The 72,089-nt window shown below is 35.7% G+C and overlaps 5 protein-coding genes across 6 annotated transcripts; 3 read left to right on the top strand and 2 right to left on the bottom strand.

Annotated features, from left to right (window-relative positions):
- Nucleotides 1–20,857: 20,857 nt before the first annotated feature.
- Nucleotides 20,858–21,457, bottom strand: LOC148575730 (glutathione S-transferase T3-like). The gene has a single exon (XM_088502522.1). It carries the CDS (start codon nt 21,455–21,457, stop codon nt 20,858–20,860), a length of 600 nt encoding a protein of 199 aa, XP_088358648.1.
- Nucleotides 21,458–32,987: 11,530 nt separating this feature from the next.
- On the top strand, nt 32,988–46,080 carry LOC148575729 (uncharacterized). Its single transcript, XM_088502521.1, has 4 exons — nt 32,988–33,018; nt 33,107–33,212; nt 44,795–45,665; nt 45,790–46,080. The coding sequence occupies exons 1-4, from the start codon at nt 32,988–32,990 to the stop codon at nt 46,078–46,080; spliced, it is 1,299 nt and encodes a 432-aa protein (XP_088358647.1).
- A 2,187-nt stretch (nt 46,081–48,267) lies between these two features.
- Nucleotides 48,268–53,053, top strand: LOC107625055 (transcription factor IIIA). Its single transcript, XM_016327599.3, has 7 exons — nt 48,268–48,790; nt 50,593–50,778; nt 51,045–51,182; nt 51,692–51,977; nt 52,081–52,316; nt 52,427–52,570; nt 52,671–53,053. The coding sequence occupies exons 2-7, from the start codon at nt 50,635–50,637 to the stop codon at nt 52,812–52,814; spliced, it is 1,092 nt and encodes a 363-aa protein (XP_016183085.1). The 5' UTR covers nt 48,268–48,790; nt 50,593–50,634; the 3' UTR covers nt 52,815–53,053.
- Nucleotides 53,054–58,286: 5,233 nt separating this feature from the next.
- Nucleotides 58,287–66,466, bottom strand: LOC107625063 (NADH:ubiquinone oxidoreductase, 17.2kDa subunit). 2 transcript variants are annotated; one of them, XM_016327620.3, is made up of 10 exons: nt 66,190–66,466; nt 65,762–65,894; nt 62,496–62,552; nt 62,155–62,207; nt 60,808–60,859; nt 60,616–60,681; nt 60,478–60,537; nt 60,119–60,161; nt 59,076–59,120; nt 58,287–58,825 (listed from the first exon to the last, which is right to left on the bottom strand). In XM_016327620.3, the coding sequence occupies exons 2-10, from the start codon at nt 65,871–65,873 to the stop codon at nt 58,762–58,764; spliced, it is 552 nt and encodes a 183-aa protein (XP_016183106.1). In that variant the 5' UTR covers nt 65,874–65,894; nt 66,190–66,466; the 3' UTR covers nt 58,287–58,761. The 2 variants fall into 2 exon arrangements, with proteins under 2 accessions (XP_016183106.1, XP_016183097.1); XM_016327611.3 differs by having other exon boundaries at nt 65,762–65,985; nt 66,190–66,463.
- A 546-nt stretch (nt 66,467–67,012) lies between these two features.
- Nucleotides 67,013–68,419, top strand: LOC107625043 (ATP synthase subunit gamma, chloroplastic-like). The gene has a single exon (XM_016327586.3). It carries the CDS (start codon nt 67,097–67,099, stop codon nt 68,213–68,215), a length of 1,119 nt encoding a protein of 372 aa, XP_016183072.1. The 5' UTR covers nt 67,013–67,096; the 3' UTR covers nt 68,216–68,419.
- Nucleotides 68,420–72,089: the final 3,670 nt, after the last annotated feature.

Below are 72,089 nucleotides of genomic sequence, written 5' to 3'. Positions count from 1 at the left end.
GATGTATCTCAAGATCCTCTTAACAACATTTCAATGCTCTTTACCCGGATCTGCCATAAATCGACTTACCACCGCAACTGCTTGAGCAATATCTGGCCTTGTACAGATCATGGCATACATAAGGCTTCCCACTGCTGATGCATACGGTACTCGAGACATTTCCATCCTCTCTGCTTCACTACTAGGGAACATACTTGAGGATAATTTAAAATTCATAGGAAGTGGGGTTGAAATTGGCTTACATTCTTGCATGTTGAAGCGTTGCAAGATCTTCTTCAAATAATTCTTTTGCGATAGCCAAATCTTCCTATCTTTTTTGTCTCGGTGAATTTGCATCCTTAAAATCTTGTTTGCTGGTCCCAAGTCTTTCATATCAAACTCCCTAGCCAACTATGCCTTCAATTCTTGGCTTTGATCTTTGTTGGGACCTACCACCAACATGTCATCCACATACAACAGCAGAATGATGAAATCATTATCACCAGACCTCTTGTAATAAGTACAATGATCTGAACTAAGTCTGTTGTATCCAAAGCTAATAATGAAAGAATCAAATATCTTGTACCAACACATTGGCACCTGCTTTAGACCGTACAAAGATTTAGTTAACCTGCAAACTAAGTTTTCTTTTCCTTGTTCTTCAAAACCTTCTGGTTGGAGCATATATATCTCTTCTTCAAGTTCTCCATGAAGAAAAGCAATCTTTACATCTAATTGCTCTAGATGTAAATCAAATGCAGCACACATAGCCAAAACTACTCTAATAGTAGTTAGTCTCACCACTGGAGAAAATATTTCATTGAAGTCAATACCTTCTTTCTGAGCATATCCCTTGACAACCAATCTTGCACGATATCGTTCCACCTAATCATTACTATCTCGTTTGATCTTGTAAACCCATTTGCTACCAATGGCTTTCTGACCTGCTGGAAGTTCAACAAGTTTCCAGGTATGATTTCTATGTAATGCCTCAATTTCTTCTTGCATTGTTGTCATCCACATAGAAGCGTCTGGATTGCACATAGCCTCCATAAAAGTTGTTGGTTCTCCATCTTCTGTCAAAAGACAATATGCATCATGGTTTGTCAAAACATAATTTGAGTGCCATGATGGTATTCTTCTTTGTCGAGTGGATCGACGAACTTCTATGTCATTGGCCTCTGCTTCTTGTTCTTCGTGCTGTGGTTCTGCTTCAGAAAGATCACCTTCTCTGCATTTTTCATCTATTTGAACAGTGGTTATCTCTTTAACAGTGCTGTCATTTTCTTGTTCTTTTTGCAATTCATCTTCTGCAAATATCACATCTCTACTGACAACTACCTTGCGGGCAGTGGGATCCCACAGGCGATACCCCTTAACTCCGTCAGCATAACCCAAGAATATACATTTTCTAGACTTTGGGTCCAGCTTTGTTCTTTCTTGGGAATTGTACATTACGTACACAGGACAACCAAATACATGTAAAGAAGAATAATTAGGTGGCTTACCTTGCCACATCTCCATTGGTGTCTTCAACCCAATTGCAGTTGATGGTGACCGATTTATCACATAACAGACAGTTTTAACAGCTTCTGCCCAAAAAGACTTAGCTAAACCTGCAGTTTGTAACATAGCTCGTGCTCTTTCTAGGAGAGTTCTATTCATTCGCTCTGCTACACCATTTTGCTGAGGCGTGTATGCAACTGTGAATTGACGTTGAATACCTGCTTGCTTGCGAAATGTTAGAAAATCACCATCGACATATTCTCCTCCATTATCTGTCCTTAAACACTTGATCTTCTTTCCAGATTCAAGTTCTAACTTTGCTTTGAACTCTTTGAACATCGCAAACACGTCTGACTTCTTCTTGATTGGGTACACCCATAGCCTCCTAGAGTAATCATCAATAAATGATACAAGATATTTTGCTCCTCCTAGGGACATCTCCGGCGATTCCCACACATCAGAATGAATCAACTCCAATATGTGCTTGCTCTGAGCAGTTGATCTACCAAACGTCAATCTATGTTGTTTGCTTGTAACGCAGTGCTTACAAAACGGTAAGTTTACCGATTTAAGCCCGGGAATGAGATTACGTTCTACAAGAATCTTCAAGTCTCGTTCTGACATGTGGCCTAGTTTGCAATGCCATATCATCATCATTTCTTCTTGGCTTGTTGAAGCAACTGATGCCTCTGCCTCTTGCAAAGTATCTCCCACAAGCATGTATAGATTTGCTGCAATCTTTTCTGCTTTTATTACCACAAGAGCTCCTTTAACAACTTTCAAGATCCCACCTTCAATATGGGTCTTGCAGCCAAGTTCATCCAATTGCCCAATCGACAACAAATTCTTTTTCAAGCCTTTCACGTGTCTTACCCCTTGAAGTGAACGAATATAACCATCAAACATTTTTATTTTGACAGTACCCATTCCAACAATTTCTAAGGCATGATCGTTTTCCATAAACACCGATCCTTCCGAGACAGGTTCATATGTATAAAACCAATCACGATGAGGAGTCATGTGCCATGTTGCTCCTGAATCAATAATCCAAACATCAGTGAGCTGTTTGCTACCTTTAGAACCAATTGTTGCTTTGCCATACAGGATTTCTCCATCATCAGAGGTGCTCGCAACACATCCTTGAGAACGTGATCCTTCTGGAATCTTCTCTATACTTTTTTTATTCCAACAATCTTTCTTGAAGTGCCCTCTTTTTCCACAATTGTAGCATTTGACCTATTTCTTACTTTGTGACTTTGGTCTACTTTGACTCCCGCTGAAACCATGCTCCATTGATCTCCCTCTTGTCATCAACAAAGCCTCTGCTTGTTTTGAGCTTTCTAATCTATCTTCCTTATTCTTGCACCTAGATTCTTCTTCAAGAACCGCAGCAGCCATGTCATCAAAAGAAAGATAATCAGTCAACACATTATTAGTTAAGTTAATGATAAGCTGATCATATGAATCTGATAGACTTTGAAGTAAGAGCTCTGCACGTTTGTTTTCCGCTATGGTATATTCCAACGATGAGAGTTGGGAAAATAGCGTATTTAGATTGTTGATGTGATCCGTTGCCGATGTGGATTCACTCGTTCGAAGAGTATAAAGTCTTCTCTTCAAGAATATCTTGTTGTGAAGTGACTTGACTTCATATAATTTGGTGAGAGCATCCCAAATTTCCTTTGCTGTCTTTTTCTCTGCTACACTTAATAAAACTGAATCAGCTAGTGCCAAGTGTAAGTTTGCAATAGCATTGTTGTCCATCTCCTTCCATTTTTCATCTGTAATTCCAGTGGGTCTACCTTCAATTGCTGTCACGCAATTGTCTTTTCTCATAATGGCTTTTATCTTCAACTTCTATATGGAAAAATTACACCCACTGAATTTTGGAATTTCATACTTTGCTGCCATTTTTTTTAGACGGTAACTCGCAGCGGAAAAAAAAATTATATTAATCAGCAACATTTGGCTCTGATACCACTGTTAGGTACCATACAAATGACACAGCAAAATATAGAGATGAAAAATTAGATATTTGTATAAAATATGAAAATAATTGAATAACTTTCTTTGAGAATTACAACTTCTCTCTATCACAAGGAGACTACAATAACACTCTCTCTTGACAAAAGGAGAACACACTTCTCTCTCTCTCTCTCTCTCTCTCTCTCTCTCTCTCTCTCTCTCTCTCTCTCTCTCTCTCTCTCTCTCTCTCTCTCTCTCTCTCTATATATATATATATATATATATATATATATATATATAGGAGAAAACTACTCAAAAAATATTATGTTATTCTATCTGGATGACTTTATAGAAATGAATTAAAGAAAAACCCAATTTATAGGTAAGTCTCTTCAATATGAACCATCTGTTAATTAGAGGTATATAATTCTTTTCTTTTTCAACCATTAAAATTCTAAGGTTATAAACTAAGATTGTTTATTACCTTTCATTTTATTTAGTTATTATTTATTTATATATTTTCTAAAATTAGCTTTACTATTTTTTTTCACACACGATAGTTATATAAATTTTAAAATTTAATTTTATTTGTTGGATTTTAATAATTATAGGAACGGGTACCCATAAAGACGATTTAGAGTTCAACTTTTTACTATCTACAGATAAAACGGAGTGAATTCTATGTGAAATATTATAAAACAGAACAGAATCGGGTAAACAAAAACCCACTCATACCTACTCATTGCCACCCCTGCACAGAGTTTCAGGGTAAAAGAAAATGCGACACCTATATAGCTTTACTAATGGAGACACATTCCTATTGCTAGAACGGTAGATATGACCAATAGAGCATATGGTTTGTGTATACACCTATCTCATTAAATGAGTTGTATTTTGTGTATAATTTTATCTATCATGTGATCTTTCATGTATATATTTATACATTATTTTCACTTTTAAATTAAAATAACAAAACTTAAATACGATTTAGTCCTCTTATTTTATTATTTTACAAAATTTGTATTTTAGATAATTCAAATCGTAATCATCAAATTCGGATAAGGACTAATCAGTTCGATCGAAAAATTGATAAATTAAACTCTATATCTAAATTATAATTCTGATCGTTTCTGTAATTAATCCGCCCAAAAACTTGTCAAATTCATAGAAAATCAAATCTTTAGGTCGTGATAAAAGACACTCTTTTAAATTAATTCAAAAAGTGGCCCAAGTATGTGATGAGCTTGGGACCTTGTCTAATTCTATACCTTGCTCTTCCACTAGGCCGACAATTTAACATTTCTCTTATTAATATATTGGCTAACAATTATATACATTTTAAAAGCCATGTTTCTACGAATTTTTTTTTTATTTAAATAAAATAAATATTTTATTTACAAAAATACATAAATGATAAGATACGAATAAAATTGTATTATGAGACACATTTCAGTTGCTGAGGGTATAACCCAAAAACGAACATATTTTGACGTCTGAGATCTCGTTCTGTGACTGGGTGATGTCGAGTTATATCTTAGGTGCATTCGAGATATGTATTAAGTTAGAGATTGGATACTGAGTACATGAGATATGTGCAAAAAGCGAATGGAGTCTCAATACATACGTCGTGATTGAGGTTTCAACATCTGAGATTGTTGTGCATAACCATCATTTTTTAAGTTTTTGTGATGTTTTCAACGCTTTAGTTCGAGTTCCTTCAGAAAGTATGGCCTCCCGAAAATATATCTGTGAAAGAGATATCAACAGACTGAATACTACTTGGCACGTAATTGGAGCTTCTGATGACCCTCTAATATTTCTCTAAAAAATATAATCATAAAAAATTAATAAAAATAATAAAAAATAAAAAAATAAATTGTATCTTTTATTAGTGTCTTTAAGTTCTTTTTATCATAATAGATATAAAATATACTAATTTAATATCTTTTAATCAATATCTCTATTTATATCTTATCTATCAAATACAATTTTATATCTTAATATCTCTATTTTAATGTACTGTATCTATAAACAAACACAATCTACCAATGAATAATAGCTCAAATAGCATAGTCTCCCCCCATACTCAATTGAGAGGTTACGAGTTCGAGCCTTATATCTTTGGTAAAAAATAAAAAATAAAAAATAAACAAACACAATCTATATGTCTTAGTATGTAGGTTTGCATATTTCTCCAAACGAAGGATAAACTGAACCCCTAACCCCTGCCTTCTTGACGATGATTGTAATATACTATTAACCTGGTCGATTTTGGGTCTATCAAGAATATAGTAATATATTTAATTTTCATGTTTAGAAAAATTAATTTAAAAAGAAAAGAAAAGAGAAAAACAAATGCATGCTCAAGGAGAATCAACATTTCAAACAAACATTGGTGTTAAGCACCGCCTCACTCGTCTAGGTGATTGGTCATAAGAAAAAAAAAAAAAAAAAAGAAAGAAACATTTGTGAATAAACTATATCAAAAACAGTTACGACCATCAAGGGGAGAAATTGTTAACAATATGAGTTAAAAATTACCATAAGTTTAGTTCATAAAGGAGAGGAATAACATTGTGCACAAGCCATCAAAATCTATTTTTTTATAAAACAGAAAGAAAATTAGGAAAATAAAACAATATAAATCTTGCCAAAAATCCTAGCAAGATGAGTAGAAAAATTAGGCATCAGGAATTTTCTTTCGTCAAGTATATTTGTATGCACTATATGTTAAATATAGCATGATCTAATTTAACATGCTTTTGCATGCCTATCATAATCTAATATTAAACAGAGCATGTTTAAGATATAAATTGTCAGTAACACGATATCTCGCTAATTAATAGAAAAAAAACTAAATTATTATTAATCACACACACATCAACAAACATGTTTCACAAAAATAAATTTCAGATCTTGCGCGGGTATATTTCATACGATTTGGATAAATACTTTTAGCCTATTTAAATATGCGGACAATCAACAATGTTATGAGTTCTTGCTTTCTTTTTTTTTTTTTTTTTTTGGTCAAGAGTTCTTGCTTTCTAAACACGAATCATTCCATCCACGGACTCGGATATTAACAAATTTTCGCTGATGTAAATATGACCACCTTTTTAATTTTAACATTAGGAAAACAATTCCATTAAGTTATCAACAGTATTTTTATTAATTTTTGCCAATTTTTATTTATGATTATGTTTAATAAAAGTATTTTTGTAGATATGTCTAATAAAAATATTTTTTATAGCTGTGTCTAATGAAAATATCTTTATATATGTATTTTTTAGATGTGTCTTTTTATATATGTGTTTAAAATATAATAATTAATTATTATTGACAATAAATTAGTAGATAATATATTGGTATTTTATACTTTTTCTTATGATAAATATGATGTATAGCTGCATTATGAAAGTGCAGGGGTTTAACCAAGATGTGATGGTTGTGATCAACAAATCGAATTTTGAGAGAGAGAGTAATCAGACGGTCTGATTAGAGGCATCGCAGGTACACAAATCGGACCGTTTAATTTGCGCACACATTCTACGCGTCACATATGCATGCACCTCCGGCTCCTGCTTAAATACTACCGCTGCTTATCCCATCCCTTTCACTTTCGTCCCACACTTCTCTCACTCACTCCTAAGTTCCCAACTCTACCTTCAATCCCATTTATTTCACTCTCCATTGTTAATGAAATCGGATCTGGGAGGTAAAAAAAATTTGGATTACCAGCCTTCAACAATGTCAAGGAGAAGGAAAATAAAAGACGTCAATCGTCTGGAACTCGACATTGCTAATTATCTTGATCATTTTAATTATGTAAGTTTTATTTTTTAAATATTTTGATTTAATTAAAATAATAGTGATGTTAGAGATTAGTAGAAATAGATAGTGTAGTAATAATTTTTATTAATATTATAAGTGTATGATAATAAATTAATTATTATTAATTGTTATTAATAAATTAATTGTAGTAATAATTTTTATTAAGATGTAGGTATGATAATAAAATAATTATTATTAATTATTATTAATAAATTTATTGTAGTAATAATTTTTATTAAGATTATACGTGTGATAATAATTAATTATTATAATTATTATTAATAAGTAGTAATAATTTTTATTAGGATTATAGGTATGATAATAAATAAATTAATTAATTAGTATTAATTGTTAGTAATAAATTTATCATAGTAATAATTTTTATTAAGATTTAGGTATGATAATAAAATAATTATTATTAATTGTAGTAATAATTTTTATTAACATTATAAGTGTCATAATAAATTAATTATTATTAAGTAGTTGTCAGTCCTATAACTAGTAGATCATTTGTTGAAAGACAAAAAATTATTGTCACATCTTCCGGTGTCAATCATAGCACACTTACCAACCAAAAAATGGAATTAGTTAATGTTCTGATCGAAAGATGACGCCTTAAGACTCACAACCGGTTGGTGAGTGTGTTGTAACACTGAAGAACATAACCATAATTCTTGATCTTTCGACGAATGATTTACTAGTTACAGAACCAACAATTACTTAATAATAATTCATTTATTATTACACCTATAATCTTAATAAAAATTACTACTACAATTAATAATAATTATTTTATTATCATATCTAGATCTTAATAAAAATTATTACTACGATAAATTTACTACTAACAATTAATACTAATTCATTAATTTATTTATTATCATACCTATAATAAAAATGATTACTACAATAAATTTATTAATAACAATTATAATAATTAATTTATTATCACACATATAATCTTAATAAAAATTATTACTACAAAAAATTTATTAATAATAATTAATAATAATTATTTATCATACTTACATCTTAATAAAAATATTACTACAATCAATTTATTAATAACAATTAATAATAATTAATTTATTATCATACACCTATAAACTTAATAAAAATTATTACTACACTATCTATTTCTACTAATCTTTAACATCATTATTATTTTATTTAAATCAAAATATTTAAAAATTAAAACTTACATAATTAGGATGATCAAGATAATTAGCAATGTGAAGTTTCGGACGATTGACGTCTTTTATTTTTCTTCTCCTTGACATTGTTGAAGGCTGGTGGTCCAAATATTTTTACCTGTCAGGTCCGATTTCATCAACAATGGAGAGTGGAATGAGTGGGGTTGAAGGTGGGGTTGAAAACTTGGGGGTGAGTGAGAAAAGTGTGGGACGAGAGTGAAAGGGATTGGGTAAGTGATAAATCACTATTTTATGGTTTATCTTGTGGTTAATTGAGTGGTTTTTATCAAGTTTTTGCACACTTATTCATACTAATTGCATGGTTTTACATTTTTCTTCCTAATTTTGTGCTATAATTGAAAACATGCTTCTTTGGCCTTAAATTTGTTATGTTTAATCCTCTCTTATTATCATTCAATGCCTTGATATGTGTGTCAAGTGATTTCGGGATTTACAGGGCAGAAATGGCTTGGAAGATGGAAAAGAAGCATGCAAAAGTGGAAGGAATACAAGAAATTGAAAGAATTGCTAAGCTGTCCAGCCTGACCTCTTCGCACTTAACTGACCATAACTTGAGCTACAGAGGTCCAAATGAGACATTTTTAGTTGCGTTGGAAAGCTAACATCTGGGGCTTCGAAATGATATATAATTTGCCATAGTTTCCTTGAAGATAGGTGATGTGCACGCGTGCATCACGCACACATGTCGCATCTGCGAAATTTTAGCGTATTTGAATTTGCCTCCAGCGATTTCTGGGCTGTTTTTGACCTAGTTTTCGCCCCAGAAAACACAGATTAGAGGCTATAAAGTGGGAGAATCCATTCATTCGTAAAAAAAAATTCATTCATTATTCACATTCTAGGTTTTAGATGTAGTTTTCTAAAGAGAGAGGCTCTCTCCTCTCTCTTAGGTTTTAGGATTTACGAATTCTCTTAGGTTAGGTTTACTTCTTCTCCATTCCAGGTTCAATGTTCCTTTAATTTAGTTTGTCTTCTACTTTTATTTATTCTAATGCTTTGGTTCATCTATTTCTCTTGTTAATTACTTATTTTCCCAATTTGGTTTATGAACTCCATGTTAGAATCGATTTTCTCATTTAATACAATTTGAGGTATTTCAAATTTATGATTTTAATTTAGCTTTTTACATTCTTGGCTTGAATTGATTAATTGGAGACACTTGAGTTGTCAAACTCCTTTGTTGCTTGTTAATTGAAAATTGCTGGTTGGTTTGGATCCCTCTAAAGCTAGTCTTTCCATAGGAGTTGACTAGGACTTGAGGAATCAAATTGATTAGTCCACTTGACTTTCCTTTATTTAGTAAGGGTTAACTAAGTGGGAGCAGTAGATAATTCTCATCACAATTGATAAGGATAACTAGGATAGGACGTCCAGTTTTCATACCTTGCCAGTTTTTCTTAATTATTAATTTACTTTCTTGCAATTTACTTTTTGTTATTCCTTATTCAAAAACCCCAAAAAGATACTTTTCTATAACCAATAATAAATTACACCTCCCTGCAATTTCTTGAGAGACGATCCGAGGTTTAAATACTTCGGTTTAATTTTATTGGGTTTGCTTTAGTGACAACCAAAACTTTTGTATGAAATGATTCTCTGTTGGTTTAGAAACTATACTAGCAACGAGAATTTATTTGTAAAATTCTTTACTAGCAGAAATCCGTTCGTCAAAATGGTGCCGTTGTCGGGAAATTGCAAACGTGTGCCTTATTATTGGTTATTGTAAATATTTGCTTTCGCTTGTTTATTTGTTTTTGTTTTTAATTTTTATTAGCTACTATGAATTCTCACCCCCTGTCGCTATGAGTTTGGTTCTAATGTTGTTGTAAGGAATGAAAGCTATAATGAGAACAGGCATCAAGGTTGGAATAATCAAAGATGGGAGGAGCCACCAGGATTTGATCAACCCTCTTGGCAACAACCCCCTCCAATGCGCTATCACCAACAACCATTCTGTGATGCATACCAAGACAATAGTTATGGTGGACCCTTTCGTGACAACCAACCTCCACCAAATTACTATGGTCAAGAGCCATTCCAGCGTGCGTACCAAGATGACAGATATGGTGGACCCCCTTGTAGTTACCAACAAGACCCACCATATACCTATGAACCCCCTCCTCAACATAGCTTTGAACCACCATACTCACAAGCACCTTACCACCAAACACCCTCATTCTAACACAATTACTCCCAAGAACCACCACCTCAATATTTACCATCTCCTTATCCTTATCAAGAAGAACCACCTTCCTATCATGAACCATTCTTCCCATGCGATGAACCCTTCCAACCACCCCGATCCCCAATGAATGAAACCATTGGTATACTTCTTCAAGGGCAAGAAAGGATGACTGAGAAGGTACTAGAATTCACGGCTGCCTTGACCGAGGTAGTAAATCGATTAGCCTCCCAACGGTTGGACACTCAAGGAACTCCCATGGCTTCATATGGAGAATCTAATGAAGAACGTAGCATGAAGGAGACACTAGAAACTCCAGTGGACAATGAGGAATGTGACTTTGTATTGGGACAATTGAAGGAAGCCGTAATCATCGAAGAAAAAGAAGTGGTTGAAGACCTAGGAGATGCTGAACCTCCATGGAAATCGAGAGTTGTAGAGAATTCCGCCAAGAAGTTTGAAATTGATGCTCAGGAGGATAGTGCACAACCTCTGAGGCATATGCCTTATGACGAATTGGACGGAATAGATCAAGAAGCAAGCTCCCTTGGCAATGACGATCATGAATCAAGCTCTCCTAGTGATGAACTTGCATCCGCAATTGAACTCCTTGAGCTTGAAGAACCTTCCCCAAGTGAATATGAAGATGATGTGGAGGTAGACTTTTCTCAACCTCCAACTTTTGACTTGAGTGATGGGGAAGAGGTCGAAGACTTTGATCAAGACGCGGTTGCAGTTGAAGAGGTTTGCAAGGAGGTGGAAGAATTCACAAAAGAGTACAAAGGAGTGGAGCTTGAAAGACCACTGGAAACACCTCTCCCAAGGCCATTACCACCCAATACAAACTTCAAGTGGGTAAAATCCTTAGCCTTTATCTTTACTTTCCCACTTGAATATGGTTTACTTGAAACAGATGGTTAGCTTAGAGCTCTTTGTGGCTTTAAGAGTAAGAGGGAGATGGTTGGTAATAGGAGTTGGCATGCAAGGTTCAATATGGTTCCACAATCCAAATTGAAGTACAAGGATTGGTATTGAGCTCGATTGAATGGGTCTCGGAAGATGTTTTGGTATCTCAGTGAAAATTCAGATTGAGCACCACCCGGTTGGAACAATATAGATCAAATCAAAGACGGGTGCAAAAGCAAGGTTTGGGACCCCGGAATTCATTCTAACAATCAACACTCTTGGGGCCTTGTCACTTGCTTTAACTTGTTTGAAGGCTTTATGTGCCTAGTTTGGGATCCCGGAGGCTATTGGAATTACAAACATTGGTGGGGATTTCTGGATGAGTTCAAGCACAAGCCTCCATGACAAGGAGATCACCAAATGTCCAACTTAAGAACTTTAACTAAAAGTGCTAGGTGGGAGACAACCCACCATGGTATGATCATTCTTTTTCAGTCTTAGTTTTATTTTATTCTATTTTTCTTAGTGTTCATTCATAATGTCTGCATCAGCATCTGCATTTTACATTCTGCATACTGCATAAAAAAAATTGCACACGACGCACAAGCGTCGCTGACGCATGCGCGTCATATGTATCTACGCAACTAGACAAAGAGTTGCGCAAGAGACGCGCGGGAGGGATGCGTGGCGCACAAGCCACGCCACGCGTACGCGTACCTCATGCGTACGTGTCCCCTGCAGAAAAGTTCAACCCACGCGTAAGCGTCAGCGACGCGTACGCGTGGGGATGAAAATCGGCGTAAAAGCGTGCTGAACAGAGAGGTGTGATGGTCTGGGGCTGGCACTGTGCTGGAGGCACAAAATGACCCACGCGTACGCGTCCCTGATGCGTGCACGTCCTTTTGCTTTCAGACCACCCACGCGTACACGTGGGCGACGCTTACGCGTCGAGTGGCCAACTCAGTTTTCACGCATACGCGTGATAACCGCGCACGTGTCGCGCCCCATTTTTCATTCCCTTCTCCTTTCTTCTCTCTTTTCTCCTTCTCTCTTCCTCCTTTCTTACTTTCTTCTTTTTCATTTTTAACTTCTCATCCTTCTTCACTTTCATTCTATTTTACTTAATTTATTTGCATACTTTCATTCATTGCATTTTAATTTTGTGCATATTTTTATTTTCTTTTCTAAGTTTATTATTTTTCCTTTGGTGTTAAAAGTTCTTATTCAACTGTTGCATCTTTTCTTGCATTATTTTGGCGCTTAGTGACTTCTTTTATATTACTGGGTATTATTATTCATAAGTCAATGCTAATCTTTTATGATACTTGTATTCCATTTGCATTGCTATGCACTTACACTATCTTTCATTACCCACACTCTCTCCCCCATTGTTGCAATTCTTGTACTATTGATATGCCATTTGCTTCTATTGTTTTCTCACTTGCATGTTGTAGCTACCATGTAGTTGAGACCCTCTTTATTTGGTATTAACCCACCCACACTTTATTTGTTTTCTTATCTTTATTTTTGGGTTACTTTTCTTCCTTTTTGTCTTCTTTCAGGTTGGCCATCAAAGAAGGGAAAGGGAAAGCTTCTTAATGGGGCAACCAACAAGTTCATCTGCACAATCTTTGGAGAAAAGCATCAGTTGGAGCCACCCGTCCACTTGCACATCTTAGCATGCACCGAGGACGGTGCAATCTTTAAGTGTGGGGAGGTCGATACCGATTTCCGTGGGTTAGTTACTTCCTATTTCAACACTAATCATTTATTTTCCTTGTTAGTTGTTGCATTTGCATGTATGTTTTACTTGGTTGAAGTAATATTTTCTTTTTCAAGACCTTTTTTTTAATAGTATTTCACTAATTTAAATTAAAACTTTTTTGTTAAACTTGTTTGAAGATTGTAAATTGGAACATGAATTATAGCTAAGAACACACAATCTGTGAGATTTGAGCTTAATTACATGGTTACACTATTTAGCCATAATATTTTATTTGTGTGTGTTTTCTTCTCTATGATTGTAATCTATATTTTGTTCCATTCTATATGTCCATTGTTTAGTATATTTACATGCTTGCATATGATTGAGGCCATTATTTGTTATTACCTCACTTATCCCAAATAGCCTACCCTTTCAATCACCTTTGTTAGCCACCTTGAGCCTTTTAATCCCCATTTATTATATATTTTACCACATTACTAGCCTTAAGCAGAAAAATAATTAAATTACCTTATTTGAATCTTTGGTTAGCTTAAGATAGAGATTGTGTATCAATTAAGTGTGAAGAACCGTGGAAACTTAGGTTGATAGGAAAGTGTTGAATTTTATTGAAAAATATATTGGGAATTTGGGTACCTACTCATGTAAGACCAGAAAAAAATAATTAAAAACTTATGTGCATTGATAAAGTTATGTTTGCTTTCATGTTAAAAAAAAAACCAAAAATATTCAAATAAATAAGTAAATAAATAAATAAGAGGACAAAATTACCCCAATGTTAAGTTTAATAAAAGATCAATGCATAAGTGATGAAATTGAAGAAAAATTTGGTACATGAGTATGTGATACAAAAGTGAAAATTATGGGTAGTTAAGCATGAATTGGAATTATATAGAGTGTGTGTGTGTTAGGTAAGAGCATAGGTTAGTCAAAGATTCATAATTATAGCTCACTTGGCCATACATATATCCCTCCTTGATCTTAGCCCCATTACAACCTTGAAAAGACCTCATGATGCTTTGCATTGATGCACTAAATTTTTGTTGATTGGTTAGATGAAGAACAAAGTTTTAGAAAGCATGACTAGAGAAGAGTAGAGTGAATTAACCTTAGACACTTGAGAGATTTGAGTGCATATACACTACCAGTGAGGGTTCAATGCTTGATTCTATGTTTCCTGCTTTCATGAGCTGTCTTCTTACAAGTCTACTTGTCTTTACTGTATGATTTGAATTAGTGGAATCTGATTTATAATTGTCTTGGAAAATTTGTTTACTTTTAACCAAGTAGGAAAAAGCATTCTGGATTTAGTTGCATTTATATAGATAGGTTGCATTTCATAAGTTTTACCATTCCTCTTCACTCTCTTATAGCTTCTCTTGAACTTAGCATGAGGAGATGCTAATGTTTAAGTGTGGAGAGATTGATAAATTACTATTTTATGGTGTATCTTGTGCTCAATTGAGTGATTTTTATCAAGTCTTTGCACACTTATTCATACTAATTGCATGGTTTTATATTTTCCTTTCTAATTTTGTGCTATGATTGAAAACATGCTTCTTTGGCCTTAAATTTGCTATGTTTAATCCTCTCTTATTACCATTCGATACCTTGATATGTGTGTCAAGTGATTTCAGGGTTTACAGGGCAGGAATGACTTGGAAGATGGAAAGGAAGCATACAAAAGTGGAAGGAATACAAGAAATTGAAGGAATTGTTAAGCTGTCCAGCCTGACCTCTTCGCACTTAACTGACCATAACTTGAGCTACAGAGGTCCAAATGAGACAGTTTCAGTTGCGTTGGAAAGCTGACATCTGGGGCTTCGAAATGATATATAATTTGCCATAGTTTCCTTGAAGATAGACGACGCGCACCCGTGCATCACGCGCACGCGTCGCATCTGCGAAATTTCAGTGTATTTGAACTCGCTCCCAGCGATTTCTGGGCTGTTTCTGACCTAGTTTTCGACCCAGAAAACACAGATTAGAGGCTATAAATTGGGAGAATCCATTCATTCGTAAAAAAAATTTCATTCATTATTCACATTCTAGGTTTTAGATGTAGTTTTCTAGAGAGAGATGCTCTCTCCTCTCTCTTAGGTTTTAGGATTTAGGAATTCTCTTAGGTTAGGTTTACTTCTTCTCCATTCCAGGTTCAATGTTCCTTTAATTTAGTTTGTCTTCTACTTTTATTTATTCTAGTGCGTTGGTTCATCTATTTCTCTTGTTAATTACTTATTTTCCCAATTTGGTTTATGAACTCCATGTTAGAATCGATTTTCTCATTTAATACAATTTGAGGTATTTCAGATTTATGATTTTAATTTAGCTTTTTACATTCTTGGCTTGAATTGATTAATTGGAGACACTTGAGTTATCAAACTCCTTTGTTGCTTGTTAATTGAAAATTGCTGGTTGGTTTGGATCCCTCTAAAGCTAGTCTTTCCATAAGAGTTGACTAGGACTTGAGGAATCAAATTGATTAGTCCACTTGACTTTCCTTTATTTAGTAAGGGTTAACTAAGTGGGAGCAGTGGACAATTCTCATCACAATTGATAAGGATAACTAGGATAGGACGTCCAGTTTTCATACCTTGCTAAGAGTTTTTCTTAATTATTAATTTACTTTCTTGCAATTTACTTTTCTTATTCCTTATTCAAAAATCCCTAAAAGATACTTTTCTATAACCAATAATAAATTACACCTCCCTGCAATTCCTTGAGAGACGACTCGAGGTTTAAATACTTCGGTTTAATTTTATTGGGTTTGCTTTAGTGACAACCAAAACTTTTGTACGAAATGATTCTCTGTTGGTTTAGAAACTATACTAACAACGAGAATTTATTTGTGAAATTCTTTACTAGCAGAAATCCGTTCGTCAGTAAGCAGCGGTAGTATTCAAGCAGGGGCTGGGGATGCATGCATCATGCATGTGTGACGCGTGGCATGCAGTACGCAAATCGGACGGTCCGATTTGTGTACCTGCGATGCCTCTAATCGGACCGTTCGATTACTCTCTCTCAAATCAGACCGTCTGATTTGTTGATCATAGCCGTCACATCTTGGTTAAGCCTCCTACACTCCCATAACGCAGTTATACATCATATTTGTCCCAATATTAAGATTAAAAAAGTGCTTTTTGACGGGCTGAATAGGACAGTCCGATTAGAGGCACGATCCACCAAAAAAATTTGTGTGCTTAAAATCGGTGGGTCCGATTTCATTCTCCAAAAAAAATTTTGTCCTGCAGCCTAGAAATTGGTGAGTCCGATTTTTTTGAACAAAAAACAATTTTGTTCTGCATACAAGAAATCAGTAGGTTTGATTTCTTTGCAAAAAAAATAAATGCTCAACACAAATTAGACGGTTCGATTTGTGTTCCTTCTCACCTCCAAAAAATTCGACCGTTCGATTTCTTCCCTCAATTACCTGCTGTCACAACAATGTAAAACACCCCTTACTTTTATAACGCGGCGTTACACCAACTTAAGTGTCATATAGAAAAAAATTAGCCTCTTATGACAAACAAGTATTTGACTTGCTGTTTAAATGAGAAAAATAATTAGTTAACTCAGACCATAACCTGGACTATCATTTTTTTCAATTGCATGACTAGCAGCAATAAAACACACACAGAATTTGATAAAACGAAAGCATATATTTACGGATAATAGGACAAATAAACTCTACATGTTTATTATATGATCCTATTACCATTTGGAGAAGGATACCATTCATATAAAGATGACAAAAACGAACCAACGCAAGTTGGCACAGATGGATGAGGGTCTGTGTCCCTTAACCATCTCTCCCGGGTTCGATACTCACTGGAGGATGGGAATGGAGTTTGCTTGCTTGGGAGGGTCGCCCACTTTGTGTGCCTCTGCAGTACCCGAGGGATTAGTCATTGGGCTTCCGGCCTGATGGATACCCTGGTACACACCAAAAAGATGACAAAAACGACCGTTAAAAAACGTACTTTAAAAATATTAATTATTGTTAATAAAAGTATAAATTATAAATAAAATAAAAAATTTATATTGATGATTTTATCTAATATTACCTTAAACAATATATTGCTTTTTTTTAATATCAATTTCACAATAAATTTTATTCAAAGAGTTTAAAAATAAATATGAATTACTAGAGTAAAAATAGAACAATTAATAATAAAAATTAGTAGATTAAAATATAAATCTTTAAAAATAAAAAAATATTAAAAAATATAAAAATTATAAATAGAAACTCAACTCAAAAAATTATTAAATTCTCAAAATAAGAAAAAAAATATTAAAATGATAATAAAATAAAATTAAAAAAATAATATTATAAAAAATAAAAAAAACTTTTAATAAATTTTTGTTAACAATTTAAATTTTAAACAAATTAAAATTAGAGTCAAAGTAACGATTTTAAGAATATTGCAATATTTTTAATAAAGATAATACTTTTAATTTATACCACGTATAAAAATTTAATATATGATAATCTATTCAATGGATGAGATCAAAAATTATTATTTAAAGATGTTTTAAACATCTTTATCTACATTTTCACCTTCAAAAAAATTTTTTTGTATGAGTCTTTGTCTTTAGTAAAATGGTAAGGACAAATTGATAATTCACTCATTTTAAAATAGTTATTTTAATTAAATTGGTCAAATTGAAGGAAATTTTATTATCTGAAATAAAAGTCAGTTTGGATAAATAATTTAATCAAGTTCTTTTAAAAAAATAGCTTAAAATATAAGGACTTATATTAAAAGCAGTTTATAAATAAGTTATTTTGTATTTGATTTTTTTTTATCATAGAAGTACTTATTTTAAAATTATTTTAATAAATAAGAGTGATAAAATAATTTTTAAGGAGAAGTCAAATTTTTTTACTTCTTCAAAAGTTCTTAAACAATTTTTTGAGAAGTTAAAAACATATTAATAAGCTGTATCAAATAACATTAATATAATTTTTTATAAGTCAAAATCTTAAAAAAATAACTTTTGAATTTTCTCAAACGAGCTCTAAATATTACTAACGATATTGTGTATTTTAAAATTTTAAGTAATTTAGATAATTATTCAAAAATAAAAGAATCTTTTACATGGCTCATTTTTTTAAATGTTGGATTGCGAACTGGTGTTATGCGCCATTAGCCCATTATGATATAACTGTGTGTTCTATTAGACCATCTCCAGTAGAGAATTCATCACAATTCTTATTTATGATCCACCTGTCATAAAAAATAACTCCACATCAGTTTTTGCGTCATAAACAGTAAATAGGAACTCAAAGCATCTCTATCTTCTCCATTAGGAGGAACTAACTTTAGTTCCTGTTGTGGTCCCACTTAATTAATTAATTAAAATACTTGAAATTAATGTAATTATTTTTTTTAATAATGTAATTTAAAAATTTAAATTTAAAAATAATTCACTATTAAAAGATATTAATATTAAATAAATTTATATATAACAATAATACACAATATATAATTCAGGATTACACTAATTTGTAAAATTACTTAATACAAAGAAAAACATAATTAAACTCTATAGTTGACGACAAGCATTGTGAAATTGCCATATGTGTTCAATCAAGTCCTCTTTCAATTGTCTATGCTGCTGCCTATTTCGAAGTTGGGCATTTCTTTGGAGAAATTGATGGTATGGTGCAAAATCTTCTTCTCCCAACTGAGGTTGTGATAAGCCATTTTCAACATCATCATACTCTAAGCCTTGAGCAAAATTTTCTGCATAAGTGTCTCTTTCATCCTCAACAATCATATTATGCAATATAATACAAGCTCTCATTATGTTGGCAAGCTTCTTCTTTTTCCAAAAACGAGCTGGACCACGTATAATTGCAAAGCGTGCTTGCAACACTCCGAATGCTCGTTCCACATCTTTTCTTTGCCCTTCTTGGTATTGTGCAAATAACTTGCGTTTCTCCCCTTGTGACTTTGAGATTGATTTGATAAATGTGGCCCATTCAGGATAAATACCATCTGCTAAATAGTATCCCATTGTATAATTATTACCATTAATAGTATAATTTACCTCCGAAGCACGATCATTTAGAATATCATCAAACACTGGAGAATGATCTAACACGTTGATATCTTTATTTGAACCATAAACTCCAAAGAACGCATGCCATATCCAAAGGTCTGAAGATGCTACACCCTCAAGTACTATGGTTGCAACCCCACGATAACCACTCATGTACATACTTTTCCACGCCTTTGGACAATTTTTCCATTGCCAATGCATGCAGTCAATGCTACCCAACATGCCAGGGAAGCCACGACCCTCCGCCATTTGTAGTAGGCGTTGTACGTCATTTGGATTGGGTTTTCGCAAGTATTCATCCTCGAACACCGAAATGACACCTTCAACAAATTTTTCCAAGCATTCAATTGTTGTGCTTTCGCCTATGCGCACATAATCATCAACAGCATCAGCTGCTACGCCATATGCTAACATCTGTATCGCAGCGGTACATTTCTGGAGTGGCGACAAGCCTCTTCTTCCAGTTGCATCAACCCTCTGTTGAAAATACGGATAAACGTCTGAGAGAGCGTCTACTATCCGAAGGAACACATGTCTTCTCATTCGAAATCTCCGTCGAAAAATGTCAGCATTATACACTGGATCATCTGCAAAGTAATCTTGGAAAAGGCGATCATGTCCTGCTTCTCGATCTCTGTTGATCCATCTACGAGTAATTGGGATAGAGCTTCTATCGATATCTTCTTCTGAATCTTTGAGTAAATACTCATCGATCCAATTATCTATGAGTGTGTTATCTTGCCGTCTTCTTTTGCCATACAAAGCCTCATTAAACATATCATCAAAATTTCTAGCCATATCTAGAAATGTAATTTTTAGTTCTCTTTCGAGGTGAGAAAGTAGAGTTGAAGTGGAGTTGCGGAGTCATTGATAGTTGATATTTATAAGTGTGTCTGCAGTAAGTACCTTAACGGCTAGTTAACGACTAGTTCTGCAATGGCTAGTTCTGCAATGGCTAGTTTTGCAACAGCTAGTTTTGCAACGGCTACTTAACAGCTAGTTTTGCAACGGTCACTTTCATGAACAATAATGGCACAATAATATTGACTAATTTAAAAACTTACATCAGAAATAAATAAAACAAACTACATCACATACCAGTAATACGCAATAAAAATAAGAACATACTACATAACTCTACGAATATAAGGAACCATTAAGTAAACCACTTGGCGATTATTTTCTCACATGCAATCTCATGAAGAGCTCGTCATTTTTCACTCATTGTAGACGTGTCAGCATTAAGTATTTGCATATCCATCTCCCTTTCCCTTTCCTTGGCCATCCTTTCTATTTTCCTTTCTTTTGCTTTTATCTCCATTTCTTTAATATACCTCTGAGTTTGTAATTCTTGTTCTTTCATTGCCGCTTGAGCTTGTAATTCTTGTTCTTTGATTGCCGCTTGAATTTGTAACTCCTTCTCTTTGATTGCCATCATCTTTGCTCTATGTTCCTTCTCCTCTTCTCTTTCTTTTTTCCTTTCCATTAGTTCCTTTTCTCTAACATTCTTATATCTTCCATGAGAGATAATTTTTTGACAACCGATGATTTTCTTTCGCTAAAATCTTCAGACATCTGTGCTTTTTCCTTACCTTTTCGCTTGCTCTTCTTTAATCCTTGTGGGCGAACGGGAGAGTCCACACCGGGTTCGTCAGTCAACGGTATTTCTGGGTTTGATGAGGATGAGTATGCTCCAGTTGCACTAACCTTGGTTCTCTTTGAGCCGCCACTCTGTGTAGGTAGTTGGCTTCTCCATTTTTGCTCCAACCGAAGCATGTTCCAATGCCTCTCAAAAGTGAATTTTTGACCATAATGTGTGGAATAAAGTTTATAAGCCAACTCCTTTATATCATCAGCGTTCGAACCACTCCTTATATTTCGACTAGCTTGATCGTAGCAACCAGCAAATTGTGTAACAGCCTTGTTGATCTTATACCATCGTTTCTTACATGCAACTACCCCCCTTGTCATGTCGGAGCAAAATTCTACACAGTAGCTATGAATTCGACTCCAAAATGTTTCCCCCTTTTGATCGGTACCAACTACAGGGTCAGTTGAAACATTTAACCATGCACTGATCAGCATCTCATCCTCTTTCCAATGCCAGTGTTGAATACTATCTTGCCTCCGATCTTTAATATCATCATCATTGAGGTCGATAGCATCTAATCCACAAGGGTTGGCAAAATCTTAATATTGCGAATTTGGACTGGATTGTATAGGAGTCTGAGAGGATGGGTTAGAAGAGCCACCAACACCAGATGAGTTATGTCTTGATGCACTGAATTGAGTTGGAAACGGCAAGGAAGTTGGAGTAACATTTCAAATAGAGGGGTTAAATATGGATGAAAATGGAAAATGGGATGTTTGTGAATTTTGATTTTGCAGTTGGAATATAGGAAATTGATTATTATAAGGAGCTTGAAAATTGAAATTAGAAAGATTTTGTGGATTTGGATTTTGAAATGTATTTGGTAGTGTGAAGTTTTGATTTGGAACTTGAGAGTTTGAGGTTTGAGATTGTTGGGTATTTGGAATTTGAGAAAAGTTTTGTAACTAATTGAAGAAAGAGTTGAGTTGGTTTGGATCCATTTTTTCGAACAAAAAATAATAGTAGCAAAATTTTGATTTTGTAAACTTGGAAGAAGATGAAGAAGAGTAGTAGAGAGTGTGAGAATAGAAGTGTATCTAAGTGGTATATATAGAGTAACAAAATATTAATTTATTAATAATAACGGTAACATAGTAACGGCTAGTTTTGCAACGACTAAATTAATATAACAATATAAATATAAATAATATTTAAATATTAATTATGATATAAATTATTAATTAAATAGAAATTTAATTATTTAATTATTATAATTATTAATAAATTAATTATAATTTAATTACTTAATTAATTATTAGTTAATTAATTAATATAAATTATTAATTATATAAAAATATCAATATTTAATATAATTAGTCATTATAATTATTATTAAATTAATTATTATTTAATTATATAATATAATTATTTAATTAATTAATATTTTATATAATTATTTATTTTTTATTTTACATGCCATTTGGCAATTGTGTATTGGTTAATGGGAGTCCCCATTCAGAGGGATTCCCTCGTTTTGAATTGTGTGAAGGAACTCAAGTGAGTTCCTCTCCAACGCCCCATCTCTCTTTTCTCTCTGACAACACAGTAGGAGGGCTCCAAATATTTGCCCGTTGGAGATGCTATGCATATTGGAAAAAGCAAAAATCGATGCTGACACATTATAGAAGAGAAAAGAAAGGCGGAAAATGGAAGGGATGATTACTGTGGTGAAAAAAATTTCGAAAAAGAGAAAATAGTAGGCGCGACTTGATGTATCGTGGGAGCAATTTGATGTATTGTGGGCGACTTATCAAAAAAAAATAAAAAATTTGAATGGCAACGACTACAAATAAGGTCAGTAAAAGCTTCGTGTTCATTTTGTTGTTCTTCCTTCTACTCATCTTCTTCTCTATTTTTGTTTTTCTAGTATATTTATTGTTCTTGTATTTAATTTTTAAAAAATTAGATAAAAAAATAGATGATAGAGTTAGTTTGAGAGTATATTATAATAGTCAAATTTTAAATAAATGCACAAAAAAATCTCCACATAATATTCTTCTCATCTTTTTAGATGTGAATTTTATTACAAGAAAATAAAATAGAATATATCTTTTTTAAAAAAATTATAACATAATCTAAAATTTTAATTACTCATCAGATTAATACATATTCAACTAGTGTTTGTTTTAATGTATATATATTGAATTAAACACAGGAGATTAAATATTCAACCATTTAACTAGTATTTGTTTTAATGAAGTACTCTTTTTTATATTTTTCAATAATGAAATGATACATGAAATAATTTTTTTTAATTGATCAAATTTTATTTAAATAAATAAAAATATTTTTTTGGATATTAGTCGCTCAAAGTTCATAATATAACATTTTTCTTACTCATTACACATTATTAAGCAATATGTAATATATTAAAAACATAACAACTAAATGTAGCAGATTCTTGGGTACACATCAACAATACTTTAGAAGACATAAAAGTCTTGCTTAACAAAGATGCTCTTACTACTTCTAGAGTTCCTGTTTCTTATAAAGATTCGTTATTGACACCTCCTGAGCCAGTTTTAGGAGAAAAAGACAATTTTTGAGGATGTAAGAGAAGATGATTCGGACTCTGCAAATCGTTGGTATAAAGATGAAAAAGAAATTTTATATTAAGAAAAATCTTTTGATCTATGCCTTGAGATCAAAGTTACCAGAGAAGAGTTTGAAGAATGGTGTAAACCATGACATGCTGCTCTCATTGTTAAAGTTCTTAAAAAGAGAGTTAATTTAGGTTTCATGGAACAATGTTTACAGAAAGATTGGGTAAAAAAAGTAAGATAAATGTGATAGATATGGATCGTGACTATTTTTTGGTTCATTTTTCAGAGAAAGAGGACTATTCGCATGCTCTAACGGGTGGACCTTAGATGGTGACGGGTCATTATATTATTGTACAAAGATGAAGGCCTTTTTTCCTATCCTCGGAACAACAGGGGAAGAAGATTGCCGTATGGATCCATATACCAAACTCTCCCATTGAACTTTACAATCATTGTTTTTTATGGAGGGTTGGATCAACTATTGGCACTATGCTCAAAATTGATAAGATTACGTCTATTCATTATCGAAAAAAATTTGCAAGAATATGCGTGAAAATCGATCTCTCTAAGAAACTCATTTCTAGAATTTTGGTCCTTGGGAGTACCTTGAATATAGAGTATGAGGGCCTTCATCTCATATGCTTCAATTATGGGCTGTATGGACATCAGTCGGAACAATGCGGAAAAGCACCGATGGGTGACGGTGAGCATCGGCATGAAGAGAACTCCGACGATAAAGATGGAACCGTTAGGAATCAAATCCAAGCATTCAATGGGGAGTAATCTGGAATTTCCGAAAAATCAACTAATGTGTAAAAATCAAGAAACAATCAAGATCCACCTAATTAGGGCCTCTGAATGATGATTCCAAAGAAAAAAGCAAGAGAAACTCGTGCCAACTAATAAGCCTTCCTATTATGGGAATGAATCCACAACTAATATGGAAAGAATTAATAATAATAAGGACCAATCTCTCGTTAAAGGGTCAAGGTATAATATCTTGTATGAGGATTCAGATAAAATCAACGTGAAAGATGCTAATCTTGTAAATGTGCCTTGGCCTGAACCCATGCAAGATGGACTGCATGTAGCTGTCGACACTCATACAAAGGAGCCCATTAATCAAGTTCAAAATGAAAGTGGGCCAAGAGAACATATCACCAAGAAGGTTCTTAGGCATGGTGCTGAAAAGAATTTCAAAACTAAAAAAAAGGTGGCTCTCTATCTTCCTCAAAAATCAAGCAAAGGCAACAAGCTCAAAGCCAAGGAGATTTTCAAAAAGGAAATCAATTTGGAGAAAGCTCCTGTCTTATCTCAACCAACCAGCTCTTCTTCGAGAAATCCAAATGTGGTTGCTATAAAGAGGGAAATGCTTGAGAGTATGAGGAGGTTACAAAAGGAGCAACATGATTCGGTTCAAGTTTTAACAAAATCTAAGAAGGCTTTGGAAAACCATGTAGTCAAGAACGATTTTTTCAATCAAGTACAAGAGAGCTTCTCGTCAAGGTTGAAGTCAAAACCGCCGGAGCAAAACCTCCCTCCACCGATGAAGCCACCAGAGGCTACGATGGAAACATGAGGAATCCTTGCAAATGATGGAGACCAAATCATGGCTGAATCACCCCTTTTGGGATTGGGGGCTGATGCCCAGAGCTAAGTTTTTTCTTTTCTGTCTTGGTCTTTTTGACCCTTTATTCTTTTTTTTAATGTTTTTATGAATCTGTTAATTTGGAATTGTAGAGGGACTGGTAATAGAACCTTTCCCAAACTTATTAATGATTTAAAAAAAAATATAATTGTAGTTTTCTTATTTTATTAGAAACAAATATTAGTAAAAATCGGGGTAGCTCTGTTTGGAGTAAATTTGGCTTCGATGGAATTTTTATTAAAGAAGCTAGGGGCTATTCTGGTTGTATTTGGGCTTTGTGGGATACAACTTGTGGAATGTTGATTTTTTATCTCATAATTATCAATTTATTCATATGAGGGTGAGAATGACAATTCTGATCTGTGGATACTAACTGCTATCTATGGTAGCCCTCAACGGATTAATCGCAAAATCCTTTGGGATTGTATCCGAGATTTTAGCAATAAAGTGGTTCAATCCTGGTGCCTCATAGGTGATTTCAATGCCGTTATTCATGATTTTGAATGTAAGGGACAATCTGAAAGTAACATGGGTGGCTGCAAAGACTTCTAATCATGTGTTGCAGATTGCAGTCTTTTTTATATGGACTATAATGGTTGGCCCTTCACTTGGAAGATAGGAGACCTAGTGGAACGTTTGGATCGGGGCTTATGTAATTTTGATTGGTTCTCCAGGTTTTTTGAATGTAAGATTAGACATCTTTCGAGCTACAAATTTGATCACTCTATACTTTGTCTCGAGTTGAGCTCTACTAATCCAACCAATACTGGTAAAAGACCATTTCGCTTCTTAGCTGCATAGTTGATGCATCTTGATTTTAATAACATGTTTAATAATAATTGTTACTTCACTCCAAAAGTCGCTAAAATCTTGGAACCCTGCTGTGTTTGGGAATATTAATAAGAGAAAAAGTAAGATTTTAAGAATATTACATAGGATTATAGCTAGCATAAATCCCACAACAATTGTTTCTTGCAAAATTTACAATCGTCTCTTTGGGAGGAGTATGAAGACATCCTCATTCAAGAGGAAATTTTTTGGTACCAGAAGTCGCGGTGTAAGTGGATTGAGTTTGGTGACCGCAACACTAAATATTTTCATGGGACTACTATAGCAAGAAAGAGAAAGAATAGAGTGGATTCTCTTCAAGAATCCGATGGCACTTGGATCTATGATAAAACTAATCTAGAAAATATGGCTACTTCTTTTTATTCTAAGCTTTATTCTGATGATGTTCCTGAAGTTGATTTCATTTTAAGGAATTCTTTCCCAGCCTTATCTCAAGCTAATTGTCAGTATATTAGACATCTCCTTTTCCACCAAGAACTTAAAGATTCTCTTTTTAACATGGGGAGTCTAAAAGCTTCGGAAAATGATGGCATCCAAGCTATTTTTTTTTTATCAAAACCAATGGGATAAGGTTGGAACAGACTTATGCAAGTTGATTGATAGCATCATTGAGGATCCAAAGAAGGTTAGAGAGATTAATGAGACGTTTTTTACTCTCATTCCCAAAGTTGAACCAGTGATTAATTTTATGCAGATGAGACCGATAAGCTTATGCAATGTATCCTATAAGATTAGTACTAAGACCATTGACAATTGCATGTGGAATATCATGGCTAAGTTGATGTGTCTGACCCAATGTAGCTTTGTTTCTGGAAGACAAAGTTCAGATAGTATTATTATTACTCAGGAAGTCTTGCACTCTATGAGAATTAAGAAAGGTGCAAAAGGGTAGATAGCTATCAAAATTGATTTGGAGAAAGCATATGACCGTCTAAAGTGGAGCTTTATCAAAGATACATTACAGGTGATTGAGATGTCTTCTCATATTATTGAGTTAATTTATTCTTACATTTTTATAGCTAGGATGAGAGTTTTATGGAATGGTGAGACCCTTGATGAGTTCATTCTCTTTAGAGGTATCCGTCAAAAGGATCCTATCTCTCCATATATCTTCGTTCTTTACATGGAAAGGTTATCTCATCTCATCAATGCTGCGGTTGATATGGATTTTTGGAAACCTATTTAGCTGAATCGAAAGGGTCCCAATCTCTCCCACTTGTGCTTTGCCGATGATCTTATTCTGTTTGCGGAAGCTAACATAATTCAAGCTGAGATCATTAATAAAGTTCTTGAGGCTTTTTGTACTAGCTCTGGCAAAAAAATAAACAGGGACAAGATTCGTATTTTTTTCCAAGAATGTGGGGAATAATGTGAGAAGCCAAATTAGTAATTACCTGAATTTCTCCAGAACCAATGATTTGGAGAAGTATCTAGGCGTTCCTATTATCCACTCAAGAGTCAACAAAAAAAAAATATACAAGGAGGTTGAAACTAAGATCACCACTAGAATTAACAGTTGGAAAGCATTGTCTCTATCCCTAGCCGGCATATCTACCCTGGTGAAATCTATCTTATCATCTATTCCTTCTTATACTATGCAAACTGTTGTTTTACCCTAATCTTCCTGTGACTTTATTGATCATAAATGCAGGAGCTTTATTTGGGGAGAAACCAAGGAAACAAAAAGTTCACCTATTGAATTGGAGAACTGTCGATAGACCTAAAAGAAGTGGTGGCTTAGGTGTTTGGCACGCTAAGGATCTCAACCATGCCTACATGATGAAGATTGGTTGGGGTTTGGTGGAGAAAAAAGATGTGCTTTGGTCAAAGGTGTTGAGAGCCAAATATAGATGTGACAATGATATCATACCAACCACAGAAAGAAGAAATAATGATTCTAATCTGTGGAAGGGTATCTGCTCTTCTTGGAAAGATGTTTAGACTAACACTATTTGGCGTCTGGGTGACGCTGCAAAAGTTAATTTTTGGGAAGATAAATGGGTTCTAAAACTTGGAAGCCTAAATCAATACACTCATCAAGTAAGTAGGATTTCAGAAGCAGGATTATCTCTCACAGATTTTTTAACTGTTTTAGATAGTTAGGACATGGCTAAACTCCAAGAATGGCTCCCTAAAAAGATGACTCAGAAAATTGTGGCTCTATCCCCTCCTTCTCCATAGAAGAAAAGTGATTAGATTGCTTGGGCTCCCCACTTTAGATGGACTTTTTTCACTGAAGACTACCTACCAATATCTCTAAGCAGATCCAGGAATGCAAAGCAGAAGTTTCATCCTCATTTGGCACTAAAGGGGTCCTGAACGTATTAGGTCATTCATGTGGCTCCTAGTTCACGATGCAATTCTCACAAACATGGAAAGAAAGAGGAGACACTTGATGAATTATTCAACTTGCCCTTGGTGCAACTATAATGATGAGACATCGATTCATGTCCTCCAAGATTGTCCCTTTGCCAAAGCAGTTTGGCGTATCCTGCAGCCTTAATGCCTTGCTAATGACTTCTACTCTCTTAATAGAGTTGAATGAATTATCAGAAATTTGTCTCTCCGTAGCGTCTGTTCGTGCACTTTTGGTATGGTGGTCTCATCCCTTTGGTTCTTCTGTAATAAGCTGGTTTTTGAAGAATCTACCTCCAAACCCCATGTTTATCGCATAATCTATAAAAGTTAGGAGTTTGGTCATTAATAGTGTGATGAAATGCAACCTTATCCCAAGAAAGTCACACATCAACAATAATTATTTTATTAGGTGGTATCCCCCGTTGGAAGGTGTTATCAAAATCAATGTTGATGGGTCCTTTTCTCACATATAAATAATGCTTCGTGTGGCAGTGTCATTCGTAATCATTTAGGTAGGTTCATAAAGGCCTTCTCATGTAACTTAGGAAGCTGCTCCATAATGCACACTGAATTATGGGCCATTGTCAAAGCGTTGCAAATTGCTATATCAGAGAATTTCAGAAATATCGTCATTAAATCAGACTCCTTGATGGCCATACATTTTATCAAAGATGGCTCACCTCCCCACCATCCGTGTGCTGCTCTCCTTGAAGACATTCGCAATATGGTAAACCGTATTCATCTGGTATATTGAAACCATATTCTCCGAGAAGCTAACTTTGTTGTTGACATCTTAGCAAAGAAAGGTCATACTTTATCTTTTAGACTCTATACTTTCGAGTTGGCCCTCTCAGACATCATACAAGTTTTGTCCTTTGATAGTTTTGGCTCCCTTAGATTAAGAGGATGTAGTTAGTATTATTGTTTTTTGTTTGTTTTTTTTTTTTTGGGTCTTTGACCCCAATTCTACAAAAAAAAAAAAAAAATAGTAACACGTTAGCAAGAAGTTTATTGAAACTTTATTATAAATTCTATATAAATTGAAAAAAAAAACTATTTCGCATATTGTAACATAAACGTGTTAACCAAATTATTGTAGCAATAATAAACATTTTAACTAAATTAAGTTTTTTAACTATACTAATTAATACTAATATACTAAATATAAGTCTTTAAACAATATTAATCAATATTAATTAACACTAGAATTAATTATAATTAATATTAAAAAAATAGTTAATACTTAAAGTGGTCCCTAAACTTGCAGTCGAACCTCAATATCATCCCTAAACTTAAAATTGCTCTAAATTTGTTCCTGAATTTAACAACGGTCGTCCCTGAGATACTTTCCAATGACGGAATGATGACGTGGTTGGACGGAGGCCACACTAGAAACTACGTTGAACTGGTAACACGTCTCTGTTTCATTTTTGGTGCCCAAATAGAGCATAAATGACATCATTTAGGGTATTTTCAGGGGTTTTAACAGGGGTGCTTATGGGTCGGGACGGACCAGATTTAAGTAGACCCAGACCCGGTCCTATAAGGACAACGGGTCTACTTTGAACCGACGTGAAGTGACTCGAAAAGAAACCGGGTTAAACCGAGTCGATCCAATGGAACATTAGTATAAACAAATTTGTAAATTTTATATATTAAAATAATAAAATTTTTTACTTTTAAAAAATAAATTTAACAAATGTTATATCATATTTATATCAAAATAAATTATTTTTTAAAAAATAATACCGTATAATATAAAAAATATTAATTAAATTATAAAAGTATAATATAACATTACTAATTAACTCATATATATATATATATATATATATATATATATATATATATATATATATATATATATATTGTAAAAAGCAACTTCGGGCCGGATCAGGTGACCAACAACAAAATCCAAACCCGACCCGAAAATAACATAGGGTAAAAAATGGAAACTCGAACCCGGCAAAATATGTCTCAGATCCGGGCCGGGTTTTGGGTCGGGACGGGTCTTGAACACCCTAGGTTTTAACATGTTTGAGGGTAGAAATCCTTCAAAATACTCTAAACGAAGTCATTTCTGTTTTATTTCGGAACCAAAACTGTAACAACGACGTTTTACCAATTTAGCGTGGCTTTTAGTATAGCTTCTGTCAAACCACGTCATTATTTCGTCACCAAAAAAGTATCTTAAACACTACTGTTGTTAAGTTCAAGGACAAAATTGAAGCAATTTTAAGTTTAGGGACGACATTGAAGCTCGACTGTAAGTTAAGGGACCATTTTAAGAATTAACTTTTAAAAAAAGGTTAAAGTACTAATTTGGTCCCCTAAGTTTGGGGTCAATTCTGTTTTAATCCCCAAGGTTTAAAGTGTTCTATTTACGTCTAAAATAGTTTTGATTTGCATCAATCAAGTCCTACCATTAAGTGGGAGTGAAATACTTAACGTCGTGTCCGACGTGGCAAAGGAGAGGGGACAAGGGTTAATAGACGTGTAATGGTTCCCGCCTTTAGACAGAACGCATACTTACCCTGACTCTTCTTCTTCTTCTTGTGAATCACAAATCGATCATAATAGGTTGCAAACCCTACCGATCGTCACTCAAGGGTTGTGATTCGCAGCTAGAGAGGTGACATTGTCCTTCAGTAACGTTAAAGGTCCACAAAAGCAGTTAGTTTGAAACCCTTCCTTTCTGGAAGAAGATCCTATCAGGTATTCCTTTATCAAATCTCCTCAACTCATTTGGTTTTCATCTTAATGCATGTTGATATGTGATTGTTTTGTTTTATAGTTTCATATTCGTTTCTTGTTTTGTTTTGGAAGTTTTTATTTTGCCCTAGTGATTGCATTTATGCATTTCTATTGTTGTTGATCAATGTGAGAATTTTATGAAGTCTATTATGTTTGTCTAACAGATTGTTCAGAGAATGAGTTATTTTAGTGTCAAGATACACCATGGGGGGAAGTTTGGGTTTGATGGTGAACCTTTACACTGTGTGGGGGTGAGACTTCGATAGTGGACTACTGTAATGAAGATAGGTGGAGTAGGTTCGAGGCCATCAAGGTAGTGGTCGAATAGGGATATGTGGCAGAGAACATCGCTACAATGTGGTATAAGTCTTTGAAAAATGAAACAGATGTAGGACTGAGGATGCTTCACACAGACAAGGATGCAATGGACATGACCAGAATTGGAATGAGGGATAACATTGTGGAGCTTTTTGTTGTTCACAAAGACGGTGCTGCTGCTAGGAAAGGCTGCATCATTGAGGAAGTTGAAGAGATAGATGGTGGTGAGGCTACTGCACCCACTGCAGGGACTGTTGGGCCTGGTCCAATTGTGCTGCTCAAGGCCCAATCATCTACTCAGACCAAGGTGGATAAAAAGCCCAAGGTGGTGACAGAAGCCCAAAATGATATGTTGGAGGATGATGATGAAAAGAGATCAGAGAGGTCAGATTTTTCAGGTGATGATGAATCTAAGGATGATGACTACCAACCAGAGAATGATGATGAGGGAGACAGTGATGAACAGTGGAGTGAAAACAGCTCTGGAGATAGTGATCTGGAGGTTGCATTTGATGACAACGATGATGATTAGAATGGTGATGGAGGTTTGTATGATGTTGATATCACAACTATGCAAGATTCCTAAAAGATAAAACAGAGTGTTCCAACTAAGAGAGTATAAGGAGAAATTAGTGGCAGTGTTAATAAGGGAAAGGAGCAAGTGGTGGCAACTGGACTAAGAGATGAAGATGATGGGTATGAGAGTGAGGAGTTATGGGATGTCCCTGTAAGTGATGATGAAGGGGATCCCTTGTTGAGGAAGTACTCGTTGTATAAGAGTTTGAAGAATATGAAGGAGTATAAATGGGAGGTTGGGACAATGTATGTAGATAGGAATGCTTTTAAGCAATGTGTAACTAGCTATGTTGTGCACAGTGGCAAAGGAATATGGTTCTCAAAGTGTGATAGCCATAGGTGCAAAGCTATTTGCCAAGAGGGTTGCAAGTGGTTTGCCATAAGATGAAGAGAGAGGATACATGGCAGTTGACCAGCTATTATAAAAAACACACATGCAGTAAGGCAACCAAGATTGGTATCATGAGTTCTAAGTGGCTGAGTAAGGCTTTTATGAAGAAGATTTATGAGAACCCTAAAATGAAGTTGAGAACTTTGATAAGGAAGGCTCATAGCAAGTGGAATGTTGATCTCACAAAGACCAAAGCTGCCATAGTAAAGCAGCGAGCCTTGGATGAGATTAATGGTACTTATGCAGAGCAATATAGGAGGATTCATGACTATGCTACCGACTTACTGAAGTTGAATCCGGGTTCCACTGTTCAGATACAAGTGGAGAGACCTCCTGAGTTTCAACTAGAGATACCAATCCCTGGTAAGGACATGAGACCACGATTTGAGAGGATCTATATCTGCTTGGATGCTTACAAACGGAGTTTCATGGTGTGCAGACCCATGATCGGTCTTGATGGATGCTTCATCAAGACTCTATATGGGGGTCAACTTCTAACAGCCATTGGATGAGACCTCAACGATCAGATGGTGTACATTCATGAGCGACCAACAAAAGGTAACCCTCAACCTAAGCAGTACTCACCTGAACTTGTGTAATTGATTCTGTCTTTAATTCATGTTGTGCTGTTATTGACTTGTGCTGTTTTTAAATTCTGCTTCCAAGGGATTGATCCCTACCTTTGATGAGTTGCTGCCTGGCATAGATCACAGGTTTTGTGTCAGGCACTTATATAGCAATTTTAGAAAAAGGTTCTGGTGAGTAGATTTATTCTCGATCTAGAATTAATCAAAATAGAATATAAGTTCGTTGCAAGTATAGCCTAGACCCACAAACAATCCTCTCGACCAATGTTTAGATTTTCAAATACAAAACATACAAACCAAGAGTCTTTCAACCTCGGGTCGTTCTCCCTAGGATGCAATCGAAGTATCACACTTTCAGCTGTAAGGGAAAAGGGGGTTTTCAAATCAAAGAATGAAAGATTAAAAGAACTTAAGAAATAAAAGAACTAAGAGATGATCAAAATTAAAATTAATGTAAGTAAAAAGGAAACAAGATCAAAACTAGTGAAAATGCTATGAATGCAATAAAGAGCCTTGACTTAGGAATGAGGATCCAAGGAATCCTATCATCGACATAACCACGACTATGATAATTATGATGAGTCAATCTCGCCTAGTTAACCCCTAACATTGAGGAGTAAGTCAAGCAAACATAATTGACCTTAATCCATAAGTCCTAGCTAACTTACCAAACTAGTTGATAAAAAGCTAGTGTCAATGGAAACAAGAGTCAACTAACTACCCAAGAATTACCACTAAATGTCGGGCATTATGACTCTAGTATCCTAGGAACTCAAATCCCAAGTTAAGGTGTGAAAATCTACTCAAAATTCATAATTGACATTTTCACAAACATCTTGTGGGCATAAAAGTAAAACATGAAAAATTGCAAAGACAAATAGAAGCTATAACCAAAATATTCACAATATCAACAATTAACATTCAATCAAATATAAAGGAAGCATAAAACATTAAATTCATCTATCAAAAGTCCAAGAAACCAAAATTGCATATATAAACAAAGTAACTTGAACCATAAGAACATAAAAGCAAAAGTAGTGAAATTAAAGAGAAGATTAAGAGTACTTACAATAAAAGAAGCAAAAATCCAAAAGCAAAGTGATAAACCCATATTTTATGATGTATTTTGTGCCCAATTCAAGTGATTTATTCAATCCCTCACCCACTTATTCATGTAAATTGCATGGTTTTACTTTCCCTTCCTTATTATGTGATATATGTGAAAAACATGTTTCCTATGCTTTAAAAATATTAATTTTAATTACCCTTTATTACTATTCGATGCCGTGATTTGTGTGTTAAGTATTTTCAGATCTCCTAAGGCAGGAATGGCTTAGAGGACAGAAAGGAAACATACAAAAATGGAAGGAAAGCACAAAAATGGAGTCTTGAAGAAAAAGGCAGTGACGCGAACGCATGAACGACGCAGCCGCGTGCCTAGCGCGAAGAGGCAGCAACGCGAACGCGTGACTGACGCGGTCGCGTGCCTTGAGCAGAACGCAAATGACGCATACGCGTGACTGACGCGACCGCGTGGAAGAGCAGAACTCCAGATGACGCGGCCGCGTGACAGACGCCACGTGCAGAATCCGCAGAAAACGCTCCCAGCGATTTCTGGACCCTTTTTTGGCCCAATTCTGAATCCAGAAACACAGAATATAAGCCAGAGAATGGAGGAATCAAAGGGACAACGAATATATCATACATTCATAATTTTAGGATTAGATGTAGTTTTTAGAGAGAGATGTTCTCTCCTCTCTCTTAGGTTTTAGGATTAGGATTCCTCTTAAAGGATTTAGGATTTCAACTTCCTCTCAGGTTCAATATTCCTTTTATATTTTTATTTATTCTAATGCTTTTATTCGTATCTGACTCATGATTACCAATTTGGCTTATGAATTCTTCGTATTTAGATTTGAATGTTTTATTTAATATAATTTGAGGTATTTCAGATTTGACTTTGCTTTGCTTTATCTATATGAATGCTTTTAATTTAATTTAGATTTTTCCCTTTTGGCTTTGGTTGATTAATTGGTAACTCTTGAGTTATCAAACTCATCGTGATTGATAATTGTTATTTTTGCTAATTAAATTGAATTCCACTAACTCTAGTCCTTTCTTAGGAATTGACTAGGACTTGAGGATCAAACTAATTAGTCCACTTGACTTTCCTTTGCTTTAGTAAGGGTTAACTAAGTGGGATTAAAACTCAATTCTCATCACCATCGATAAGGATAACTAGGATAGGACTTCCAAATTTTCATACCTTGCCAAGAGTGTTATTAGATATTAATTTATTAATTTATGCAATTTATTTTCCTTGTTCAAACCCTTCAAAACCCAAAATTCTACCTTTTCCATAGCTAATAATAAGTCATACCTCCATGCAATTCCTTGAGAAGATGACCCGAGGTTTGAATACTTCGGTTTATAAATTTTATTGGGTTTGTTACTTGTGACAACCAAAACGTTTGTAAGAAAGGAATTCTTGTCGGTCTAGAAGCTATACTTACAACGCGAATTTATTTGCGAAAATTCTAGATCGCACGAGAGTTTCGCTCTTTTCAAAATGGCGCCGTTGCCGGAGAATTGCAAACGTGTGCCTTATTATTGGTTATTGTAAATATTTTTCTTTTGCTTGTTTATTTGTTTCTGTTTTCATTTTTAATTCTTATTAGCTACCATGAATTCTCACCCCTCTCGCTTTGAGTTTGGTTCTAATATTGTTGAAGGGAATGAAAGCTATAGCAGGAACATGCATCAAGGTCAGAGCAATCAAGGATGGATGGAGCCACGAGGACTTGATCAACCCTTTAGGCAACAACACCCTCCACAGTATCACAGACGACGACCATTCTATAATGCATGCAAAGGCAATAGATACGGTGGATTCCGTTGTAGTTACCAATAAGTTCCACCCTGTGCTTATGAACCACCCTCTCAACATAGCTTTGAACCACCACACTCACAAGTTCCTTTTCACCATTCACCACCATATGACCCTTATCCACCACAATTCCAATCCAATTGCTCCCAAGAACCACCACATTCTTATTATGAACCCTCTCTTCCAACCAATGAACCCTCATATCCACACCAATCTCCAATGGATGACAAACTTCGTGTTCTTCTTCAAGGGCAAGCGAAGATGCAAAGGGACGTACTGGAACTCACTACTGCCTTAACCGAGGTAGTAAATAAATTAGCTTCCCAACATCTGAGCACTCAAAGTACTCCCATGGCTACATGTGGAGAATCAAAAGAAGAGCGTAGCACGAAGGAGACACTAGAAACTTCGATGGACAATGAAGAGCATGGCTTTGTATTGGAACAAGTGGAGGAAGCCATAATAGTTGTAGAGGAAGAAGTGGTTGAAGATTTAGGAGATGCTGAACCTCCATGGGAATCGAGAACTGTAAAGGATTCCGCCGAGAAGTTCGAATTTGATGCCAAGGGGGATAGTGCACAACCTCCAAAGCATATACCTTGTGAAAAATTGGACGGAACAGACCAAGAAATTGATTCCTTAGGCAGTGATGATCATGAATCAACCTCTCCTAGTCATGAACTTGCATCTGCAACTGAACTCCTTGAGCCTGAAGAACCTTATCCAAGTGAATACGAAGATGATGTCGAAGTAGATTTCTCTCAACCTCCAACTTATGACTTGAGTGACGAGGAAGACATAAAAGGCTTTGATCAAGACACAGTTGCAGTTGAGGAATCTTGCGAAGAAGTGGAGGAATTCACAGAAGAATACAAGGGAGTAAAGCTTACAGAACCACTGGAAACACCTATCCCAAGGCCATTACCACCTAATACAAGCTTCAAGTGGGTACAATCCTTAACCTTTGTCTTTACTTTTTCACTTGAATATGGTTTTCTTGAAACGGATGGCCAGCTTAGAGCTCTCTGCGGCTTTAAGAGTAAGAAGGAAATGGCTCGTACTCAGAGCTGGTGTGCAAGATTCAATAAGGTTCCACGCTTCAATTCAAAGTGCACGGATTGGTATCAAGTTCAATTGAATGGGTCTCGGAAGATGCTTGGTCATCTTAGTGAGAATACAATTTCTAAACCGCCCGAATGGAAGAATATAGATCAAGACAAAGGCGGATTTAAAAGCAAAGTTTGGGATCCTGGAATCTATTTTGACATTCGTCACCCCGGGAGCCTGAGAATCTATTTGAAGCTGCTCAAAAGCTTTACATGCCTAGTTTGGGACCCCCGAGGCTGTTGGTATTCCAAACATTGGTGTAGATTTCTGGATGAATTTAAGCACAAGCCACCATAACAGGAAGCTCATCAAATGTCCAACTTAAGGACTTTAACTAAAAGTGCTAGGTAGGAGACAACCCACCATGGTATGATCGTTCCTTTTTCAATTTTATTTCGTGTTGTTTGTTCTTTATTTTATTTTATTTTCACTGAACCTGGAAGTATTCATAGCAGCTACATTAGCACTGCATATTGCATACTGCATAATTTCATATATATATATATAAAAAGATCACCCCACGTGAGCGCGCAGGCCACGCGTGGGCGTGAGAAGGAAATCAGCGTAAAGATCCAACGCCCAGAAAGTTGGGCTGGAATCGTGCGGCTGGTGTGTGTTTAGCACAAAACGGCCCACGCGTTCGCGTCCCTGACGCGAACGCGTCACTTGCAAAACACTCATCCCATGCAAAAGCGTGAGCGACGCGTCCGCGTCGCGTGGATATTATGGCCCCCTAAATGGAGACAGAGAGTTGTGCTGAAACGACGCTGGAAGTGTGCGTCTAGCACAATTTTCAGCGACGCGGTCGCATGCCTCACGCGTCCGCGTCACCCATCTTTTACCCAACCCACGCGATTGCGTCAATCACGCGACCGCGTCGAACCCATTTCACCCTAGTCACGCGATCGTGTGCTCCACGCGTTCGCGTGGATTCAAAAATACTAACCCCCTTACCCACGCAAAACCCTACCCGTCGCGCCCCCATACCCCCCTTCTTCTTCTCTTCTCTGCAACCCCTTCCCCTCCTCTGCAACCACCACCGCACTAGCTGCCCACCACCGCCGACCATCGCGCCAAGCCACCACCGCACCCCACCACCGAAACCCACCCTCTCTCCTTCTCTTCTTTCTCTTTTTCCTCCACCCCTCTCACCCACCGCCGCCCTCCTCTGCCACTGCCCCCCCCACCGCGGCCAACCTCAAACCGCCGTCTCCCACCACCACAGCCCCACAACCCTCGCCCCCTCCTTCCTTCCTCTCCCACCTCCTCCAACCCAAACCCCAACCTCCACCCCGCCCCTGCTCCACCACCGCGCCGCCGTGCTCCCTCCCAGCACCGCCGCGTCTTCACCACCATTTCTCTGCCCTCACCTCTGTTCATACACATACCAGGTTCCGCCGAACACCGATTTCTCTATCTTCCGTAGTTAGTTGCATATTTTTTAGATTCTATTCAAATTAGGATAGTTAGAGATGCATGTTTGTAGTAGATTCTAGGTGGTTAGGTAGCTAGGATGTGGTTAGTGGATTTAGGCCTGATAATTGCGCTGTTCTTGTTACTTGTTTTCCCTATTCTGCAATTTTGATCTGGCTGTGATGTTAATACTATTTATATGCTATTCCTTAATGTTTCATGCTAATATTAGACTGTTCTTTACTGTTCCTACTATTTATGACTCTTTGCAGCATTTCTTTTTATCTCATATGAACTGTTTTTCTTGCTGTTTATTACTCGGGAACATCCAATTTTAGCCGGAATACTGCCTAATTTTCTGCAAATTGTTTTCATGTATTGAGTTTGGAAACTTACTATTTTGCCTTACTTGGCTACAACCAAACCAATTCATGACTGCCCGGGCTAGCATTCTTATTCCTTTTGATCCCCTAGTTAATAACTTGCACTATTGATGATTTCATGTTAGTTTTGCTACTCTCGTATCTATCTGAATTATCATCATTAACCTGCTATCCTTGCTTGAATATGAGTTGATTGTTCTTTACAATTGTGAATCTCTTGTTACCTAGGAAACCGATTATCATGCCACTCACTTTAACTTTCTTTTACTAACTCACGACTCTCACTTTCTAACCCCCCTTTTTCACCTATTAACCACTTTTAACTTTCTAACTTCTCTTTTGCTTTTAACCTAACTACTTCACCTTTCTAACTCAGGGCATGATCATTGTTTTTCCTATTTAACTTGAATTATGCTTTTCATATATTTTGGATTGCATTTTTTTTTTCAGACTTTTTCACTCGTATACAATCCAAATTGCACATATTTTTCAACTCATTTCATGCTTCTCTTGCTCTTTTGCCACTATGTGCTTATATTGCTATTATTCTATTTGCCTACTTGTTTTCCTGCTTTTGTTCTTCAATTATATCCTAGAATTTCTGCTTTTCAGGATGTCTGACCCTCAGCGCAAAGGAAAGGGCAAAGCAACCACTGGCAAAAGGAAAAGAGACGAATCCTCTATGACCATCCTGGACATTTTGCATGATGACTCCTGGCGGAAAAAGCACTTTACCCCGCAGGAAAAGGCTGACCAGCTCCTCACTGCCACAGATCCAATTAAATTTGCAAACAGAAACTGTGAGCTTAAGTATCCAGTGTTTGCCACTTCCAGGAACCTGTACCTGGAAAAAACTCTAAAAATCCAGAAGAACTATAGCAGTACACCTCCAAACAGATAAAACAGAGAGGCTGGTTCTTCTTGGAAAGAAACATGACAGAGGTCAATGCTTCCTGGGTCAGAGAATTTTACTGTAACTATTTCAAGACTTCCCTGGATGCAGTGCACCTTAGAGGAAAACAGATTTTGGTCACTGAGGAAGCTATTGAGGACATCCTCCACCTTCAGCCTAAGTCAGATCAGCCTGACGATTACCAAAAGGCTGAAGAGGATATGCGATTTATGAGATTTGACTGGGATGTTGTCAAGCAGAGAATAGACCTTGATCCTACTGTCCCATGGGTCATGGGAAAGAATACATCAATCTAAGGGAATCAAGCCGATTTACCTGAATGATGAGGCTCAGCTCTGGCACCAGATTCTGAGCAACTATGTGATGCCGAGCACTCATGAGACAGAGATGCCCGCTGCTATGATCACCCTCATCTGGTGTGTGATGGAGGGTAAGGACCTGTATCTTCCACGTTTCATCAGGCATTACATGGCAGGGTCCATGTCAGAGGCACTTTCCCTTTCCCTTATCTGATCACCCAGCTAGGCCGCCGAGCTGACGTGCCTTGGGAGCTGGCTGATGCGAAGCTGACTGTTGCAGACTGCAAGAAGATCATTTCTCACAGCAAAAAATTTCAGGCTTTAGGCTACAGACCACCATTCCTCACCGCTTCTGGTGAAGCAGCCACATCTTCAGCTGCCCCATTTGCCTCCACTGCTGCACCCGCCTCATCCACTGCACATCCACCTGCTCCTGAGCCCATTTATCATCTGGTGCATCGACTCTTTGTCCGCCTGGATCATATGGAGCGTCGCAACAAGCGGCGCTATGAGCACCTTAAGTTGATGATCCGATCCGGCAGTGACATCCCCTCCGAGCCTGACACCCCTTCTGATACATCTGAGGTGGAGGCAAGCGACCATGAGGCGGAGACACATGCCCAGGCTGAGCAGGCAGGACCAGAGTAGGCTGTGCCATAGCATGAGGAGCCACACCAGATCCAGGCCGTAGACCCAGAGATTCCTCTACAGTCAGAGCCTCCACTGCAGCAGACCGATCCTCCTACACTTATCCAGCCTGCAGATATTCAGCCTACCACAGAGACACCAGCAGCACATCATTCCGATGATGACGCTTCTTCACACCCAGTTTGAGTGAGCATCGAGGACGATGCTATATTTTAAGTGTGGGGAGGTCGCCATCCCTGGCTTATCTTTTTGGTGAACCACTACAGACTCTTCTATCTTATTTTGTTTATTTTTCTGTATTTTTATTTTTATTTTTATTTTTCAGTACTTACACATTGTTCTTTTGCTGTATTTTTACTTTATTTTTGCATTTTGCACTTTAGTTTATATCTTAGACATTTAGTTTAGTTTGCAATTCTAAACTTATTAGTTATAGAATATGTGGATTAATTAGTATAGTTTACCCTTTTTGCATATATTAGTTTGGTTTAATTGAAAATAAAAAGGAGTAAACTAGAAACTTTAGTAAATTAAAACAATCCACACACCTTGTATATATAGCATTACATGTTAGTTAGTTAACAACATTTCTTCAAGGAGGAACATTAAGATTTTAAGGGCCACCCTAAGATTTACATTGAGTTGAATGGAAACTCTTGATTTCCACTTGCATGACATGTATAACTGATATATGATTTTTGAGCTGGAGAACACACAGCCTGTGAGTTTTGAGCTTAATTGTATGGTTACATTCAAACCATAAATTTCATTCCTGTGTGTTTTGCCCTTCTTTTTTATTCTAGTGTTCTTTACTTTGTTTTAATCTATATGTCCAATATAGAATATAGATACATACCAAGAGATGATTGAGGCCATCATTTGAATTTTCCTCACTTATCCCAATTTAGCCTACCTTTTACATCACCCTTGTTAGCCCCCTTGAGCTTTTCAATCCCCTCTTGTTCTATAACCACATTACTAGCCTTGAGCAGAAAAACAAAATAAAAATCCCAAGTTGAATCCTTGGTTAGCTTAAGATAGATATTGTGTACAATTTAAGTGTGGGGAATTTTATGGGAACATGGGATGATAGAAACAAAGTAGAGATTTAAAAGGAATAAGTTATTTTAGAAATTTGGGGAGCATGCTCATGTGAAATCAAAATAACTAAATTACCATGTGCACTGAAAAAAAAAATATATATATATATATATAAATAAAAATTTCATATTTTCAGTACTCAAATAAGGGGATACAAAAATTCCCCAAGTGCAAAATAAAAAAGGAATCAATGCACATGGGACAAAATTTTAAAATTAAATTTAATGCATGAGCTTGTAATACAAAGTGGAAAAATTTGGGTAAATAGGTAAAGGAACTTTAAATTATATAAAGTATGTATGTTAGGTGAGATCTTAGACTAATCAAGGATTCACTTTGTTAGCTCACTTAGCCTTATACATATACCCTTACCTTTACCTTGGCCCCATTACAACCTCGAGAAAGACCTCATGATTTTTGTATGTCTGTATTCCATATCTATTGATTGGTTAGATGAAGAACAAAGTTTTAGAAAGCAAGGATAGAAAGAAGAATAGAGTGATTAACCCAATAAACACTGAGTGACTAGAGAGTAAACACAAAATTCAGTGAGGGTTCAATAGCTCATCACCATATATCTCTGCTTAATTGTTAATTGTCTTGCAAGTTTGTGAAATACTTTTACCCATCTCAATTGTAAAAGTGCTTTAACATTATCTAGGGTTTGACTATGCATATATGATTCCTTGAGGATATGAATTGATTTAATTACATGTAAGCTTTATATACTAGTGGATAATAATTAGAATTGCATGATTCATTTAGGTAGTTGCATTTAGAATAGAATGCATTGCATGAGATTCCACCATTCTAACTTTACCCTTTCTCTTGGATTTAGCACGAGGACATGCTATTGTTTAAGTGTGGGGAGGTTGATAAACCCATATTTTATGATGTATTTTGTGCCCAATTCAAGTGATTTATTCAATCCCTCACCCACTTATTCATGTAAATTGCATGGTTTTACTTTCCCTTCCTTATTATGTGATATATGTGAAAAACATGTTTCCTATGCTTTAAAAATATTAATTTTAATTACCCTTTATTACCATTCGATGCCGTGATTTGTGTGTTAAGTATTTTTAGATCTCCTAAGGCAGGAATGGCTTAGAGGACAGAAAGGAAACATACAAAAATGGAAGAAAAGCACAAAAATGGAGTCTTGAAGAAAAAGGCAGCGACGCGAACGCGTGACTGACGCGGATGCGTGCCTTGAGCAGAATGCAAATGACGCGTACGCGTGACCGACGCGATCGCGTGGAAGAGTAGAACTCCAGATGACGCGGTTGCGTGACCTACGCGGACGCGTGACAGACGCCACGTGCAGAATCTGCAGGAAACGCCCCCAGCGATTTCTGGACCCTTTTTCGGCCCAATTCTGAATCCAGAAACACAGAATATAAGCCAGAGAATGGAGGAATCAAAGGGACAACGAATATATCATACATTCATAATTTTAGGATTAGATGTAGTTTTTAGAGAGAGAGGTTCTCTCCTCTCTCTTAGGTTTTAGGATTAGGATTCCTCTTAAAGGATTTAGGATTTCAACTTCCTCTCAGGTTCAATATTCCTTTTATATTTTTATTTATTCTAATGTTTTTATTTGTATCTGACTCATGATTACCAATTTGGCTTATGAATTCTTCGTATTTAGATTTGAATGTTTTATTTAATATAATTTGAGGTATTTCAAATTTGACTTTGCTTTGCTTTATCTATATGAATGCTTTTAATTTAATTTAGATTTTTTTTCTTTTGGCTTTGGTTGACTAATCTGTAACTCTTGAGTTATCAAACTCATCGTAATTGATAATTGTTATTTTTGCTAATTAAATTGAATTCCACTAACTCTAGTTCTTTCTTAGGAATTGACTAGGACTTGAGGATCAAACTAAATAGTCCACTTGACTTTTCTTTACTTTAGTAAGGGTTAACTAAGTGAGATTAAAACTCAATTCTCATCACCATCGATAAGGATAACTAGGATAGGACTTCCAAATTTTCATACCTTGCCAAGAGTGTTATTAGATATTAATTTATTAATTTATGCAATTTATTTTCCTTGTTCAAATCCTTCAAAACCCAAAATTCTACCTTTTCCATAGCTAATAATAAGTCATACCTCCCTGCAATTCCTTGAGAAGACGACCCGAGATTTGAATACTTCGGTTTATAAATTTTATTGGGTTTGTTACTTGTGACAACCAAAACGTTTGTAAGAAAGGAACTCTTGTCGGTCTAGAAGCTATACTTACAACGTGAATTTATTTGCGAAAATTCTAGATCGCACGAGAGTTTCGCTCTTTTCACGAAGCTTGCTATAAAATGCTACAATGGAGATGGAAATGAAACCCTAAGAGAGAAATTCTACACTACTCCTACTCCTACTCCTATGGAAGCTTCCTAATCTAATTCTACCTAATACTACCTAATAAAACCTAATGCCTTCATTTGTCTTCAATTCCCCTTGATATAGCACTTCCCCTTCAGCATTGAGCCTTCAAAAACTGGGCCAAAAGCCCCTAAAATCGCGGATCACGTGTTTTATTAATGAATTCATGTGCAGGGACCTGTGCGTACGCATGCAGACTTTGCTGTTTCGCCACTTGTGCGTACGCACAGAGGGTTGTGCGCACGCGCACTAGCCGATTCCTTCTTGTACGTACGCATAGGTGCTTGTGCGCACGCACACTTGACTGTGTGTACTTTTCCTTGTTTTCTTCATGTGTTCTCCCTTGTACATGCTTTCTTCCACTTTTGCCTAGCCAAACTTGCCTAAATGACCTGAAATCACTCACAAAACATATCACGACATCGAGTGGCATGAAAGTGGAATTAAAATCAATAATTTAGGCACAAAAACACATGTTTTCTCATTTAGGTTCAAATTGGGGAGATAACACAAAAGTATGCTATTTTGGTGCTTAAGTGTGAGTTTATGTGATGAAATCCCTTCAAATCAAGCTAAAATATATCGAAAAATATGGACTCATCAGGTTCCCTGGTGTTCAGCTGAAAATGATGATGTGGCAGGCTGCAAAGGCAACATATGTCCAGGAATGGGAGAGAAGGATGAAGGAGATTCAGCTGGTTGATCAAGGAGCTTATAATCTTCTCATGGAGATCCCTGCCAAGTATTGGAGCAAGTCCATATTTAATTATTTTTCTAGAGTTAATACACTTGTAAACAATATGTGTGAGTGTTTTAACTCTGTTATTGTAGAGGCTAGAGAGAAACCCATAGTGTCTATGTTAGAAGATATTAGGGTTTATCTAATGAATATGTGGGTTGACAATAGACACAGTATAGTTACATATGCTGGAGAAATTTTGCCAAAAATAAATAAGAACATTGAAACAGAGTTTGATAAGGGTGGGGAGTGGTTGGCCATCTATGCGGGTAGGGACAAGTATGAGGTGTCTAGCAATCAGGGTAATAGAGACAAATTTGTTGTGGACTTAAAGTTACATGAGTGCTCCTGTAGAAAGTTTCAACTAACAGGTTACCCTTGTGAGCATGCCATGAGTTGCATTAGGAAAATGGGTTTAGATGTTAAGGACTATGTGAACAAGTGCTATAAGAAAGAGACTTACGTGGACTGCTATCAACATGTAATCTACCCAGTGAATGGACCAAATCTCTGGGCCCGGACTGAGAATGATGATGTGCTGCCACCAGTGTTTAGGAAACCAATAGGGCGCCCAAAATTAAGTAGGAACAAGACTGGTGATGAGTCACGCAATAATGGACCACTGGCTAAATTATCCATGACTGGACAACAACAAAAATGCTCCTATTGTTTTGCACTTGGTCACAACAAAAGAACCTGCCCTCGAAGACGTAAGGTGGAGGCCTCGGCAAAAAAGGTAAATTTGTTGTTGTCAATTTGAACACAATTCCTTATATGTGATTGTTTGTTGTTACTGTCTGATGAACCCAATTTGTGGAACCCAATCCCCTGATGTCACTGTTTGTTGTATCTGTTTATAGCATAATGCAGCTCCACAAGCCAAGAAAAGTGCTGGCACAACTAGGACTCCAAACCCCAACAAGAACCCAGCAAAGACAACAACAAAACCAACAACAAAACTTCAACCAAAGAGGAAGAGCAATACACAAGTTGGAGAGACCCAAGAGTCACAAACCTCCTCCAAGAGAGCTAGATGCAGTAGCAGCGCCAGTCAACCCCAGCCATCGATAGCAACTGTTACTAGTCCATCAAGGAGGACCCTGAAGTTCATGGCAGAAACACCACCTAGGGCCTGGAAAGCATTGGGATGAATTTATAGTGGATTTTAGTGTTTACCTTCTGTTTTGTAATGAAAGTGGCAATGACCAAGGGCTGATATCCCTGTGATACTTTAGACAGCCTACTATAAGACTACTAGTTTCATGTTAATCTCTTTTGTGTTGTTATCTTTTCATGGTTATATTTAAGGCTTGTTTGGATATTGTAATGGTCAAGAGAAGCTACTTTAAGACTTCTCCATTATCTAATGATTTAAATAAATTTTCAGCAGCATAATTATGTGAATTGGCAACTTAAGCCTTCTATTTATTGGCAGGTCAAACTGAATTAAACTTTTACAGGGCCAAATAATGTATGTCAAAATACAGGAACTCATAACTTTTCATTTCACTCAAAAACATGATAATATTTACAGCACATGCCTTTACACATACAATTTCCAAAAGTTTCAATTAACACATCACTGTTATCATCCTAACTGTATGTCAATTTTTTCAATCCCCTAAACACTTGACATTCCCTCCAAAATAGGGACAACAACAACAAAGCAAACAAAGATAACTGCTAACCCCCTAAACCTCAATTAAATCGATCATATAACAGCAGCCCAACCGTTGTCCATCCAAGAATTCCAACAGCAAGTGCCAATGCAAATTTCCTTTTGGCTTTCTACAGTTCTTGTTTCAACACACTTGCTTTATTCTTTAGTCTTTGAATTTGTAGGTCTTGCCCTTCAGGCTCAACTCAAGCAAAATAATCGCATTCTTCTCCTATCTGTTCTCAACCAAACCAAAAGAAATACACCAAATAGTTCAGATCCTCCAAACATTAACACCCAACGCTATTTTGAAACAAAAGACAGAAAAGAGGAGACTCACCTTATAGTTGACGCATCCCCAAAATCTTCTTCCTGGATTCTCTGTTATAGATGATGTCCGCAACATTGGTCTCTCTCCACAAAAGCACGCCGTCCTTCTCCCACGACTCTTGGTGATGCTACGCGAACCTTGGGAAGACGACTGAGGAGCCATTCTCAGCAGACGAAGAACATCAATTTTGGGGATTAGGGTTTACTTATTGGACCGGATTTCCTTTTTCTTTTTTTATTTTTGTGCTTCCAACAGTTAACTACAGCCACTGTACCCAGTTTGCCACGTCGGACACGACGTTAAGTATTTCACTCCCACTTAACGACAGGATTTGATTGATGCAAATCAAAACTATTTTGGACGTAAATAGAACACTTTAAACTTTAGGATTAAAACAGAATTCACCCCAAATGTAGGGGACCAAATTAGTACTTTACCCTTAAAAAAATTAACTTACATATATTAGATGATGTAAAAATTCAATAATATGTTTTTCAGATTCAATGAGATTACGTGCTCTCATTTTTCCTCCTTCAAATTTTATCTTTCACAGTAAAAAACAATATTTTTTCTCTGAGTTAAACTAAGTCATGGTGAAGAAGGTGAAAGTGACAAAATGAATGTAAAAACTGAAATTCCTTTCACCATCTTTGGTTTTGTACTTTGTTAGAGTCACGGAAGAGATAGAGAGTACAACACTTGAAACTCCAGTCCGCCCACCTTACTAAAATGTATGTTCGACACGTGTCTGGAGAGCTGACAATTTTCCCCTTCCATATGACTAGGCCAAGGCGCTCCTTCTATTTTGTCAATGCTCTTACCAAAAGATCCTTAAACTCTATTTCTAGTTTTCATTGCAGCCCAAGTTTTTTTCCGCCAAAAAAAATATTGTTCCCTTTTTTAGGTTCGTTGTATAGGAGAAATTTTTTTTCCATAAATATAGATTACACATATTGGGCCATTTAAAAAAAAAAACATCATCAATCCAATATTTAAAAAAAAAGTTCGCTATTACGCTGGTCAAACAAATTAAATTAATGTGGCCGAGGCATTGCACCAATGGTCAATATATTGACCTCATAGAAGTCACATTCTAGGTTCGAATCCCAGCTATGACTGAATAGTGATAGAACCTTTATTGTGTGAGTCAAGGTTTTAAAAACCGATTTGAACCGGCCAGTCCAACCGATTGAACCGTAAATCGGTATAAAAAACGAATTTATCATATATCAAAACCAAAAAATTTAAAAACCGTCGTTAGACCGTCGAACCGGTTGGTCGAACCGAACCAGGACCCGATCGGTTTTCTGAAATTTGCTCAAAACAGCGGTTAGAGGAACCCTAACCATTAACTAAAATGCGCAGCACCCTCTTGGCCTCTCCTCTCTCACAGCCTCACTCAGCCACTCTCCTCCTTCCTCTCATCGAGCTCCCTCACTCCCTCGCTTTCCTTTTTCTGGCCTCTGAACGAACACACTAAAGAAAGCAGAGAAGAGAACTCGAGCGCAGCTTGGAGGAAGCCCCGAAGCAGCCCTCTCTCGTCGTCGTTCCTCAAAGTCCAGCCACCGCCGCCATCCGCATTGCTATAGCTTCGGCGCAACGTCGCCCTTGTTCGCCGCGCGTCCGCCTCCTTTTTGGCCAAGCTTCTGCCTCTGTTTTTTGGCCAACCCTTGTTCTGCCCTTTTTGGCCAACCCTTGTTCGAGCTGCTTAGCCCTCTGTTCAGTCCTCTACGCCGCGTGTTCGAGCCTGTGTTCCGCCGCCTTTCAGCCACCGTTCAGCCATTGCTCAGCCTCCGTTCAACCATTTCCGTCGCGTTTTAAAGCTCCTCCCTCTGCCTGTACTGTTTGAATTTCAGAACTGCTCCATCCTAGGGTGATTTTTTTACCTTCTTCTTGTTCTTTCTTGTATTAATTATTCAGTTATTGTTTTATTTGATTGTTGTTTTCATGATTAGTATGTTTTCTAGTTCTTATTTTGTTGTTGGTTTGCTGTAGTTTAAAATTTTAATTGTTCTTGTTATTTTGATTTTCAGTTTTAATTGATCTTATTAACTTGTTAATTTGATAAATTATTGTTTTGGTGTTGTTCTTTACCTTTTGATTGTTATATTGTGTTTTGCTGTTGTTGATTTAATAAATTGTTCATTAAGTGGAAGATGAAAACCTGCCATGTTAAAACTGCTCCTGCCATGTTAAACCTACCATGTTAAAACTGCTCCTATTGGTTTAGTATGACTCAATCCCTGCTTCCAAAGAGATTCTACCACCATGCTTGGACATTCTCTCTGAGGTTGGCCCTGTGATGATTAAGGATGTAAATCTTGTGACCCACTTTAGGAATTAACTTTTTAGTTTCTTTTTTAAATTGGATTTTGAAATTTTGTTTGTTGATGTGTGGATATATTCTTTCATATTCCTCACAAAGTCGTAGTGATCTGAAAGCCTTTGATCCCATAGCCTTTGTATTGTTGCATATTGGTAGATAGAGGTGTCAAATTTTGTGACATATGGTAGTAACTAATAAGTAGAGTAGTTTATTCTTTTCTTTTTTATTATAGATATGTCGAATAGAACAATGTATATACTTTTGAAAACTAAATTGTTTCTTTTGAACCAAAATTCGGGTGATTACTCTTTTCTAAATATGCAAGCAATTCTATCTAGTTGGCCATGAAAGCTTTCATTTTCTTTCTAATTAGTGTGTGTTAGGTATTGTGATGTGATAGCCTATTAGCCTTTGCTTTTTTCTGCTTGCCTCTTCTGTGCTGAGATGAAAAATGGACATTTGAATTGAATTGAATTGAATCTGTTGTGAATTCTGGGATTTTTACAGTGAAAATATTCGCCTAAGTTCATAATTAGTTGGTAATTAGTGAAAATATATAATTTTATATTTATTTAATTATGACTGGGTCAGCCCAGCGATCGATTGGATTACTCTGACTCTTACTGGTTCAATTGCCGGCGGGATAACCGTTGGATCCTCTGCTTCGCTGTCTCCAGTCATATCTCCGCCGTACTGTCTCAGTGGCTGACCTTTTTGGTTCACCCCATTCTTCTTCTCTCTGCCGTCCAAACCGGGCATACCTCCGTCATCACCACCACCTGTAGCTGTGCGAACACCTATCACTGCCATAGTGGGTTTTCTTGAGATAAAACTGAGATCTGAAAGCTTTCTATATGTTTATTATAATAGTATGGAACCTTTGTTCCCGTGTACCCACAAATCCTCCTTTGTTATTCATTTGTCCCAGAATTCCAAGGTTTTATTTGGCCCTTCTTTGTCTGAACTTTTGAGAGGTTGAATCCTTGCTTTCCGCTCTCGCATGTTTGTTTTATTTAGTGATGGTTTGTGCTTGAAAAATTTGCAGTGCAATCTTACAAATCCTAAGGAACAAATGTAGCATTGCTTTTGTTTATTGTCTTTCTTTGATGATTAGTTGAATGCTCATGTTATTACCTATATGAATTCAATGTTGTGTTTTGGTTTAGTGGAACTTAAACATGTGGGATTCATGATCTCTGTACACTCCCCCCCCCCCCCCCCCCAACCAAAAAAATCTGTTATGTAAATTATTGACTTCGCCCTTGGTTGCATTGTGATTTGGTTAGCTATATATAGAAAACCAGGCGAATTTGTTAATTCTGTGTCAAAACGGATTTGTATGGTTTCAGGTGGCGTGGAATTGTTGCAATCTCTGATAGTTGTCCTCATCAATGCCTGAAATACAGATGGATGAACCCATGGAAAGTGGTGAGAGGCCAGTCTTCAAAGATATTAGACGCTACTTCTGTGAATACTGTGGCATTTGCAGGTCTAAAAAGATCTTAATTACCTCCCACATCAATTCACAACACAAGGTACTTTGTTCTTTCTGTCTTTTGTTTCAGCATATTTGATACAACAACAATGATTATCCTTTTTTTAATAGTTATCTAATCTCTAATTGTCTTTGCTGTATTTCAAACCCAATGATTGGCATGGTTTGCAATGAAAAACCCTTTATATGCAGTTGTATATTCTACTAGTTATTGGTTGCTTTCTTACCTATCTATTTCAAAGTTAAAAATACGATAATATGCAATTACACTTGGTTATCTTATTTGATTTGAATTGATGTGTTTAGGACGAGTTGGAAAAAGCTAGAGCTGAAGGAAATAATGAAGCACATTGCGAAAAGCCCAACAACACTTGCCAACAATGTGGTGCTAGCTTCAAAAAACCTGCCTACTTGTTGCAGCACATGCAAAGCCATTCACTTGAGGTATTTGATTTATTAACAAAACACCCTTTTGTAACTAATTAACTGAAATATTACAATATAGGATAAACTTTTACATGTGGAAAATTTGTGACTATATGGAGAGCCAAGGAGTGTAAACTAATCCAGCAAGCTACTATACCTTTTTTAAAATGAGTACACTGGAAAAATCTTCTATAGGTTAATACTATATGATTTAAGATGTATCACTGAAGTACATATTTTTGCAGGAAATTAATTTATAATATACTATAACTATAATAATGTTATAGTGTGAAGCATTGGATCCCAGACAAAGAACTCCAAAATGCATGAGGCAGCATAATTGGACTTGATGGATTAGTATCAGGTAGGGAGACCTCCTGTGAAGCTCCATCAAGGATGCCTCAATCACGCTTTATTCAAGATGAGGTTGGCAATTCGTTCTTCCATGTCTTGTTCTTATTTAACCAATTGACACCCATTGCGTTTTTTTGGTTGGCATCTTTTGACATTTCTTTTAATGGCTCCAGAGGCCGTATGTGTGTACGGTTGATGATTGTCAGGCAAGTTACAGAAGAAAGGACCATTTGACTCGTCACCTTCTACAGCATGAAGGGAAAACTTTTAAATGTCCAATGGATAATTGCAACCTAATCTTCTCAATAAAAGGTAATATGGCAAGACATGTTAAAGAGATTCATGATGAAGGATCTACATCCACAAATGTAGAAAGTAAGCAGTTTGTGTGCCCAGAAACTGGCTGTGGAAAGGTTTTCAAGTTTGCATCAAAGCTTCGTAAACATGAAGATTCTCATGGCAAGTTTTCATCTAATTTGATTTTCTTTGTGAATAATCAAAGTTTCCATTTTATGTTTTGAAAATGTTGGGAAAAATTGTGAAGAGAACTTCTGTTCTGCAGTTAAGCTGCAGTCGGTAGATGTAGTGTGCTTGGAGCCTGGTTGCATGAAACATTTCACTAATAACCAGTGCCTTAAAGAACATATTGAATCCTGTCATCAATATGTAACCTGCGACACTTGTGGAAGTAGACAACTGAAAAAGAATATTAAAAGGCACCTTCGCACACATGAAGCTGACAAATCACTGGCAGAGTTTAAATGTGAATTTAAGGGCTGTAGCTGCAAATTCTCAAGCGTAAGAACCCTTAATCTTTAAGCCGCCGCATATTCGTTCTAAGTGAATCCACAACCATGGTTACATATTGAACATTGTGTTGATTGATTCTTTTGGTTATGCCTCAACAGAAATCCAATCTCGTTACACATAAGAAGGTCGTGCACTTTAAAGAAAAGCCCTTTGTGTGTGGTTTTCCTGATTGTGGCCTGAGATTTGCTTACAAACATGTCAGAGATAAACACGAAAAAACTGGGAAACATGTTTTTACCCATGTAAATTCTTTTCTGACTTCATATTCCAGTTCAATAATTTCCTTGCATTGCCTAGCCTTTGCATTAGCAGAAATGATCAATGAAGTTTTTCTTGATACAGGGGAATTTTGAAGAAGCTGATGAACAATTCAGGTCAAGGCCAAGGGGTGGGAGGAAGAGAGTGTGTCCTACAGTAGAAATGTTGGTCAGGAAAAGGGTTACACCACCTAGTCAATTGGAGAATTTGTTATTTATGCAGGAGTGACTGGATGAATTGACCTTTCTGTCCCTGACATTAAGTATATATGTAAGGTAGATAAGGTAGATTTAAGCATCTTGCCATGAGTGTGGTACATGAAGGATTAGTTTTAGCATAATGATTAGTGTTCACTACATCTTACATATGTTGTGTAAAAGTATGAAGAGTGGCATGTGCATTATAGTGTAATCAATGACAATATTGTGAATAGTATATCTTCATTATCCTAACGGTCATGTTTGTAAGTGTATCTTCCCAAAGTTTTAGTTGCCATCACCATGAGACATACACAAAGTACAACATTATAGCTAGTAAACAACTAAAAGAAGCAAAATGTTTATTGGGCTTCCGATTTCAAAAGAATGTTTGTAATCGTTTAAGTTTTTAGTATTTCTGAAGACTTGGGAAAACTACTGGTAAAAGTTTTTAGTATGTCTAAGGGAACATGTTAACAGTATAATAATAAAACTTTAAATGAATTGGAAACGTAAAAAAAAAAAAACTATATTTCAATGACTTTTAATAAAATATATTTCTACAGCATTCTTAGCATGTGTCTTTTTATTTTAAAACAGTTAGTAAAATGTATTAATATATTATATATTATGGTCGTGCTTATAGATTCTTCAGCAACCATTAAAGTATGAGCAACTAAAAGTGTCAAAAGTGATCTTGGAAATTAAAGTTTTAATAATTTTTTTGTGAAATATTTTTTTTTTTCATTTTATAATAGAAAAAAGTCTTACTATTTTTATTCCCTTTTTATTATTTGGGACGGTTATAATTGCATGCTCCCTGAGAGTCCCAATATTCTTCACCTATCTATCATCCTGAGAAGACACATTTTCCCCCTCTCCAATAGCCCAGGTTGTGTACCTTGAACTTTCACAATCTCTTTCCAAAGAGGTGAATCTGAACACTTGCTGATCAACATATCTATTTCTTGCTGATATCTCCCGTACAGTCCTTTATACACCTTAACCCAAAGTGAATCTTGCTCTGTCATAAAATTTCAAGCCAACTTCATAAGGAGTGCATTATTCTTCAGTGCCAACCTTTTAAATCCGAGTCCTCCTTGGTTTTTAGGTGCACAGAATGTGTCCGAATTCACATGGTAGATCTTCCTTTGTCCTTCACCATCCCCCCATATAAATTTCTTCTGAGCCTTTTCTTTCTCTGCGAGTCACATTTTTGGAGAAATAGATTGGAGTTTTTGCTGCACTCACTTTCAATCCCGAAGTGAGGTAGAATTCCTCCATTACATCGCAGATGTTGCCCATCTGCTCAGGACTAGCCTCAGAAAAAAGTAAAAGTAAGAGGTCATATGCAAATAAGAGGTGTAAGATAAATGGTCCAAGCCTTCCCACCACTAAAGGTTTCCGCAGCCCTTGCTTGACCTTTCACTTTATCAATTGCAATAGTTTATCCATCGCAATGACGAATAAGTATGGCGAAATTGGATCGTCCTACCTCAGGCCTCAAGATGGTTGGAAATCATCAGTCTTTCCTCCATTCCACAATACGTTGTAAGTTACAGTTGAAACACATTCCATAATTAAATTCACCATCTGGAGAGGAAACCCAAAGTCTGAGACAAACCTTCAAATAACTCCATCTAATTCAATCATAGGCTTTCATAAATCGGACTTTATGGCCATAAGTTTTTTCTTGCCTTTAGCCTTTTTCATCAAGTGAAACCATCTCCTTCGCAATTAGAATATTATCTTGAATCCTTCTACTTGGGACAAAGCTAGCTTGATAGGGAGATATTCGTTGGGGCAGCAAAGGTTTAAGTCTCCCCACCATATTTTTAGTTATACACTTGTAATTTACATTACAAAGTGTAATAGGACAAAACTACCAAATAAATTTTGGCACTTGAACTTTAGGGGTAAGGGATCATACCCCGGTTTTCCTTATAGAAAAGGACTGAGAAGCCATCATACCCCGCTACCTTCAGTGACCTAATATTAAATATGGCCTTTCAGATTTCCCTCCTGGTAGGTCTCTCACACAAAGCCTTCTTTTGAGTTTCTTCTACCATTGGATAGTAACACCCTTAATCAACTTCTTTTGGTTCTTGTTGATCCTCTTTGTAGAGGTCTTTGAAGAAATTCAGTGCTTGTATCTCTAGTTTTTTTTCTTATCATTATTTCTCAATTTAACCACTCTGTTCTTTCTCTCCTAATTATAGTTCTCGTATGAAAGTAATGTGTGTTTCGATCTCCCTCCACAAGCCAAGTATCTCTTGACTTTTGTGTCTATAGCACCTCCTCTCTATCCGAAATTGCTTCTAGTTCTTTGTTGAGTTGTTTATCTAAATTATCTAAGAAAGGATTATTCCAGTAGCTCACTGCTCTTTGTATTCCACCATTCTCCCCATTAGTTTTCTCTTTTTCTTTTGCACATTGTCAAATGTCTCCCTATTCCATTTTTTCAAATGGCTTGAGAGCTAGGTAAGAGAGTGACTAAGGTCAATGTGGTCTTTCCAACCTTGTTTGATGATATTTTCAAACTCTGGGTGCAGATTTCAAATTGCTTCATATCTGAAGGGTCTCTCCCTTTTTTGTTTCTGCATTAACTCCATATTGATTAAAAGGGGGTGGTGATCCGAGAAAGATCTTGCAAGCACGTCTACTCTTGCTTCTGCAAATCTAGCTCCAGTTCACATTAGCCAAAGCCCGATAGAGTCTTTTAAACATTTTATCCATGCCATCCTGTTTAGGTTCTTTTCCAAGTAAACTTAGACCCCACAAATCCCAAATCAATGAGGCTACACTTAGTTATCCAATCATAAAATTTTCTACAAGCATTCATATCTACTCTGGCACCTCCCTTCTTCTCTAAAGAGTTAGCTATTTCATTAAAGTCTCCAACCATAACTCACTCTTCAGTCACGCTACTCGCCATAGTAAACAGCTCCTCCCATAATCTTCTACAGTTATTTTCCTGAGGGCTGGCATATACTGCAGTGAGCATCCAACTTTTTTAGTTATTCACACTAATTTTTCTATGCATATACTGATGTTTGGATCTTATAACATAACCATTTACACCAAGATTATTTCACAATATCCAAATTCTCCCAATGAATCCATTTGCTTCCTCTAAGTGGTAGAAAGAGCAAGCCAAATCTTCTAATAAGTAATAACTTCTATTATCCTATTACCACTGATTCTAGTCTCCAAAAATAAAATAATACCTAATTTGTATTTTCCTTCAAGGTGCGGCAAAAATCTTTGTTTGCCACTCCTCTACAATTTCATGAGAATATTGTCATCATGAAAAAACAAAGAAAAAGTTACCTCAGGTTGAGGTTTATGACCTTCCCCATGCAGGCTTCTTCTTTTCCATTAACAAGTTACATTGATGTCCCGTCCTCAACAGACACCTTGCTTTTAGTGATTATGTCTCCATTATTATGGTTAAGGTCCTCCTCTAACTTCATGGCTACTTCAACCATTAATTCAATATCCACAGAATGCAGATCAGGTGGTGTGGGATCAAGATGTTCACCCATTTTCTCATCCATCTGAATTGTGTTCTATATGATAATATCTCCAACACTGGGTAAGGGTCTGGTCTTCTATCCAATTTTACTCGGGGTTTCAAATTGTGATTTTTTGGGTTTTGATTTATAGTCTGTTTTTTGTTTGCTATAGAGGGTCCATTGGTGCTCGCTACAGCCTTAGTTGTCACAGTCTAAGTAAGATTTTTATCACCTGCAATACTCTAGTTACCGTTATTCTTCACAATTGTTACCTCCATCATTATTCTCTTGTAATACTACAAACCTTGTACTAGAGGCAGTAACTTTTTCATTTGCACCATTTTCTACAGCCCGACTACCATTAGCCTCTCATTTTCCTCCTTTTCTGCCAGGTGCACTCTTGGATACCACCATCCATGGGTCGTACACTTCACCTTCTGATGTTATGACTTGTTTGCCCTTATCTTTTCTCAAATTTTCATCACTACCCTCCACCCTGTATCCTCTTTGCTCCTCCCTTCCTTGCACTTTCCTAGCTTCCATGGCTGCCTCCTTTGAGCATTGCTGATTTGGGGGCAGTTAGCTTTTTTGTGCCCCACTCTGCCACACCCAAAATAAATGCTATGAAGATTTTTATACTCCACTTTATACTTGACTTCATTAATGGAGTACTGAGCAATTAGAGTCTCTATTAGGTCCAATTCAATAGATAGTCTAGTAAATTTTTCTCTACTTTTTTATGTCGCATAGGTATCAACTTTAATAGTTTGTCGTACTATATTCCCTATCTTCCTTAGCATACTCTCTCCTCATAATATTCTATTGCTAACCCAGGAAGCCCCCAAGTTGCAATTCTATCAATCTATGGCTTCTGTGGGATTCAAATTCGGCTTCCAAAGGTGAACAGAAAGGTAGTGATAAAAAATTTTCCGAGGTCTGAGGGCAAAATCTAAATCTTCATTAGAAAAAAAATTTAATAATGGAGAAATCATTACCCATATCAATCACATTAATACTATCCATTTTTTCCCACATAGTTTCTAGCCTCCTTGTTAGAGTCATTAGGGATATTTTCCTTCCTTAACAACTTAACAAATAGGGTGTCCCACCATGGGTGTCATAACTTCTTCATAGTAGCCTCATTGATCTTGAAGTTATAGATTCCTTCAACTTTCTCCACTATAATACCTTGGGCTAGCTCCTCTTCTGTCTCCCTAGGTTGCTTCTCCTTTGAAGATGCTCTTTTTTCTTCATTTCTTTCAACTTCAGCTTTTATATTGACTCTGCCTTTCCCCACCATATCACTGAAGGATCTCCTTTATTCATCAGTTTATATTCTTTCTTCTTCAGCTCCTTGCATCTAGTCTTCCACTCTAGGTATTAACGTTGGGTCTTGTTCTCCTGTGAAAACTTGGCCATCATCTTCCATTCTTACTTTCTTGCCATGTCTAAAGTTTTGATCTTGTTTCCTTCTTGCAGCTGAGATTGGATTATGTGGTCTGGAGTGTCCTCCTCCGACAAAGCTGCCCTCATGAAACTATTTGGATCCTCTAAATTTTGAATTTTTATTTTAGAGGGTAAAGTGTGATCTTCTATCCTTGAATGATTTCTCTCTCATATTTATTCTTGGTCCCACCTATAAAATAAATGGTGAGAGATCACACTTTACTCTCTAAAATAAAATTTAAAATTTAGAGGATCTAAATCCCTCGTGAAGCTATTGGGGTGAGAAGAATGGTTGTGAATTGTGGCGAATGATGGTCCATATATCTGCTGAAAAGTGACTTCCTAAGACAAAAAAGTTACTTTTTACCCTTCTTTACTACCTTTCTCCATTTCAAAATTCTCTTCTAAGCCCATGAACATGAAGGACTAGTACCAATTTCGGCTGACATGACATTCTCATATTTAAGATATTTGCCCTTGAAGACATGGTTAAATAAGGAATGAGGCTGACTTACAATAAGATAACCAACAGATTGACACAATTTTATTGGGAAGCCTTGCAAAAAAATATAGAATCATCAACAAATAAGAGATAGCTAATAGTTGAACAGTTACAGTTGATAGAAGACCTTGAATCAATGTGTCCTGTTCTGTCTTAACGAATACCCTTATCTGATTTAAAGTAACCAAATGGTTGTCCTTTCACCATGACAGAATAATGGATGTCTAAAGGAAATACCCTTATCTGGTCCTTTGATTTTAGAGCTTACCGCATCATAAATCCATAGGTCACCATTGTTTTGGCTGTACCCTCATGTTGGGTTATTCTGGTGTTCATATTTGTTGAATTGATGTTTATGAATGAACAAGGAAATACTACAATTTTGTATGGGAAGAAATTTGTCAAAAAAGTTTTGGCAAGAAAATAAACCAAGCATGTAATTTCTAATAAACATAGCATGAGGCTAACACAAGAATGTTGATGTCAAAAAGGCCCCTCTTTGTTGTAACAAAAACTCAAGTTGGCGGTTGCCAGGTTCCTGGCCTAAAAGTTGCACCAGATCCTGTTGGCTCCGAGGACCTAAACAATAAATTAACAAGGAGCAAATAAGAAAGTTCAGAAATTATATATCATAAGCCAAAAGCTTGGGAAATGATTACTTTCAGAAATTCAACATGTTTGGAATAATTGTGTTATAGCATAGATTTGTCTCAATTAGCTGAGTTATGATTTTTATATAGATCTCCAAATGAAAATGTGATTTATAGAAATTTGGCTCATTTTAATGTTAATTGACTTGGAATATCCACTCATGTGGCTGTGAACTTACTCAGGTTCCACTTTTTCTTTCTCAGTTTTGTTCTCTTGAGTACTCCTGCAAAAAGAGTATGTAATTACTATATGTTGAATGATTACTTCTAAAGTATTTTTATATGAAAAAGTGAAAAATAAAAGCATTACTTAATGACAAATACAATCTGGAAATTGGAGAAAATAACCCAGGAAAGGGTTGCACCCAAAGGGTGTAATGTATGCAACGTAATTTGATAAAGTCATCTGTAGATTCTACGGCTTTAACTCGTGACCTTCAGGTCACACAAAATGAAGAACATCTAAAGAAAAATGAAGTACCTTTTATAGAAGATGAATTTCTATGTCAGAGTACTGGTAACCAAGGAATGACACTTAGTTTTCTATAGTACAGCATCAGAGATGCACTGGCTTTTTTTTTTTTTTTTTTCTTGGTAAACATCAGAGATGCACTCTAGCCTCTAGGTATGTATAGTAATTAATTTTACTCCTTGGAGAAGCTCAACCAAAATACACCCACTGGAACATGGGCTGGACCAGGTTTAGCTAAACCTAAACCCAGACCCAGTCCCAGGCCCGACCCCATTTCTTGGATGGGCTTTTTCCAGACCTAAGCTTCATCCCAGTTAAAAAAAAGACCTAAACTTCATCCAAAAATAATCCAAAAAGGACCAGGACAATGGGGTCGACCTAACACTTAATTTATATAATTTTGGACATTACACATAGTAAAGTAATGGAATATCAAAAGTTAGAGATAAAATTCAATAGATATTATACAATATTTATATCAAAATAAATTATTTCAATGGAAAAATAATATTATATAATATAAAAAATGTTAGTTGAAGTATATAAGGCTAACAATTTATCACTAATTTCACCCGAGAGTATGTTAACAGCCCAAAGCATGACTTGAACAGAGCCTAAAAGCAACACAAGTTGAAAAATCGAAAACAAGAACTCAGCAAAAAACAAGACTGCGACACATGACAAAGCATGTGCATGTTCAATTTCAAATAGATATTTGTCTATTGATCCATCAATTCCAAAAAGACTCACCTCAAGTTACCCCTTGCACCAGATGATTCTTCAACCTCACTACCTATAATGCAATTATGTCAAACTCAAACTGTATTAATAGGAGAGCTGGTTTACTAATGTATTGTAATTGTACGAAACCTCAATGCTGGATGGCAAAGCATAAAAATCAGTAAATCATCTGCATAGAATGATAAAAATTTAATGGCTTCTTTTGTGAAAAAAAAAATTGATGTATTATTCTGCTTTGAGGGTAGAAACGTTCAAGTACTTGAGATAAAAAGTCGAGCTTCATTACCCTTAATTTAAGCAAAACATTTTTATTTACCCCCCAAAAAGAATCAAATAATTTAAAAAGAAAAGCAATGTATGATGATGACCTTCTGAGCCAACTGGAATTTGCCGGATAAAACTTTTCAAGTCTGGACCAGCAACCTTTCCTGCATCAAAATTCAATTAATCGATAAATCAAGAAGTAGAACAAAATTTGGGATGTAACAAAATTTTAAGCATCTAACCAGTGCTGACACGTTTGCCTGTACTGCCTTCTTTAGCTCTCCTTTCCTCTTCTTCTTTCTTTAGAACTTAATGAAAAAGAAACACACAAACAAAAGAAGAAAGTGTTAGGGACTGTAGACCTAGACTTTTTACGAAAAAATTATCGTTTCATTGCACTTATCAGCTAACATGGAAATATAAGTTACACATACGAGCAACATTTTGTCTAACACGTTCACGCCTTGCTTCCAATTCCATCATTTCCTGAGAGGAATAAGAAAGTGTTATCAAGCACTACTGCAATAGTATAAGTTGTTCTGCCAAAAAGCCTCTTCATAAAAGTTTCACTTCTCAGTAAACAATGGAGGCCATTATTTAGTTTAAGATTTTGTTATTCCATTGCAAAAGTTACAAATAGGAGTAACCAACTAATGGATTAGTTTTGGTTGAAAATATTGATGAACAACTATCCCTTATTTATTCATCCCTTTATAATCCTAACCCCATTTAAACCTCAAACAAAAAACAACCCCCCTCACAAAAAAAGTAGAGCGCCTTGGCCAAGAAAAAACCACCGAAAAAAGAAGACAAAATAAACATATTTCCATTCCTTTAAACAATTGATTAGAACTATATTCATGTTAAAAGAATTAGAATATAACTCAAGTGGTTACCATGTAAGAATGAATTTTTATGACTTTGTTAATTATAAATTTAATCTACACACAATTTGATCTAACGGCTACAATCACATTCTCATATAAAAGTACCATTCTCACTTTGATATATATATATATATATATGTAGAAGTCAATGAATCACAGGGATCTCTGATTTCATTCTTTTATACATCCATCTAATAATACCCATTAGACTTGCATGATTCCAAAGTTGTCATGACACACCATCTTTGGAACTATTCATGGCCAAACACGCTAATTTATTTGCGGTAAATGATCTGTACAAATTAGTTTGGAACAATTGGTGCTATTCAATTATCAATTATAGTATTTAAAATAATATGATACACAATAGAGATGATATCAGCTTGCCTATATCTGTTGAAGAGACTATATTGACTGTGGGGGCATAAACAAGAACATAATGTTATAACTTTTAAGAGTGTTTACTAATCAGAGGATAAGGCTAACCTGTTGCATTTCTTGTTTTCTTAGTTTACTTATGTTCTATATTTTTTGTTCACAAAACTTGAGTATGCCTTATATTGCCCATAGGTACTTCTATGGTTCCTTTCAATGCTGCTCTTGTATTTATTAAAAAAAAAAAAAAGTAACAAAAACAAGAAGAGAAGACACAACAGTTTTACCAATGAGAGACTACAACAACATTCTATATTTATTCACCACAGATCAACACTCCCCCCTTCTTTCCTTCCACAATAGAAACCACAAATTAACCAGTGAATACAAACAACAATTCTATTGGAAAGCATTGCAAGTAATGTCATGTCATCTAGCCAAACCGTAACTGGAAAATATATAGACTTCAATAGCCTTGTCATTAGATGAATTTATGATATGATATGCATTTCAATTTACCTCTGGAGTTGGAGCTTTTTTGCGTTGCCCGTTCAGCCAACATATCCATTCAACTAAAGTAATTGGACAATAACTATTCATCAACAGTAGAAAAAAGGAATAAATAAACATAGACTGTTATCTGAATAACTTAAATATAATCGTGCCTTTCACACTGAAGCTGAAGGTGGTGAGAATAAGAAATATCTTTAGCAACAGAAGATTATGAAAATAATTTCATTAAAGAGATGTGAAAATTGGATGGAACAAATCCACAATCAACAGAACAAAAGAAGGCTCTAAATTCAAATAATTTAGCAACTTAGAGAAAGCTACTACAAATCAACAAGTCGAATATATACCTGGAATTGAGGTAGGGTCCTCCTCTCCCTTAAACACCACCCATCTTTTCTCTTTCACTAGTACACCAAAACAAGACAACAGAATTAGGTAGATACAGCCTACAAACATACAAAGCAAAATCACACAACAACGAAAATATAAGTAGCATTACAGTTTTTACACTCCAAACCCATGCTCACAGATCAAAATAACATTTTAAGTAACTGAACACAAATTTGTTGAGTTAATACTCAAAATGGCCCCCTGAAATTTGACTCTGATTCAATTTAGCCCCCAAATTTCCAATTGATTCAATTTGTACTTTAAAATTTTGAGTTGGGACTCAATTTGGCCCTTTCGTCCATTTCCGTCACCCGAGAGCTAACATGGCAATTTTAAGTGACACTTGGCACAGTCAACAGTTATATGATGTGGCAAAAATCTTATAAGCACCAATTTAGCCCCCAGGGATCTGAACATAAAAACGTAGATTGTGCCCCAAATCTCCCAAATTGAAGCCGTTTTTGGTGAGTTGGGGAGGATGCTGAGGAGCGGCAGCAAAGCTTCCCAAAGCTCAAGTAGATCGCGTTCACATGGCAGCTGGGAAGGTTCCGCAATGGTGTGGTTGTAGAAATGGTTAACATTTACACTTACTTCAGTCTATTTTAAATCAACAATCATGAACCTCCATTCAAAAACATAAACTATTAAGTCTTCCATTCATTCCAACTTCTCTTAAACAAGAAAACAAAAAAAACGCCAGCAACAAGCCTCATATTTATCTTTACTATCAAACAACATTGCTACTAATATCCATTTGCCCAATGCATCAGAGTCAGTTGATCTCAGTCACATACATAAAAAAATTAAACCCTAGCATACAAGAACCCTACCAGTACTAACAACCATAATCAACCCAAGTGCCTGAAAGATTCACTGATCAAATAGAGTAAAAAACAAAGAACAACAAACCTCAACCAATATATTCCAACAAAACAAAGCATTGCATGTTGGGAGTAATGATTCTGTTACTAACTTGTTTTTTTGAACAAATGGTGGTTCCTAGGTTCTTCATCTTCACTATAGGCCGACGAAACAAGTGCTAAAAGCTTCAAACTTCACCTACGGCGACAAGATTGATTTTCCGTTGCCACAACGTATACAAGAGGGGGAAGAAGAAGAAGGGTCAATTGAGGTTTAAGTAATGAAGTGTTTTACATTTGGGGTTTCGTTTAACTCCCTTCTCATGTCACATGGCATCGTTTTAATACATTTTGGGCGCCAACAACTACACGATGTCGTTTATGTAGCGCCAGGTGTCAATTAAAATTGCCACGTCAACTCTCCGGTGACGGAAATGGATGGAAGGGCCAAATTAAGTCACGACTCAAAATTTCAAGGTACAAATTGGGTCGATTGAAAAATTGGGAGCTAAATTGAGCCGGGGTCAAATTTCAAGGGTGAGTATTAATTCCCAATTTGTCCAACAAAAGGGAACATTGCCATACTTTCAAGGTTGTTAGGAGCGGACACTCTTACCAAAGAAACCACCCTAAAACATATACATAATTACACATACACATTATAGATTGTTACTTGTTTAGTTTTAGATGGATTTCTTATATCATTTGTATTCATTTGATTTAGATTTCTTACTTTGAATTACATCCCTCACAATGAAACCAGAGTATAAGAAACAGAATCTCCAAAATCAAGAAATCCATTAAACAAATATGGAAAAATAATATCCCTTTTGCCTACAAAAACTAGATAAGACCAGAAATCCTACAAGACAAGAAAGTAAAACCCAAAACACATCAAAACACCCTTAAATAATAATAATAATAATAATAATAATAATAATAATAATAAAAATAGCACAGTCCAAGCAGGAGTGGCCAACACCATTGAAAAGATTATGAGAGACTCTCTTTGGTGTGGAACTATGGATACAAACCAGGATGATTTGCTGAACAAGGAAGGAGGCTTGAGTCTCGGCAATATTGTGTCTAAGAAGTAAGAACATTACACTGGTAGCTAAATGGCTTTGTCACTTTCCTTTAGAACCTCACTCTCTATGGCATCAACTAATCAAGAATAAGTATGGTTTGGACAAGACCGGTTAGGATGCTAATGCTGCTGCCCATACTACTCATTCTAGCCCTTGGAAGTTCATTTCTCAAGGTTATACTATTTTTAAACCACATCTTTCTTTGAATGTAGGTGATAGTTCTTGTTTTAACTTATGGGAAGACAACTGAATAGAAGATACCTCTCTTAAGAGTTTCTGCATCTCTATTGACTATCTTCCTTGAATAACACCCCTATCCAGGCCTTCTACCCTAGACGGGGTTCTTTCTTCACATGGGACTTCCAATTCTTCCATAACCTAAATGATAAGGAATCCTCTGAACTTATGATACTCTTAAGTCTCCTTGATCATTTTTCTTTATATTCCAACCCCGACAAAAGGTCATGGTCTCTTTATTCCTTTGGTAGTTTTAGTTGTAAATCATTCATCTCTAATGCATTCCCAAAATACAATCTCTTCCCGTATTGACAAAACCTATTTGGAAGTCCAAAGCTCCCTCAAATATTCAGTATGGATAGATATGCTTAACAGAATTAACACCAATGGCATGTTTAGGGTTTAGGTTCAAAGGCCACATAGGTTGTCTCCCCTAATGTGTTATTTTTCGGAAAACTCAGAATCAAGTTCACATCTGCTTTTGCATTTTCGCATGTGATTTTGTGGAACAATTTGTTTGCCATCTTTGATGAATATTGGGTGGTCCCTGCAACCTTAGATGAATTCCTCTTAACTAGGTTTTTATTGGTTTCAGAAGTAGAAAAAGAGGCAAAATCATTGTGGCACTGTGCAATATACACTACTATTTGGAGTATTTGGTTGGAGCACAATGCACACACCTACAATGACAAATTTTCTAACAAGCTAGTTTTTTGGCATAGATGTTTGGCATCTATTTGGTGTAACTCTTTAAGGAGGACTTTCCGTCCTAGACATATTGAGAGATTGAAACTTATTCTTTATAGATAACTCTTTCGTTGTTTTGATCTGGTATAGAGGACCTCTTATCCTCTAAATTGTATTCTTCTTCTCTCCACCTTAATGAAATTCTTCTTTTACCACAAAATAAATAAATAAATAATAGCACAGTCCAGTATTATCACCCATATAATCTATAAAAATAAATAATAACATAATTCAATATTAAAACCAGAATAACTGCAGCATATGCATAAGGAGAAAGAGAGAAACACTTACTGATACCATCAATCTCTTCCATTTTGGTGAAGTATTTGTTTCCAGTTTTATCCACTCCAACCATATTTCGATTGCTCAGTAACCCAGAAATCTTCCCCAGAACCCTCCGCATTTTATTTAGTTTTGCCGTTTCCTTTTCAAAGAATAACAGTTGAAACATGTTACAGGGTTGGATTGGAGATTGCAAACTTCAAAAACTTTACAAGATGATACTCCATTACTCCCTTCATTCCACAATATTAAGCTTTTAAGTTTATACACTATGATAAACAAAATAAAACGATTGAATGTTCTAAATATCCAAAAAGAAAAGGTGTACGTGACTAAAATACTAAGTGGAAAGATGAATTCACATATCATATTAAATTCCAGAAAAAAAAATCAATCTAACTGCAGAACTACAATAGAACAGTTGAAAATACACTAACCACAGAGGGCGGAGATGTGGAATCGGGGGTTGAGATCAATGATGAGATGAGCAGGCAACCACTGTTGTGTGGCGGTGGTTATGGGTTGTGGATGTGGAGTGGCTGCCGCTGTTGGCTGGTGTTGTCGCCACTATAGTGTTGAAATCGCCACCGTCGTTGGGATGTCGCCAGCGGGTACAGTTAGAGGAGATGGTGGGTGGGTGCTATGGTGGGTTAGATTGTTCGAATTTCGGCAATTGGTGAGGAAAGCTAAAATGTAATGAATCAATTAAAAATTAAGAGAAATACAGAGACAGATGCTTTTTATCAACAAAAATCAATATTTTATTTTTATATTATTAAAATTTAAAATATAAAATTCATTTTTGGTATTTAAAATTGTTTAAATATTAACCAAAAATTATAATTTTTATTAATCATGTAGACAATATTTTTAAATAGGCTAAAGATTAATTTACAGTGAATTCAAGTTCTATTTAAAAATTTATTCATTAATTAATGAATTATTAGAGATACAAAATAAAATTTTTAAAATAATAAATTAATAAAAACGCAAATGCATATATATTTATATAAAATTAATAATAAAAAGTTATTAAATAATTTAATAAATTTAATTAAATTATAATCTAATAACTCACTAAAATAATAATTTATAAGAAGAAAATTCTACATAATAAATTTGATTAGAAACATAATTTAAATTATTTATTTCGGTAATTATTATAATTAATTTATTTATTTAAATAAAAAATCTAATTTTCTTTGGTTTTAATTTTTGAACAAATATAAATACTAAAAATAAATTGAAACGGGCTGAAACGGGTTGGAATAGCGCCAGCCCTACCACCACCACTATCCCCACTCCCCCCGAAATCCAACCCAAAGCTTCTTCATTCCACCGCTCATGTTTTCCCCATCACTCTCAACTTCCCTTCCTCCAAAACCTTACCTCTCTCACCCACTCTCCCCCTCACTCCCACTACCCACCAGACTCCACCAACCACCGTTCCCTCACTCTCGCCCTCCGTTTCCTCCTTCCATTCGCTGCGGCATTAGGGAACTCCGAGAAAGAATCGACATCGTTAAGAACACTCACAAGATCACTGAAGCAATGAAGCTCGTCGCGGCCGCCAGGGTCCGACGGGCCCAAGAAGCTGTCCTAAACGGCAGACCCTTCGCCGAAACGCTCGTTGAAGTCTTGCACGACATCAACTGCCGTCTCCGAGACGACGACGTCATCGTCCCCCTAACGGACGTCAGGCCCGTCAACTCCGTCGCCCTCGTTGTCGTCACCGGAGACCGCGGCCTCTGTGGCGGTTTCAATAACACCGTCTTGAAGAAAGCCGAAGTTCGGATCCAACAGCTACACAAGCTTGGCTTGAATTGCGTTGTGATTAGCGTTGGGAAGAAGGGGAACGCGTTTTTCAGCCGCAAGGGAAGTGTTAGGGTTGATAGGTTCGTTGAATGTGGGAGCTTCCCCACTGTGAAAGAAGCTCAAATCATTGCTGATGATGTGTATTCACTGTTTGTTACAGAGGAGGTTGACAAGGTTGAGATTGTTTACACCAAGTTTGTGTCATTGGTGAAGTTTGATCCTGTGATTCAAACTCTGTTGCCGTTAACGGCTAAAGGCGAGGTTCGCGATGTGAATGGAAACTGCATTGATGCCATTGATGACGAATACTTTAGGTTGACTACAAAGGAAGGGAAGTTGGCAGTGGAGAGGGATGTTGCTGTCAGGGAATTTGCTACGCCGCCAATTATGGAGTTCGAGCAAGATCCGGCTCAGATTCTTGATGCTATGTTGCCTCTGTATTTGAACAGCCAGATCTTGAGGGGTTTGCAGGAATCACTAGCGAGTGAGCTTGCTGCTAGGATGGCTGCAATGTCTAATGCAACCGATAATGCTATCGAATTGAAGAAGAATCTTTCGGTTGCTTATAATCGTGAACGGCAGGCAAAGATCACAGGGGAGATATTGGAGATTGTGGCCGGAGCTGAGGCACTAATACCAGTTGATTGACAAGTTGCAACTTTTCTTGTCATAAATTTTGCCTTGAAATAACAAAATCTGTTAATTGTTATATAGAACATGGGATTATGAAGTTTGCCAACATTGTTAACTGCAAGTAGAACTAGATTAAGGAATGAGAACTATAGTGGCTAATTTTGACCTGTAATACTTTTATGTGTTGTTGTATCAAAGTGAAAATATATTTATGCTTTCCTTGATATTTCGTACTTATTCAGATTGCTTATGTTTTGCTAGTTTTCTAACCAAATGTATGAGTTCACTTCAGAAAATTTGGCGAGTCTCAACGTTTTAAACTGTACCAAGTTTGGCAGATAATAAAGGTTGGTTTATTACTTATCTTTCCCTTCCTTATTTTCTTGTATGCCTGTTGCTTGTTTTCTGATTCTGGTTTTACATGTATGTTGATGATCTAGTTTTGGCAGGAAGTGATTGGGCTGAGATTGTAAAATTACTTGATGACAGGTTTAGGATCAGGGTCTACTTGAATTCAAAATTTCTTGGTCTAGAAATGGCTAGAAGTCAACAGGGTATTGCAATGTATCGATGCAAGTATACTTTGCACTTGCTTGATGAGTTCGGGCTGACGAATGCCAAATCGGCCACCACCCCAATGGATTACACCACACTAAGTCTCCAAGAATTTAGGAACCCCTTTGGATGATGTCACACCCTATTGGAGGTTGATTGGGCGTCTAATTTATTTAGCCAATACCAATAAATGTCATGATATATGCTTCACCGTGAATAAGCTTAGTCAATTTCTTGGTTATGCCACTGCTAAGCACTTCCAAGCTGCGCTCCTTGTTCTTCGCTACCTCAAGGTCAAGGGTGCTCCAGCTAAGGGAGTGCTCTTTTCCACCTCTGATGAATTCACGCTTACTACTGTTTCTGACTTATACTAGAGTGCTTGCCTTGGTACTCGCCGTTTTGTATATATCTGGATTCTGTTTCTTTCTTGGGAGATCATTGATGTTTTGTATATATCTGGATTCTGTTTCTTTCTTGGGAGATCATTGATATTTTGGCGCAGCAAGAAGCAGCACACAATAGCACGTTCCTCAGCTGAAGTTGAGGACAAAGCAATGGCACTTGTCAGTTGTAACAACCAATCGGCTCTTCACATTGTAGCTAATCCAGTTTTTCATGATGTTTACTAAATATATAGAGATGGATTGTCACATTGTCTAAGATAAAGTACAAGAAAGAGTAGTGAGCTCCCAGTATCTTCGGCAAATCAGGTGCTGATATCCTCACCAAGTCACTACCACCTAATACATTCTTATCATGTAAAAGCAACCCAGGGCTGACCAATTTTCATGCCTTCCAGCTTGAGGGGGGATGTAATTGAAGATGTAAATTAGTAGTAAGGATATTGTATTAGTATTTAGTAATAAGTTGAACCAGCATATTAAATTTGCTGACATTAGCAATTAGTCAGAAAATGTGATATTCATCACTCAAACTACTTTTGCTACTCATTTTTTAGTCTCAATTTCATATGGTGCGACTTGTGAGCTTCATCTTCTCACCGCCGCACGCTGCAAGTAGAATAGAGTTTCATCAGCAAAATTATATTTTTCAAAGTATTTTATATTTGTGAAATATATATTATAAGAACTATTTATAAATTACAAATAAAATTACATATTAAAAATTTAATTGACATAATTGATAAATTGAATAATCATTAATTATACATGCTCCTTTTGTTTAACAGTAGTTTTATCTATATATAATAATTTTAAATATTAGTAAGATTTATTTTAAACTATTATTTTTATCCGTAATATTATTACGGGAATATAAATTTTTTAAAATTACGGGACAGTATAGATTATATATGGCATAAAAGATTTATAAAATCAAATTATTTTTACAAAAAAAAGTCGTATGTTGATAAAAGTCCCTGGCTAAGAAGACCAAAATATTTGTAGATAAAAAATCAAATAATAAGATTTTTAGTTATTATTTTATATAAAAAATCTAATTTTTTATTAATAATTAATTTTAACATTCATTATCTAAAATTCAAAACAATTTAACGTGTATACTTTTACATTTAATTAGGTGTTAATTGTACAAATAGAAATAATTAATTTTTATACTTGCTATTTAAAAATAATATTTTTTCTCTATGTATATAAAAATATAATTAGATATTAATATAAAAAAATTATACTGATAGTTATAAAATTAACTCAAAATTAATTTTTTTTAAACAATTGAATCTTGATTCTAATTTTTAATTATAACATTAGTATTCTCTCCAAATTATATGTAATAAATATTTGAAAGAAGAGAAATGAAAATATAAATTAGAAAAATAAGCGGTGAAAATTTAAAACTAAATAGAAAACTAAAAAATTATGTATATAATAACAATAATAATATTTTTTATTTAAATAATATTATTTTGTTAATTTTGTTTTCTGTAAAGGAGAAAGATAGAAAAAATAGGGAATGAGAGAAAAGAGGGAGAAAGATAAAGATAAAGAATGAGAGTGAGAGTGAGAGTTTGTTAATTTTGGAAGAAAAAAATTTATTTTAATTGTAAAAAAATATCGAATGACATATTTTGATTTATCAAATTAATAACTTAAAATATAAATTATATATAGAGTAAAAATAGTAGAGAGAAATAGAAAAATAGAAAGAGGTAGATGAGAGAATTTAGGAAGGGAGTTTATTAATTTTGAAAAAAAAATATTTTCTCTCAATTTTAATAAGTGAGTATCATGTGACACATTTGATTATTAAATTAGATAGTAATATATGATATATAATATAGGTATATTTCAATTTTAATTTTAATATTTCAATTTTAATTTTAATGCAATTAAAAAATGGCATGTTGCACATTTTGATGGTCAAATTAGTAAGTAGTCATTGAGATTGATAATCATATATAAAATAAATAGAATGGTTGAAGGAATGAGAGAAAGAGAAAGAAAGAGGGAGGAGGAGAGAACATTTTAATTTTGGAGGAAAAGATTTGATTTCAATTGCAATAAGGAAGTGACATGTGGCACATTTTAGTTGTAAAATTAGTAAAGAGGAAGGAATAATTCTTTAATTTTAGAGGTGATTCGGGTGAGTTTTGCGAAAAATAGATTAAGTAAAAAATAATGGTTAAGATGAGAGATTCAGGGTAAGTATACTTGTGAGGAAAACACTTTTATTAATGGCGAATAAGCAATACAAGAATTAATGATGAGAAATAGAGGTGGAGAACAAGTGTTGAGACCTCCACTAATGTCACAAGAGGATGAATGAGCTTTGTTTAAAGTGGACAGGGGTTGGTTAATAGTTGTCGAGTGTTCTGGTGGAATATCTGAATGCCAGTTTTTACTCGTGAAGGTGATGAATGGAAATAATGAACAATGAGAGAAAATTTGGAGAGAGAAAAAGATGGATTTTTTAGCTTCTCAGCTTCAACAGTGAAAAGAATGTAAAGATGTCTTAAAGAGGTGATTTGAGATTTTTTTTTTTTATAGTATAAAACTATTTAGAAGAGGAGATCTATTGTCCAATAGTTTTTAGTCTGATACTCCTTTTATCCCAAATATCTTTAGATATTCGTGTCACCTCAAGTCTTTTTAATTGAAAAAGTAAGAAGTTGATTTCCACAAGTTAAATTAAAGTTCATGACATTTGACATTAGTGAAGGGACATCTAGTTTGGTTTTCTTTTAACTAGATGAAACTTTTACACTCCAAATCCAACCAATTCACTTCCACTAATATAGTTTTCACTTAAGAGAAATTCAACTCCTTAAGGTGCTCTTTTGGGTTCCATCCTTTTACCCAATATATTTAGGAGGAATTTGACTCTTTTTTGACCATATTTTTAGGTCATTATAAAA

This window comes from Arachis ipaensis, chromosome B1 (genome assembly GCF_059453495.1).
Source record: "Arachis ipaensis isolate K30076 ecotype BB chromosome B1, ASM5945349v1, whole genome shotgun sequence".
Taxonomy (NCBI): domain Eukaryota; kingdom Viridiplantae; phylum Streptophyta; class Magnoliopsida; order Fabales; family Fabaceae; genus Arachis; species Arachis ipaensis.
This window is presented reverse-complemented; position numbering and strand designations above follow the sequence as displayed.

Bases quoted from the DNA above. Each gene is read 5' to 3' on its own strand.
- LOC148575730 (XM_088502522.1), bottom strand. From the start codon at position 21,457: ATGCTGATCAGTGCATGGTTAAATGTTTCAACTGACCCTGTAGTTGGT.
- LOC148575729 (XM_088502521.1), top strand. From the start codon at position 32,988: ATGGTGTACATTCATGAGCGACCAACAAAAG. The intron at 33,213-44,794 runs GTTCTGGTGAGT...TGGACTCATCAG, and splicing joins TATAGCAATTTTAGAAAAAG to GTTCCCTGGTGTTCAGCTGA. The intron at 45,666-45,789 runs GTAAATTTGTTG...ATCTGTTTATAG, and splicing joins TGGAGGCCTCGGCAAAAAAG to CATAATGCAGCTCCACAAGC.
- LOC107625055 (XM_016327599.3), top strand. From the start codon at position 50,635: ATGCCTGAAATACAGATGGATGAACCCATGGAAAGTGGTGAGAGGCCA. The intron at 51,183-51,691 runs GTATTTGATTTA...TAATGGCTCCAG, and splicing joins TGCAAAGCCATTCACTTGAG to AGGCCGTATGTGTGTACGGT. The intron at 52,571-52,670 runs GTAAATTCTTTT...TTCTTGATACAG, and splicing joins GGAAACATGTTTTTACCCAT to GGGAATTTTGAAGAAGCTGA.
- LOC107625063 (XM_016327611.3), bottom strand. From the start codon at position 65,921: ATGTTTCAACTGTTATTCTTTGAAAAGGAAACGGCAAAACTAAATAAA. The intron at 60,162-60,477 runs GTCATCATCATA...ATTGCATTATAG, and splicing joins AATTCCAGTTGGCTCAGAAG to GTAGTGAGGTTGAAGAATCA. The intron at 59,121-60,118 runs GTGAGTCTTTTT...CTCTTTTTGCAG, and splicing joins GGTGCAAGGGGTAACTTGAG to GAGTACTCAAGAGAACAAAA.
- LOC107625043 (XM_016327586.3), top strand. From the start codon at position 67,097: ATGTTTTCCCCATCACTCTCAACTTCCCTTCCTCCAAAACCTTACCTC.